Raw genomic sequence first — 72,089 nt, forward strand, 5'->3', positions numbered from 1 at the left:
TTATGCTCATCTCTATATGAGTCACACCTTCGCCGCAGTAACTCTGACAATGTTCTATGGTGCCTTTCGCCCTAGTGAAGTATTGGTCCCCTCTAAGCGTGATGTGTCCTACCGGGTCTTATGCTCTGGCGATTGCACATTAGGTGCTGACGTAGTGAGGTTCTCCCTAAGAGTCTCTAAGACCGATCAGAAGGGCCGTGGCAGTATTGTCTCTTTACGCAGTTGCCAGGTCTCTGAATTATGCCCTGTGTCTGCAATGCGTCAATTTCTGTCTATTAGGCCAGCGGGCTAGCGTTATCTTTTTATACATGTGGATGGTTCTGCCCTGACTCAGTTTCAATTTTGGGCCGTTGTTCGGCGGGCCTTGTTGGCCAATGGTTGCAATGCTGGAGTCTATGGGCTGCATTCGTTTCGGATTGGTGCGGCCACGGCCGCAGCCCTTGTGGCCATGAGCGTTGGCAACATCCAGGCAATCGGCAGGTGGCATTCTTCCGCTTTCAAGTCTTATGTCAGGTATTGATTCTAAGTAATTTTGTTTTCTGTTTTCCTTAGGTGCGCGGAGCCTTCCAGTCCCAGCGAGGATTGTCCTGTGTGGCCATTTTATCTTATTTTGGGCCCACCGGAGGGCCTCTTGCCTGTTGCCTGGATGCAGCTGCAGCTTTCTGCCAGAGCTACAGTTAGCTGGCAGGCTTGGAGGGGCATGTTGTGGGATGCATTGATGCCCTTGGTGTGCCGAATCTTGTCTTCGGCCAGCTGGCCTCATGTCTTATTAATTCATTTAGGGGAGAATGACTTGGCACAGCGACCAGGTAGGGAATTGCTGCTCAAGGTCACTCATGATCTCATGTGGCTCATTCGTTCTCATCCCAGTCTCATTTTAGTATGGTCTGACATGCTTATGACAAGGGTGTGGAGGGGTGCGATTCACCCCAATAGGATTGACAGGTCTAAAAGTGGGTTGACAGAAAGTTAGGGATTTGGTTCTGTCTCTTGGTGGGGCTTTCATTCCTCATGATAGGATTAAGTTCCATTCTCCATACTTGTTCTGAGATGATGGGGTTCATCTCTCAGAGCATGGGTGTTATTTGTTACTGGGGGAACTTAGGTTGGGTATTGGGGTTTGTTTTCGTTGGGTTGAGGGGACCAAGCTTCAGCTGATCCCCTCTTGTGGCATGGAATTTGGACAGGTGACGTATATTGGGGTTAAAATTGAGGAGGTTGAGGCATTCTGGTAAAGGGCACTCCCTAGGGAACCATCAGGGCTTAATGTCTGGTGGGGATCTGGGGAGTGTCCTCGTGGGACCGGCTTCCGCATCATGGTGAACGGCTGTACGGCGGGGCCAGGATGCGGAGGTTGGAACCACATACCTGACTCCAACAGCAAGGAGAGAGGATTTCTCCCACATCCTTGACTGGGGAGTTACAGTCTGAGGGGAATTATTTGCCTTCAGAATGGGAGGGAGTATTCCCATTTAGGTTTCGCCTCACCTGCCCGAAGTGTTTTATATTTGATTAATTGGCTGAATTGAATTTGATTTAGTGTGTTATATTTTAATAAATATAACATTATTCCATATTTGTGTCACAAGTCTTCTTTGGTGTGGTGGCAAAAGCTACTTTATTTAAAGAAATGCATAGTAGATAGAAAGGCATACCTAGTTCTAACTAAATAACTAAGTTGAAGGTGCAACACCCAGGTGTGGGAGTTGACCTCATGGCTAGGAGAGAGCGAGCAGAGACAAAGGTGTCTCCTCTCTCCTGGACAGTTGGAGAAGAGAAGAGAGGGCAGAAGGAGGAGGGGCAGATAAGCTTCTCTTAAGACGTATCAGTCTACCAATGGAAGGAAGTCCATCAGAGCATCACAGGGTAAAGGTAATCAAGCCTATCCATCTGGAGGACCCTATCTCCCTTCTGGAACATAAACAAAAGAACAAAACAGGAGTTGCTCTTGCCCCACTTCCAACAGTGGAAATGTTCAAGAAAAAATGCAAACAAAATTGCCAACTCTGGTTCAAAAAAAGAAATACTGTACTCTAAGCATGTGCAGTTCCACATTTTAATTAATGCTTCCAGATGACCTGTTACATTCTTCCTGATTTGTTTGAACATGGTTTGTGGGGGGTTATGTGACATTGGCTGTTTGTTGACCATTCATTCTGATTTTTTTGTCAGGGAGGTTATGCAATGGTGCATCAAGGAATTGCTATCCCACACTTTCTAGTGCATTTCCCCATCACTTTCCTTACTCTAAATGTTGGGGGAGGAGGTTTTTTTTGGAGGGAGTTCTTCCTTAGAAGAGGATTTGTTGTGCAAGAGCCCAAATCCATTTTAATTGTACAATCTGAATTTGCTGGTATGCACTGAATTCTACCTGCAAAATAGTGACAGTCTGGAGGCATCCTCACTTAAATCATAGCATAGTCATGACTACAGGAAAAAACTGAGTTTGCATCTACTATCCTGATGCTAAACATTTGCTTGGGAAGAAGAATGATTTCATTATAGAAAAGGAAAATAAATTTTAAAGTAAAAATTAAAATTAAAAAATAATTAGCATCTGTAACCATATACATGCCTGGCCACCTGTGTGTCCCCTCCCCCCATTTTTTAAAAAGCTGTGCACACAGGTAAACAAATACTGCACGCATGTCCCTAATGGACCTCAGGTTTCCAAAACATTTGGTGAGTGGGGAAGTACTAATTGAGGAGAGGGGACAACAACACACAGTGTGAATACATCCCAACAAGCACTACCCACTAGTATGGACAGGGAACATCGATTATAGAGGCATAAAACTGAAAGCAATCATGTGTGGATGAAGGTGTACAAGTGTACACACGTGGAAACAGTGAACAAGGTATGCATTAACAGCCAGTGTATCTCTGCCTCATCAAAACAAATCTTATAACAGTTCCTTATTAGGGTAGAAATACACTCACTGTTCTGCCAGTTCCAGTGTGTCTCCATCTCTCTCTTCTGAAAGACTCCACCCCTTTTTACTGTAAAACCTGGTGGGAGCAGCTTGAGTGCAGTTTTTTTAAAAAAAAATCAGCTTAAAAGAGATTTCACAACTGATTGGCGGATCAACCCATTCCCCCTCCAGGTGTGGCTAATGGAAACACTTTTCTTTGGCAACTAGTGCTTTCACAGCCTAAGCCATTGGGAAATATGAGCTGGCAGTTGCACAGAAAGAGATGCAGAATATGCATTTCAGACAAGGAAGAGAATTTGGGGGACAGGAAGTAGAAGGCCCTCACATTTTCTATGTTGCAGCTGAAGCCTGATAATTTCACCGTAGTATTTTCATGTGTGCCACACTGTGTGTATATGTGTGCGTAGATGATTAATCCATCTCAACTTACTCTCAGTTTTATAGAATGAGTTAAACATGCATTTTCATGGGTTAAAATATGAGACACCATTTGGAGTTTTGTCAAAATATAAAATTGGTATAGGTATACTGGGACTGTGTTGAGAAATTCTTTAAAACAGGGATGGGGAACCTGTGGCCCTCCATATGTTGTTGGACTCCAATTACCATCAGCTCTAAGCAGCATTGCCAATGATCAGGGATACTGGGAGTTGGGACTGTATCCAACTAAGTTTTACTTTTACAGTCAGTGAATCAATGAACCTAAGTTTGTCATGTCCGTTAATTTCAATGGGTCTACTCTTAGTACAACTAACATTGCATACAACCCTTGGAACCCAACAACATCTGAAGAGCCAGAGGTTCCCCATCCTTGCCTTACGCAGAGGGCTTGGCATCGTATGTGGACCACTGGTTCACCGCAGGTAGTCAAATGTGAGTTGCCTTACCTGGGATTTTCTACTCGCTAAACAGTAGTAGCTGTTCAGGCAAAGAGCAAAAATAAATACATGCATGCTTGACACTGAATAACAGCACCAGCATGCTTCTCTCCAGCATATCAGAGCATAATTCTACAATAGCTGTCTAACCTTTCAAAAATATTATCCTGTCATGCTGCCATAGCCGTTGTATGGGTTATTTGTGAATTTTTCAGCCAGTGAAAAATTTCAGTGAATCTTTTTACCCAGGAGCTCTCACTACATATTTAACTTCTCATAAATTTTTCAGTTTTGTTAATGAATCAGTGCATCTTGTTCATTCTGGTTCCTCATCTTCTCCATCATTCTGCTCCCCCCCCCTTCCATTTTTCCATCCCTTGTCAAGTTCCATTCCCCCTTCCTTGGGTCACTCCAGATTTCAGCCAAATAATCCATGTTAATGAACACTCATTAACTATAGCTCACTTGAAAGGGCCTCATTACAGGGCTGTTTCAAGTTACACCAAAGTCCTTGTGCAAACAATGCTCTTGAATGGAGCATTTAGTGATTAACTCTTTCAAGCTAAGCTTTGGAATGTCCTAATATTAAGTGTCAAACAAACGTATTTTACAGATTGCCAGTAAATGGAGTGCTGGATCAGGATGTTTGCATTCTGGACCAATTAGTACAAAGTATGATAGGAATACTTTAGGCAGGATTTCATGTTACAACTGTTGTCACTCCAGAAGTAGTTGGTCCAGTGTATAATTCTTAGAGCCTTAGTTCTAAACATCTGCGTTGGTGTTAGAGTGCGTTGGTGGTTTGCCTTCTAGTCTAAATACACATCCTGTAGATTGGGAGATCCAACCACTGCATGTTTGGTGTTGGGAAACAGCCTACATGAACAAGGGAGAAGTTAATTGTCAGACAGACAGTCAAATGTATCTGTTAGAAACCACTGGTCATCACAAAAATACAAATAGTTTAGAAATACATTTTAGCACAGGTGGTCTGCAGCACATGGGACCACATGATGTACAATGAAATTCTGTCTGATCTGTTGCGTTACTAAGGCGAATATGGAAATCTTATATGTAGTGTATTTATCCCCATCCATCAACAAATAGCAGATTTTCTCTATGTTATTAAGAAAGGAAAGGAAACTCTGGAGATTTTCTTTGAGAAATCTGTCCCTAGGAGAATTATACTGGGAGCAATACAGAACATAATTAACAATATTTTCCACCTCTCCCTGATTGCAGATACAAAAACAACTATTTACATGTATTCTGATATATCTCCCATCCAAATATGCTGGGGTTAATTGGGAATCATGCCCCTGGTTCTAAAATAAGGAGCCATACAATGGTTTCTTACCTACACTGGACAAGACTAGTGTCCTGATTAGGTAGCAGCATAATTTCAGCACAAGAAGTTTAATACAGTTTTGCTTGCACAAAGGAATTTTGGTAATTATCCATAACTGCATACAAAGAACAAAACCCTGATTATAGTTACATCCTGAAGGATGATAAATCAGGTACGTCTGGATGTTGTACAGCAGTCTGAGATTCTCAGTAGCACAGAGGACCATGTTTAAGAAGATGCTTACTTTGCTTCATGAACTGAGAGAGTTTTTGTTGAAGGTTTCTTCCTGGGAAGAGCCATCCTCAGAGATGCTGTTAGACATTAAGTCCAACTGAGGAAGTTGATTCATAGCAGCAGCCTTTTAGGATTCAGCTGTTTATCCACTCTAAGGTGTAGTTTGAGGGATTAGGCCTGAGACTTGGGCCAACATGTCAGAGACAAGCAGGCCAACATGTCCAGTGGAAAACAATGTCCTGCCAAACTGTGATGTCTATGCCTGCCTCACTCTTCAAATTGTTAATGCCTTGAGACAAGCATTTTAGGATTTATTTTACATGTTCTGAGCTTCAAAGCATAAAATGCAGATACAATGTTACATTTCATTTTCATGAGAACTGTACTTAAATGTTTTTTCCTTTTCAGTTTGGACGGTAGAAAGGATGAAATACTTAAATCACACAATCTATTCAAGCAAAGTATAAATAGAATGGACTTTGTTGATACAAATATAGCTTGTACATATATTCATATATATATATAATAAGGGATGTAAAAGCATGCTACATTTCCCCTTGCAATGTATATTGTCTGCGGGTCACAGATATATGAATTTCTGCAGCTGCCTACAGTAACCTCCAGCTACTATAAGACCCAGAATTTGTTGCTTGTTGCTTGTCCTCTCCATGGTGGGCTTCAGGAAGGCATTTAGCTTCCTCTGCCTTCCAGGTATAACTTGGAGAAAGGACCATAACTCAGTGGTAGAGCATCTGCTTTACATGCAGAAGCACATAGGTTCAATCCCCAGCATCTCCAGGTAGGACTGGGAATGAAATACTCCTCTCTGAAATCCTGCAGAGCTGTTGTCAGTCAATGCTGATAGACAGTACTAAGCTAGATCGATCAATAGTCTCAGTATAAGGCAGCTTCCCATGAGAGGCTGATTTTGATCTATAATAAGACTCTAAATGGCTTACAGATGGCCTCCTCCAACTACAGACCAACATATCCCATTGTGATATCTACTAAAGTCAGCTGAGAAGGGTTTCTAGATAGTACCTTCTAAGGATCAAATACAAATATCAAGGATACTTTAACAAGCATTCAGATTCCTGGTGGATGAAACCAGGGAGAATTTTTGTGACTACACCTTCTCCCATCAAAGGGTGATATCCAACTAAATCATACTCAGAATAGACCCACTGAAATCAAAAGGCTTAAGTAAGCTGATGATTAACATTGGCTATCACCCCTAATGTTTCAGTGGTGGGATAATGTAAACCTGGTAAAAATGTCCGCTTGTAAATAAGAGTCATAGCCCACAGACCTTGCAACCTTAATGTGCAATTTCATGAAACACAAGGAGATCTGAAGTTTATGTCCTTGAAAGCTTTGTGAGCTATATCCTATACAGTACACAAAATATTTGAGGCTTAGCTTGTTGGTTATAACACAATCAACTAGGATTTGCCTGATTTGCCATACACACTTGTTTTGTAGACTAAAATGCAAACAATTGTCCTGGTTCATTAGGGTGAAAAAATTCAAAAGCTACTAAGAACATAAGAGCCTGCTGGATCAGGCCAGTGGCCCATCTAGTCCAGCATCCTGTTCTCACAGTGGCCAACCAGGTGCCTGGGGGAAGCCCGCAAGCAGGACCCGAGTGCAAGAACACTCTCCCCTCCTGAGGCTTCCGGTAACTGGTTTTCAGAAGCATGCTGCCTCTGACTAGGGTGGCAGAGCACAGCCATCATGGCTAGTAGCCATTGATAGACCTGTCCTGCATGAATTTGTCTAATCTTCTTTTAAAGCCATCCAAGCTGGTGGCCATTACTGCATCTTGTGGGAGCAAATGCCATAGTTTAACTATGCGCTGAGTCAGAGCTTGGAAAAGTTACTTTTTTGAACTACAGCTCCCATCAGCCCAATCCAGTGGCCATGCTTGCTGGGGCTGATGGGAGTTGTAGTTCAAAAAAAGTAACTTTTCCAAGCTTTGCGCTGAGTAAAGAAGTACTTCCTTCTGTCTGTCCTGAATCTTCCAACATTCAGCTTCTTTGAATGTCCACGGGTTCTAGTATTATGAGAGAGGGAGAAGAACTTTTCTCTATCCACTTTCTCAATGCCATGCATAATTTTATACACTTCTATCATGTCTCCTCTGACCCGCCTTTTCTCTAAACTAAAAAGCCCCAAATGCTGCAACCTTTCCTCATAAGGGAGTCGCTCCATCCCCTTGATCATTCTGGTTGCCCTTTTCTGAACCTTTTCCAACTCTATAATACCCTTTTTGAGATGAGGCGACCAGAACTGTACACAGTATTCCAAATGCGGCCGCACCATCGATTTATATAACGGCATTATGACATCAGCTGTTTTATTTTCAATACCTGTCCTAATTATCCCTAGCATGGAATTTGCCTTTTTCACAGCTGCCACACACTGGGTCGACATTTTCATCGTGCTGTCCACTACAACCCGAGGTCTCTCTGCTGGTCGGTCACTGCCAGTTCAGACCCCATGAGCGTATATGTGAAATTAAGATTTTTTGCTCCAATACGCATAATTTTACACTTGTTTATATTGAATTGCATTTGCCATTTTTCCGCCCATTCACTCAGTTTGGAGAGGTCTTTTTGGAGCTCTTCGCAATCCCTTCTTTGTTTTAACAACCCTGAACAATTTAGTGTCGTCAGCAAACTTGGCCACTTCACTGCTCACTTCCTAATTCTAGGTCATTAATGAACAAGTTGAAAAGTACAAGTTCCAATACTGATCTTTGAGGGACTCCACTTTCTACAGCACTCCATTGGGAAAACTGTCTGTTTATTCCTACTCTCTGCTTTCTGCTTCTTAACCAATTTCTTATCCACAAGAAGACCTCTCCTCTTATTCCATGACTGCTAAGCTTCCTCAGAAGTCTTTGGTGAGGTACCTTGTCAAACGCTTTTTGAAAGTCTAAGTACACTATGTCCACTGGATCACCTCTATCTATATGCTTGTTGACACTCTCAAAGAATTCTAATAGGTTACTGAGACAGGACTTCCCCTTGCAGAAGCCATGCTGGCTCTGCTTCAGCAAGGCTTGTTCTTCTATGTGCTTAGTTAATCTAGCTTTAATAATACTTTCTACCAGTTTTCCAGGGACAGAAGTTAAGCTAACTGGCCTGTAATTTCCGGGATCCCCTCTGGATCCCTTTTTGAAGATTGGCGTTACATTTGCCACTTTCCAGTCCTCAGGCACGGAGGAGGACCCGAGGGACAAGTTACATATTTTAGTTAGCAGATCAGCAATTTCACATTTGAGTTCTTTGAGAACTCTCGGGTGGATGCCATCCGGGCCTGGTGATTTGTCAGTTTTTATATTGTCCATTAAGCCTAGAACTTCCTCTCTCGTTACCACTATTTGTCTCAGTTCCTCAGAATCCCTTCCTGCAAATGTTAGTTCAGGTTCAGGGATCTGCCCTATATCTTCCACTGTGAAGACAGATGCAAAGAATTCATTTAGCTTCTCTGCAATCTCCTTATCGTTCTTTAGTATACCTTTGACTCCCTTATCATCCAAGGGTCCAATCGCCTCCCTAGATGGTCTCCTGCTTTGAATGTATTTATAGAATTTTTTGTTGTTGGTTTTTATGTTCTTAGTTCTTAAAAAGAGTAATATATTATAGGGAGGGAAGAACCAGTGGCTGTCCAGATGTTGCTACTAACAACTCCCATAATCCCTAACCATTGGTCAGGCTGCGGGGGCTGCTATGAGTTGAAAACACCTGAAAGGTCACTCCACAGTCTGCATTTATTAGGTATAGCTCAGTGGGGAGGAGAGCCTGGCTGGGAGTCCAGAGTCTATGAGTTATTTATTATTTATTATTTCAATTTATATACCGCCCTTAGCAGAATAGCTCTCAGGGCGGTGAACAAACAAGATAAAATACAATATATCATAGTAAAAAATGACAAAAACATGTACAAACAAACAACAGAAAGCACAACAAAAACGAAATACAACACAAATTAAGAAGGATACATGTTAAAAGTAGAAAGATTAAGAAAATTAAAAGATTAAAATGCCTGGGAGCATAAAAAGGTCTTTACCTGGCGCCGGAAAGATAGAAGTGTAGGCGCCAGGCGTACCTCTTCGGGGAGGCTGTTCCACAACTCAGGGGCCACCACAGAAAAGGCCCTAGATCTAGTAACCACCCTCCGGGCTTCCCGATGAGCTGGTACCCGGAGGAGGGCCTTAGATTCTGAACGAAGTGAACGGGTAGGTTCATAGCGAGAGAGGCGTTCCACAAGGTATTGAGGTCCCACGCCGTGTAAGGCTTTATAGGTCAAAACCAGCACCTTGAATCTCGCCCGGAAGCAAATAGGGAGCCAGTGCAGACGTGCCAGAATAGGTGTTATATGCGAAGACCGACTGGTCCTCGTCAATAGTCTGGCAGCCGCGTTCTGCACCAGCTGAAGCTTCCGAACTGTCTTCAAGGGCAGCCCTACGTAGAGCGCATTACAGTAATCCAATCTTGAAGTTACCAGAGCATGAACAACGGAGGCGAGGTCATCCCTGTCCAGATAGGGGCGTAGTTGGGCTACCAGACGAAGATGGTAAAATGCATTCCGTGCCACCGAGGCCACTTGGGCCTCGAGAGACAAGGAAGAATTGAAAAGAACCCCCAAACTACGTACCTGTTCTTTCAGGGGGAGTGTAACCCCATCCAGAACAGGGTGAACATCCACCATCTGAGCAGGGAAGGCGTTCACCAGCAGTGTCTCGGTCTTGTCTGGATTGAGTCTCAGTTTATTAGCTCTCATCCAGTCCATTATCGCGGTCAGGCAACGGTTCAGCACATCAACAGACTCACCTGAAGAAGATGAAAAGGAGAAATAGAGCTGCGTGTCATCAGCATATTGATGGCAACGCACTCCAAAACTCCTGATGACCGCACCCAGCGGCTGCATGTAGATGTTGAAAAGCATGGGGGACAAGACCGACCCCTGAGAGACTCCACAATGGAGAGTCCATGGTGTCGAGTGATGTTCCCCAAGCACTACCTTCTGGTGACGGTCCGCGAAGTAGGAGCGGAACTACTGCCAAGCAGTGCCCCCGACACCCAACTCCGCGAGTCTCCCCAGAAGGATACCATGGTCGATGGTATCAAACGCTGCTGAGAGTTCAAATCCCTGCTCGTGTCTCCTGGGTGTCAAGGGTCAACCAAAGATCACCCCCACAGTGAGAGGCTCAGGGATTATGTGCCCTGCCACCTGTGCAGCTGTGGGCAAGCTGCATAGTCCCAAGGAGCCCAGTTGCCCCCCAGCTGGCAGTTGCAGACAAGGAAGGGGCTGCCTTGTGCAGCTGTGGCAAGCTGAACAGGCCCTAGCCAGCTGGGGAGGACTAGCCTCAGAGGGAGGCAATGGTAAACCCCCTCTGAATACCGCTTAACATGAAATCCCTATTAATAGGGTCGCCATAAGTCGGGATCGACTTGAAGGCAGTCAACTGCCATTTCATAACACCACAAAGCAAACATTAGAATTCCTAGCTTGTTATCTTTTCTAAGGATGAATAGCCATTCCTTCTCTGTCCCAGTAGCCTAGGAGCAACCTAAAATCACTTTTTGCACCTAACACAATCTAGAGTAATGTGCAGCACAATCCTTTTGTTAATGTAGAAATAAGTCCCATTGTGTTCAGTGGGCCTTACTCACTAGTATATGCCTTACCTGTCTGCATAACATCCCCTATATTCCATCTTGTTACGAACTTCAAATGGTTCAGCTTTTCCATCATGCTTTGAAGCATCTTTTTCTCTCCTCCTCCCATGTTGTTTTTACTGAACATCATAGTCTGAACAATTCTGAAGGACTGAAAAGCTTGCTCATTACTATGTGATGTTTTTGTTGGTCCTATAACTTTAGTTGGTCCCGACCCTGATACTATAAAATTAGAAACAGTAGTGCAAGACCTTTTATAATTTTATAGTACACCTTAGTGTTAGGTAATGGATAGCTTTACATTTGCACATTCAGGATAGGTAATAGGTAACATATGCAAGTGATCAAAGTCTCTCTCCCCCCCCCCCCGAAGAATGGCAACCTTAGTTGCAAGAGGGTCCTGTGATTATGAGGTATTTGTTTCCCTCCCACTGACCCTGGACTCCCCATGAGGTGGGTACTTGTGCAGATTAGTTACCCTGACAACACTTTTAATTGCCCTTTTGTACTCACAATCATCATGGTTAAAGTGTTGTAAAAGCACACACCCACATTATCAATGCATGATTATGAGTGTCATTTTAAGCCAGTTTTGTTCAACTGATTTAAAATAATTAATTGTACCCTGTACAGAGTGAAGTAGCACTATGAAAAAATGGAATATATTAATTTAAGAAACAAACACTCTGAGGGTGCAATCCCACATGCTTCTACCTAGGACATCTCCATGAACCCAGGGGGTGGTGAGGAGGGATGTATCTTACTTGCAAGTAAATGCAGGCAAGGATTGTGCTGTAAAATATATTAATTTGTACATCAAATACACTTTATTTTATATGTGACCAATATTTATCTCGGGGTCAGTTAGGTACTGCGTGTTTTAGTGCACGTTTCCTATTTCCCTGTCTTGAGCAATAAAACTGGGTGAAAGCTTTGTGGGAGATAAAATGAGGATCATCATCTGAACGACTGTGCCAATGGAAATGGAAGACGTGATCGTTATTCAGGATTATTGGCAGTGAAACACGCTGGTGTGGTCTTTCTGTAGACACAGCTGTGCGGGCAAGGGAAGACACCCTATCAGAAAAACCGTCAGGGAGTAAAGAATCTCTAATAATAGTGCGTAAAACCTTTTTCAATATCCAATAGTACGTTCAGACGATCTCGTCATGCAAAGTTATTGCAGGCGCGGTTAGTCCGCCTTTATTAGCGTCGAATGAAGCACGACTTTAAAAAAAAGCCCTTCAGTCTATTTCCCAACATAGAGCAAACTGAGCAGGGTGTGTACGCGTGAAGAGGATACCACACCATCACCCCCATTTTGCAGGAAGATACCAAGCCTCCACTGAAGAAAGAGGAGGAGGGGACCGCGACGGCGCGAGTGGAACATTCCAAACGGTTAAAATGACGAGATAGGGGGAGGGGTTTTCCCTCGGCGAAGCCCCGCCCTTTTCCTATACAGTACAGTACTCTGTCTCCGCCTACGCCCGCCCCTTCTGTAGACAGGACAGACTCTCTCATCCTGGGGGGATGGGAGGAGGGAGGCGTGCCAGGATGGCGGTGACGTCAGCACGCTTCTGCGTGGGGGGCGGGATCCGTGTCGGCTGCGGCAGTAGCAGCGGCTTAGCTCCAGTTCCCAGGTTGCCTCGCGGCTCCATTTGAGCCCCATCTTGAGCGAGGGGAGTGAGCAGTTTGAATTTCAGCTCCTTTGGCAGCACCTAAGAGCGGAGCACGCACGGACTTTAAAATAATTATAAGAGAGAGAGAGAGAAAGAAAGGAAAAAAGGAGGGCCGGCCGACTGCGCCTCGCTGCCAGACGGGAGAGCTGCTCCGTCGGTAGAGAGAGCGAGAGGCCCGCCCGCCTGAGGGGGCCGCTGTGAGCCGGGCTGGTTCCTCCCCCCTTTTCCCTCCTCCCAAGAAGATGCGTCTGGTGCTGATCTCCAGGTAGAGAGCGGAGGCAGGGCGGCCTGCTCCTCAGTAGGGCTCGCCGTTCGCCGTCGCCCCTCTCCGAGACTTGAGTGACAGACGGACGGACGGACTAGTGGCCTTGGGCCCGCCTCGGGGACCCCGGGTCTCCCCGGAAGCTTCGCGGAGTGACTGGACCGAGAGCGCCACTCCGGCCTCGCTACCCACGGCGACTGTGTGAAACGGACCGCGGCTGCGAAAGGGGACGGCGGAGCTCCGCTGAGGAAAGAAGAGGAGGAGGTGGCGCCGCCCGCTTGCCGAGGGGCCCGCGGCCTTACTCAGGGGGAGGAAGAGGAGGAGCTCGGCCGCCGCCCCCCTTCTCTCTTTTCCCCCTTCGCCAACCCCAGGCCTGGTGGCCGCCTGCTGAGCCGGGGCTGCGTCGCGAGGGCCGAAGGAATGTGCGATACTGCCGGCGTCTGCGCTGTAGACAGAACGTGATCCTCCCCTCCGCTGCACCAGGGCCAGCTCGGACTTCTGCCTTCCCCGCCTAGCCTCCCCCCCCCCGCTGTCGGCGGCTTCAGCGAGGGCAGGTGGGCGGAACCCCCACCCGAAGACTTATCCTCTTTCTTCTCCCGGGTAAGGCACCATGTCCAAGATGCCGGCCAAGAAGAAGAGCTGCTTCCAGATCACCAGCGTGACGACGGCCCAGGTGGCCAGCAGCATCACCGAGGACACCGAGAGCCTGGACGACCCGGATGAATCCCGCACCGAGGACGTTTCTTCCGAGATCTTCGACGTGTCCCGCGCTACCGACTACGGACCCGAAGATGTCTGCGAGCGCAGCTCTTCCGAGGAGACTCTTAACAACGTGGGCGACGCTGAGACTCCAGGGACAGTCTCTCCCAACCTGCTTCTGGATGGGCAAGTAGCTGCCGCCGCGGCCTCCGGAGGAATACAGCCGCCGCCTTCTTCTGCTGTGCCTACCGCCAACGGAGGAGCTGTTCCCAGGAGCACCGCGGTGCCCCCAGCGGCTGCCACCCAAGCCTCTTCAGTGGCAGCAGGAGGCAGCAGTGCGCAGGCAGCTGCTGGTCCTGGAGCCATGCCTCTAACGGCTGCCGCCGCATGCAGTTCCCGCTTCAGGGTGATTAAGCTAGACCACGGTACTGGAGAGCCCTATAGACGGGGACGATGGACGTGTATGGAATACTATGATCGGGACTCCGAGGGCGGGGCCGTGTTAGCCAGGACTGGGGATTGCATTAGACACAACAGTACTTTTGAACAGTCTGTTCAAGACAGGGATAGTGGCCTAGGTGCTACTGGTGGCTCATTGATAGTCTCAGGAGTTGCAACTTCGGCACATGGCCCTGATTCCCTGGCTGACAGCTCTCTTGCTGCTGTGTCACAGCTACTTCAGCCAGAGAAAATAAACCAACCCTCTCCACAGCAACCTAATTTTGTCATTGGGCAGCAGCCCATAGGCGGGGCTGTGCCTCACAGTAATGCTCAACCAATCTATTCAGGGGCTACAGTAGCAAGCCAGCAAATGATGGGACCTCCGCTGCAGACCCAGGCACAGGTAAATGCACAGAGCATGGGACAAACTGGACCCAATGGGAAAGGCATGCCACCTTCGAATGTAGCAATAGCCCAGACGAGTTTGCCTATGCCACAACAGCAGGTACAGCAAGGTAATGTACCTGTGGCTCGGACTCCGCAGTTTGCTTATTCCCAGTCACAGATTCCACCAGTGCATCTGGTGCCAGCCCAGACTCCTGGCCAGCCAGAATACATTCAACATATGACAGTAATGCAGTCTCAAGGAGTTACTCAACAGGCCGTTTCAGGCTCTGTCCCAAGCACTGGAGCTTCCAGTCTTCCAGCAGCACAAGTAACTGGTCAGAATCCCCCACCCATTACGCCAGTGATGGGAGTTTCTTCACAAGCTGGTGAAACAGTAGGACAGGTATCTGGGCTAATGCAGGGTGGCCTGACAACTCCAATTCAGACTGTCATTCCTCAGCCAGGAGGTGTGGTGCAGCAAGGCATTGGCCATGCAGGGGTTGTGCAACAGAAATCCATGACTCAGCAGCAAATGGGTGGAAGCAGTCAAGTGGCTGGTGCTCTTCACAGTGTAGTTTCTGGAGTTCAGAATGTGCCTGCAGCTGTACCCGGTACTAGTGTGTCTACAACTTCTGTTACTATGCCAAATGCCTCTGTTACTTTAGTCCAGTCCCAGCTGACCAGCCATACATCTGTCAGTAGGAGCTCCAGTGTTGTCCAGCAGCATGTTGGCCTTCCACTAATGCAAGGCACAACCAGTGTACCTACAAATCTGCCACAATCTAACTTTGGACAGTTTCAGAATCAACCTTTAGGCCAGATTGATGATACTAGAAGAAAATCTGAACCCCTACCTCAACCACCACTTTCTCTTGCTGAAAATAAACTTCTTGTGAAGCCACCTATTCCGGACAGTTTAACAAACCCTCTTAATTTACCTGCAACTACTCCTATGAACAGTCTTGCCAGCTCTGTCTTTGGCATATCTATTCCTGTTGATGGTGATGAAGACAGGTATTTATCCTCTATCTTTTTTTTATGCAGGTGTCTAGTTCCAAACACATTTTTACAGCATTACTTTATCAAGTTTGTGTCTTAATCTCTTCCAAAGATGCAACATAAGATGTCTGCTTGTAAGATGTGACAAAGGGGATTCACTGCTAAACTACATGTGTAGCAAAAATGTGTAAACCATCATAAGGAAGAACCTAAGGAAATGAGACTATGAATTTTAAGCTGAATACAAAAAAACAAATCTTTCTGTAGTCTTGAAAAAACAGTTGCAAGGACTCTCAAGCCCATCACATTTGATAACTTGAAGAGAAGTAAGGTTGCTCTCTTCCATTGTTTAAAGCACAAACTGGAAATATAGTTAGTGTCTACATGATACACTTATTTAACTTGAGCCATGTGAGCTGAATAAAGCCAAGCTTATTCTCTATTAATGTATATATACAAAACAGCGATGGAAATATAGTTATCATTGGAGACTAAAATGCTACTTGAGAAAGTACATGTAATTCGGTGGACAGGTCAGTAACATGTTTCCTTCAACAGTTTCAGTGTAATGGCTGCAGAAAGCTTACTATTAAATGGTACTTCATAGGAAAAAGTAAGCATGTTAAATAACATGGCTTTGCAATGATTTGCTTTTAAATGGGATATTTGCTTTATCGTTGTTAGAAGTGTGTGATTGCTCTAAAAGGAAAGTAAGTATTGAGAGATCAGTGAGTAACAGTACTATTTTGGGATATTTATTCAGAAGTAAGACCCATTGAGTCCAGTGGGACTTGTTTCCTGATACGTGTATTTAGGTTTGTAGCTGTAGCATGCTTCAATTTAAAAGCAGTGGGTTATAAAGACAACTTGTTTATTTGGGAGTAAGTTACAAGTATGCATGTACAGAGTTGTAAAGGGCTTCAAGATTTTTTTAAAAAAGTTATGCTATTCCACAATTCTTGGTAAGACAGCAGTGGACAAAAACAAACAAACAGGGAAAGTTGTGTGGGTAATACACCTTTATATAGCCTCTAACTTATTTATTTGGAGAAAGTACCAAATTTAGAAATGTAGGTCTTACACATTTTATAAAGCATTGAAAGGCTTGAGGAAAAGACAATTCACTAAGAATATTGGTGCAAAGTAAGTAGGAGGGGAGGTGCAGAACAGTAGTCATGGTGAGATGGGTAGAAGATAATGACATTTCGCTTGGTAAATGACTGAACTTCCTTGGAAGAAGTGAGAGGGATGTCCTATTAACCTCTGGCCTAGCTCTGTAGAAGTTCCTCTTAGTAAATTTAATAGCACAGGGATGGAAATAGCTTATCTATGGCTATTGGCTTATACCTGTTTACATGAAAATATGCTCCATTGAATTCAAAGGGACTTAATTTTAAGTAGATGTGTATAGGATTGCATTGTTACTTAAAGTGTAGAGTAACTTTCCCTAAAATGTACTTATTTTTTAAAATCTCTTTCAATGAAATTACCATTCACATTAGTGTATTCTGTTACATTTGAGTTGCAAGTATCAAATAGAAATTCTCCACTTGTGGAAATTGTAACCCAATATAGGTATGATCTGTAATTGTCAGCAAATCTACTTATGATTCAGTACAAGATAAAAAAACTTCTATGGTTTTGCAGCAACTCATAGCACAGTGTTAGCAACTGGGTGCTATATCTAACTATGTTGCTAAGATATACTGAAGTTAAAATTACCAGTAATAGAGGTATACATCTTTAGTCTTACTATACATCCTCATCCCAACTTCCAGATACAGAAAATGGACTAGATGTAGGGGGGGGAAGTATTGATAGAAGCTTGATGCTAAATATTCTGTTGTATCCAGCTATTATGTGAGTGGAAGGCAGCTTGTGCAAACCATCTTTCTCTTCACCTAATACAATCATAGAATAGTAGAGTTGTAATGGACCTGTAAGGCCATCAAGTCCTACCCCCTGCTCAATGCATCTCCTCCCCCTGAAAACCTTTTCTGGAGGGTTGCTTCCTCCAAACAGTAGGGACTGTGTTGTATATTGTGCAGTGATGAGAAACTTGCCTGAACTTGGATGAAGGGATATGGGAAACAGTAGTTGTGCAAGATCCTGTCTCCTGATTTTAGACAATACAACACAATTCGCTCTGGACAGAATCTGGGCGGGGAAGTACAGGACAAGAGCTGCAGGAGTGAGGGGATGAGAGAGAGAGAGAGAGAGACTGCACAATCTGCCTTCCCCTTGTGCAGCCACTGAATACAACCCACTGAATGCAGAGGATTTTTTATGTGCTAAATGTTGGATCTGATGTATCAATATATGTATAGTGCAATTCTAATCACATTTACAAAAAGAAATTCCACTGAGTTTTTAGCCTTAGTGAACATGCTTAGCATTGTAGGCTTTGTTCTTCAGCTGGTGGTGCTTGTTAGAGGGTGTATGCAAGGCATCATGGAATAATGTATATAAATAATATTAGATGAAACAAAAAAAATTTGAGCTGACATGCCTTCCCTGATTATATTGTCAATGACAAGTATAGTGTAATTCCTTGGCTGTGCAAAATGTAAATAAACAAGTCATGTGTTGTGTCCAACTAGACATGTCTGTGGGACACTTCAGCTGTTTTACTTCCTGTTTCTTTCAAGAAATGGCAGCATGCTTAGGAGTATATTCACATACTGTTCGGACATTCCCATATTTCTTCAGCAACATAACACAAGAGTTGCTTCTTTAGACTCTTTGGATACCTCCTTGTGTGCTTATAAGTGAGATAAAATGTACAGAAAAAATACTAGGGATAAACATTTTGCAGAAAATAATGAGAAAGGGGAGCTAGCATTGTGTTTGGATTTGAAATTACTTATTGTATAGTTACCATAGATTAACTCTTTGTAAAGTTAAATTATTCTGAATTTGGCCTCTATGAGGATTTTACTAACATGGAATGTGCAAGAGAAACCCATTATCTCAATATGAGACATCTTTTATTGATGTTCTTGTACTCGGGTTAAATTACTTAACTGTCAGTGCAGTTAACCTCTATATGAGTCATAACAGGTGTGAAGTAGAACTTGTACTGACAACACAGAACATATCTGAAACTTTATATTAGTGAAAACAATGTCAGGTATTTAACCATGCTGTTAACTCTTGGTGGAAGCTCCTACTAGTGTTAACATTTTAAAAATTGTACATTAGAACAGATTGGTCCCTTGCTCCAGCCCCAGTTCAGAAATAGCTTCTAGGTACTGCTATATGGTTCACTTGTGTGTGCTTAAGCTAATAGATACGGAGAGAGGTCAGGAATGTGGTGCAGCTAGGAACTTCAAAGTGAAGAATAGGCTGTGTCTTCAGATTGGTATGAAACAGTCGAAGGCCCTGATCCTGTTGAGAATATTGCTGTATTGTGTGGCTTGGTAAGCATGATTGGAGGCTCTCCTTAAATTATAGCTTGCAGCCAGTTTCCAATCAGGGTTTCTAAAAGCTACATTGGCCATATTGATCACCTCTAGAACTTTGTGGGGCTAGTTCTCCTGTTGATTCAAGAGATAATTATATCTTAATTAGTGTGGTGTAGTGGTTAAGGTGTTGGACTATGACCTGGGAGACCAGGGTTCGAATCCCCACACAGCCATGAAGCTCATTGGGTGACCTTGGGCCAGTCACTGCCTCTCAGCCTCAGAGGAAAGCAATGGTAAACCACCTCTGAATACTGCTTACCATGAAAACCCTATTCATAGGGTCGCTATAAGTCAGAATCGACTTGAAGGCAGTCAGTTTCCATGTAGTATAAGTAAGGGTGCTAAATTGGTAATACAGGCGGGCCCCGCTTATACGGCAGGTTCTGTTCCGGACTGCCGCCGTAAAGCAGAAATCGCTGTAAAGCGGAACCCATTGAGTATAATGGGGCGCGTCATGCAAAAATGATGCAAAATGCTGCAAAAGCACAAAACTGGCTTTAAAATGGGGAATTTCCCACCGCCGCATTAGCGGAACGCTGGAAAGTGAAGCGGCGGTAAGTGGGGCCCTACTGTATGCAAAATATTTTAGCAATATTCTAAATCTGATTGGGTCTTACCACTAAAGAGGCAATTGTAAAGTGCATTCTCCTGCTTTGTGTTTTTGGCTGCAGAGATGTCATAATATCCAGAATCTGTTCTCCACGTTGGATTAAGAAACTAAATAATATGCAACAAATTAATCTACTAGATACAGTAATGCCATGTTAATAGAACATACACAGTAGTTAACTTTTTAAAATTTTAGTAAATAATTGACAAGTTTCAGATGGCAAAATCTTCGGATTTATTTTTCATAACTTTAACTGGTATAAACTAAACTGATAAAAATGAAATCTCAAATCTTTTAATCCTGTTAAATCTAAACATCTGCTGGGCTTCTAAAAACATAACTAGCTGATTACTACTATACTTTTGGCTCTTGAGAAATATGTTGCCACTCTTGAAAGAATTCCATCACTGGGAAAGCTTTTTTAAACCTCCTACATGTTTGGCAGATACTCAGTGCAAATATTACCAAGCTGGTTAGAAAAGGGATAGATAACTGACCAGTGTGAAGTGTGCAGGCTGTAGTCCAGCACTCTAATGAATGGCTACAATTGTGAATTCTCAACAGCAACCGCTAGATTGTTGAAAACCTGATTGTAAGGATTTCTTCATAGAGTATGTCTCTCTGTTCAGTAAAAAAGCTTATTTGTGTAGTGCGCTAATTGTTGCTGATAAAGTGTTATAAACAATAAAACTGAACTCTTGAGGCCTCTTTCATAATAGAACAAAACCTCACATTAACATCAACATTGATAAGAATCTCTTTATGCATGGCTCAAGAGTATGTACTATATATACTATGTTGGAAAGGGGGGAAATAAAAAGATTATGCAAATTGAAAACAGTAGATACTGCTCATATCCTGCTGATACTGAATTTCATCCTTTCAAAGTTGTGTTTTTGAGCATGCTCACAACAGTTATAGGCTTTTCATAATTTCAGTCTCTAGAAGAGAATTTTGCCCTGTAATTTGTGGAATTGTAAGTTGCAGACCAGAAACAAATGCAAGTTTGGACCCTGCCCAGGCCCTAAGCATTCCCACATGATTCAGTATTGTTTCATTCTTCTTTTTACAGGTAAAAGTATAGATTTAAAATATGAACAGAGCAATCAAATCTGTAGTGGATGACAAATTCTTATGCTAATATAGGAGTTAATGCCTTCTTCCTTTTAAATCTCCTTCCCATCCACGAAAGCAATTAGCTGCATTCATAATGTATGAATGCACACTATGACCACTGTAATCTTGAACATTCTCAATATTAAATGGGATGGTCTGAAGCATGCCAGAATTAGTATCCGAAGTTCTACTCTGTTCTGGGGCCTATGTTGATGGATGGACTGAGAGAAGGGAATAGAATTTTGTTACATGTAGAATGTTTCCAAGCTTTAGTGGAAGTAACCTGGTATAAAGTTAAAATTCTCATTATGCTTATCTTGTCAACTTCTTAGAAGCTTTTTGCTTTTTAACAGACTTTTTAGTGTGCTAATTTTGCATTGAAATAAAATCTGCAAAACAAGAGAAGTCTTTTAGTATAATGGTTTCATTGCTAAAGCTGTGTCAATTTCTTTTTCACCGGGAAAAATATTATCTTCAGTTTATGAGAATAACATCATCTTATGCAGCTCAGATGCATACACTGAGCCTTTTATTTTAAGAACATCTAATAACATTTAATACCAGTGCTACAACTATGTAGCTATTTTCTCTCAGCCATTGATGTCCAAGCATAAAAACATAACCGGTGTTTCAGTATCACACAATAGTTAAGAGTGCTATATTTCCCATTTTTTTACCTTTTATTTTAATAAATGGATCTAGAGAGTCAACATGTATACATTAAATCAAGAAGAATCTATTGGAGCAGCATTTTTCAAACTTTCTGCTTTCAGGGAAACTTTTCCTACTGACTCTGCTGAGAGACCATTGCATGTTTGCTACTGAACATCGTAAAAAACCCAACAACTCTGGGGCATATTTTACAGCTTGCTCCACTTGAACTGGGTATGACCTAGTAAGCAGGTAGCAGTCTCCTGCAGTTGCACATTGCAGTAGAAGGTTAGTAATGATGGGCAACCTACTTTTTAGCTGTATTTCACAGATACTGCTTTTCTTGAGGCATTTTTGAAGAGCTTCAGAGGAACCACAGGGTCCCCAAAAACAAAGTTTGAGTATCATTGGGGTATTATAAATCAATGAGAGCTATTGTAGGAGTGAAGTTCACACACTAAGGTGTTGTGTGTGTGCCTTCTAGACTAAAATACTTGGAATGTCAGGAGCAGTCTAATATATGAAAGTCAGGCTAGGACGCAAACAAAGCTTTTGCAGAAAATGCAGAGCCCTATGAACAACTGAAGGAGGAAATGAAACAGTAACAGCAGCTAAAAAGAACTGATCTACTTTCATCTACTTTATGATTACTTGGCATAAGTAGCCAGTTTGTGGATGTCATCTATAATCACTTTGTTATTGAGGTGAGTAAATGAAAATACTGGGTGCTGCTGTTGGCCATCATCTAAACACAAGTAGGACTTGAACAAAATTCTGCAATGATTCATTACTTCACAATAGGAATGTGCAGTGTCTATCTTCACCAGGCCTCTAAGAGAGGTCTTGCACTTGTATCCAAAACTTGCAAGGATATTGTACTAAGGAGCAAGAAGTCACAAGTATAGACTTAGTTTGCATTCTCCAGACACCCACTCCCCCCTCTAAACTAGTATTCGGTATTTCAACTTGCTCTGTCTTAAATCTTAGACCCTTTCCTTAATAGGTTTAGACCTTTTATATGTGCATTAGTTGTTAGGCCAGCCAGTAGGTTACAGTCCCTTTGGGAGTGGGCAGCAATTCTGCAATATTCTCTGGGAGCCAGGTGTTTGGGGATGTGGAAAAGGACTGAGACCTTGCCAGGTGCTTGTATTGGTCAGATGAGCAAGCCAGTTTTACAGGCAGGGCAATGGAGCCAATGGTACTTTTAAATCTAGTTGACCAGGCAGTGTTTTCAAGATTTTGAGTTACGTGTCTTACTTGATGTTTCACTGACCTTCAGATGAGGCCCTTCAGTTCTATCTGTAAGTGGATTAAGTATTCACAAAGGAGAGGGCTTTCTTGGTGGTGAACCCCTGGCTTTGGAATAAGACAAACAGTACATGCTTTTCAGTGCTAGGTTAAGATGTTTTATTTGTCCAGACTTTTAATGTCCATTGTATATCATTTTAGCAACTGGTTGAATGACTTCTGGTGTATTTTATATTTTGCTATGTTTTGATTTTTATTGGTGTGAATATTGTATAGATATTTGTGTTTTATGTACACCAAATCCTTGTGTAGATGAAGCTGTGGTCAGACATTTTCAAAACAATAAATAAATAGTTCTGCAAGCCCCAGGGTTACCCTAAGCATACTGATACCTCCCTCTTGTTTCTCAGTGGCCCTCTAATTCAGAGGGCACTCATCAATTGCATTCACTATTGGAGCGAATTATACAGATTTTTTCCTGATTGGATAAGAAAAAAAGTCATACTAGAAAACTCTTCCAGACTAATAAAGGCTATTGAAGCAGAAATGTAGAAAAACATGATTATATTTGTTTTGTTTAGATGCTATTTTTACCTGATCCATCCTGTGGGCTCATGTTTTTGAAAGCCCTAGGACAAAATGTTTACTCTTTGCCACCAGTCTGAATTTAACTGGCTACCAAAAGCCAGTCCAAGAAAGAGAAAGCCCTGGCTTTCCCAAATCTCTTAGGTAAGGAAATCCCATTTCTGAGGCAGCTTCCAAATACAGGAAGGATTAGGATCTCTTCAGGAGTGCTCTTACCAAGCCATTTATGAAAGTGAAATAGAACAAAAAGTGGTGCCTTAATGAAACTGAGGAGAGAACTTAACTATGTAATGCCATCTCTCCTTGACATGTTCTGCTGATGGCTTATAAAAGTGCAGCAAGAAGGAATATGCTTAGGTTTTTATTCCCTTGATAAATATCTGGTGAGAAACCAAAAGCACAAATGGAATACAAAATAGCCTTTTTCATTTTAAATACTGAAACAATATTCTAACTTTCTATTAAAAAAGTAATGAGAGGCAGGTTATTGTATACTCAGTGTAGCCATTTCCCATGATTTTCTGCTGGAAACTTGTCTCTTCTAGTGAGTGTTTTCCCAGCATTTTCAGCAATCACTGTTAGTGGAATTATTTATGGGGCAAAGCCCCCTCCCCAAATGAAGACATGACAACTATGAACATCTGGCTTCTTCAGTTATGCTTTCACAAAAACAATAGAACATTCAGCCAGCTGGAAAAGACACTGCTTTTCCTGATTACAGACCCTAGTTGCAGGAAATGAGACATGGACAGAGTACTCACTATCCACCCATAATTAGTAGACTGTGGGATGCATTGAGCATTTTAGAAAAAATAGACATAGAATTCAGAGTATTGGTGGAAAAAGAGATGGATATGAATGTCTGAACTGAACCACTATCTGTGTTAAAATATAACACTATACCATAGTTTAGCACAGCAGTGAGGAACCTCCCGCCCATAAACAATTTGGCTTGGTAGGTGTCCTAATTTAGCCCATGAGGCCATTTTCCCTAAGGCACACCATCAGGTGCTGGGCTGATAAAAATTTTACAAGTTCATTCAAGGTATCAAATTTCTATATTTTACGGGATCAATTTCCATTTACATAGCCTCATGATGTGGTCAGGACCCTTGCAATAATGCAACTGACTTCCTGCTCATTTAACCCCAGGCAGGGTGTGTGTAACTGAGTTAGTCCAGGATGTGGTGAAGGCATCTTTATGTGACAAAGTGGTGCCTGCTGCCCTCAAGGTGCAGTAGGCACATCCTCTCCTGAAGAAGCCCACCTGAACCTTGTGGGTTTATAACTACTGCCTGGTCACAAATACCCCTTTCTTGCGCAGGGTGTTAGAGAGAGTGGTTGTAGAGCAGTTAGTCTGTATCCTCCAGGTGCTTCTCTGTCTGGATCCATTTGGATCTGGGTTCAGGTGAGGGTTTGCCCTGGTGGATGACTTTTATCTAGAGCAGGACAGGGGGAATGTGTGTCTGCACCTGCTGCTTGATCTGTCTGCTGCTTTTGATACCATTGACTGCAGTATCCTCCTGGACCGGCTCTATGGGATGGGTATTGGGGGCACTGATTTACAGTGGTTGTGCTGCTACCCGTAGGGCTGTGTCAAGAGAATGGGATTGGGAGAATGTGTGTTGGTCCCATGGTCCTTATGCTAGGATGTGCCACAGGGCATGATTTTGTTGCCAATGCTGTTTAACATCTGTATGAAACAATTGTGAGTAGTCATTAGGGGTTTTGGGGCAAAGTGTCACCAGTACACTGATGATATACAGCTCTGTTTATCCATAGCATCAAAATCAGGAGAGCCACAGCATGATCTGGAAAGTTGTCTGAATGAAGTGGTAGAATGGAAGAGAGCCAATAAACTAAGCTTGAATGCTGCACTGTGGGTGGGTGGTTCCCCTGTCTGGGAGAATGCCCATTTGTGTGTTCTGGATGGGATTGTGCTCCCTCTGAAAGAACAATCTCAGAGTGAGGCCATTTTATCATTTGGGGGCGCTCCTGACATCTTTGTCACTTGAGGCTCAGGCACCCTTGGTGTGTAGGAGTGCCTTTTACCAGCTACAGGTGGTGTGCTAACTATGGCCATTATTGGACAGGGATAGGCTGGCCGTGGTGATTCATCCATTGGTAGTCTCAAGACTTAATTATTGCAATGCCCTCTATGTGGGGCTACCCTTGCACCTTGTCCAGAAGCTCCAGCTGGTGGAGAATTGATAGGGAGAGACTACCACTAGCACATAACACCAGTGCCTAAAAGCTTGCACTGTCTGTCCATACGTTACCAGGCCAGTTCAAGGTTCTTGTATTAACTTATAAGGCTCTTAACAACTTTGTTCCAGGATACCTTAAGGACCCCCTGACCTTTATATCCCTGTCCAATCATTGAGATCTTTGGGGAGTCTCTGTTGTTGCTTCCCATGGCTCAGATGCACAGGTTGTAACTTCCAGTAGCCGTGCATTCACTATTGTGGAATTCCCTCCCAACTGACCTTAGTCAGGCCTCCTCCATCCTTCTTCAGGCATTTTAAGGTAGCTTTCTGTGTCTATGATTGTTAAATTTTTCTTGTTATTTTGATTATTAATTTTTTTTACATACACCACTTAGAAATTCTGAATATTAAGCAGTATATAAATATATTAAATAAATAATAATATGTGGTTGCAAGAAGCCGTGTAGCCAGCCTTCCTTGTTAGGTGGGGCAGCCACATTTCTAGGTGGGGCATTTTGGGGAAGAGGTACATAGTGCTAGCCAATTCACACACGCACACTGATGGAGAGGATGTGCCAAACAAGGGGAAGGGGAAAGCAGTGACCTTCCTTGTCATTCCTCTTCCATCCAGAGTGTGTTAACTTACATGAATGAAGTTTAATCTGCTGAATTGTCTCACCCTTTTTTTGAGAGAGATCCCCAGGAATATCAGACTCAAAAGCTTGACTTTGCCTATTAGCTACAGTCCCCTTTCACCTGTGGTCTGTTCTGATTCTTCATGAACTGAACTGCTTTGGTAAAGACAGCGAGATCCTGAGCTTAAACATTTTAAACTCTGACTATTAATTATACTTTTGTATGTTGCTTTCTTTGTTAGTATTGTTTTTCTTGTTTTTAATTTATGTAAAACTCCTTTAAACCATAGGTAAAAGGTGTTGCTATAAATGTGATCTAAAAATGTATTGGAGAGGTAACTGCAGATTGAAAAGCACTAGCTGCTCAAAGCAATAAGATGCAATGAGATGAAAATGAAAGGAGAAAAATCACAATGGTGGGGAAGAGACATGCACACATACCACAAGTAAATGAGACTGAAGTTGATAAAATTGATTAGGGGGTGGGGGAGGCAAGAAGGAATGGAAAACAAAACTGCCTTTAGTCCCATGCAGTTGAGCATTGGAGTGGAGCTCATGCAGAGTGCTTTGACCAGAACGTGGCTGAATCTCCCATCCTCCAGTTAACCCTCTTGCTTCTTCAGAGAGGTTTTTAGGGGGTGCAGAAGGAAGCAGGGAAGTCCCTTTATGTAAGTTTCCTTCCATTCCTTGTACTTAGAATCCAAGCTATTGCCTTTTCAAAAGCAAGATCCTCACCTGTAACTGGAGGCAACATCTTGTTGCTACGCTACTGAAACACAAACTTGGTTTTTAATCATCCTGAATCTTAGAATAGAATTTATTACGGCCGAAGACCAGCAATACAGATACAAATCATCCATACATCAGGATATCAGTAAAATACAATGCTAAAAACAAAGTCTGTTTAAAAGGCCACTCTCGTATCTGCCTGAGCTGTTGCGTATTAACATGAATGTTTATTCCGGTTCATGACCGGAAAAATACTACTATACAGGAGGCTATAGCATAGTTAACTACAAAATAATGGGAAGGGCAGGAAAATAAAAATTAAGATTTAGCTCAAAATCTCTGAAGTCAAACAAATTGGCAGCACTCAAGGATTCATTGCAAGGAATTAATTAGTTCCTTCCTGCGAGCCATAGCAGCTACACAGAACGAAGCGACCTTCACAGTAATCTGGGAATCCAGATCAGCCAATAGACGTTGTAGAAACACAGCCTTGGAACTCGGATAAAAATGGGATAAAATTGGATAAATAAACTCGCGACGAAGGTCTGAGTAGAAAGGACAACAGCAGGTTCGTTCACAGTAGGCAACACCCTTATACCTGCCCTCCAATAGTGCTGAGGGGAGGGCGCATCCTGAATCTAACAGTGTTCTTGTACATGAGCATGGCATTTCTATTTATTTCTGCTTATTTAGTAGCAAAATACTATCTGCTGCAGTTGTGCATATGTATTGTCATTCAGTTACAAAACATCTCATGTCAAAATACTTAAGAATTGGAATATGGACTTCCGGGAAGGGTGACTTAGCCTGTGCCTGCTTTTGAGACGGGCTCCTGCCTCAAAAGAAGCTTATTCAGATATATCAGTCAGATTTTTTTTTTTTTGACTGATTAAACTTCTCCCGGGTAGGGAGAAACGAAGAGATTAACCTCAAAGCCTATTTTTGTTGGGACGACCAGATCTCATTAATTTATGGGACGAGGTCCAGCCGACGAAGGTGGGACGGATTTTCAACAACAAGCTCTATCTGATAAAGCGAACGTTCATCTTATCTTCTAAGAGAGAACGCACTAACAGGCAAGCACCCTTCTTTCTATATTTTTCTTTTACTTGACTTAAATTGTTGCTGTTTAAAAGAGATTTGCCAGATTGATCGGTTTTTGACATCTCACTGGGGAGCCATAACTTCTCTCTGCTACTCACTAATTAATAGCTTATCTCTGTTTTTGTTGCAAAAAGCTGTCCTGGATTTGCATTCTAAAGATATACACAGAAGAGGGATTTCTATTCCAGATTTTTATTTTGAAGAATATTATATTGTCTGAGACTACTCTCTTTTTGGTCTATTTTATTTTGACGAATCTGTTTCCTGACGACCGCCATTAATTGTTTCGATCCTGGGAACTGCATTTTGTTTACTTAAGCATGGAGAGATAAGGCTGTCTGCTCTGTTTATACTGTGATGTCACCAAGTTTGGAGTATTAACCCAATTGTTGCTGAAATAAGAAGTGGTTTTCCTATATTTTTCTTTTAAAATGGCAATCAAGAAAGTGGCTGAGAATCTGGAAATAACTATGTTTCAGAAAATAATGGATGAGATTGAGATAACGAAACAAAACCTGCGACAGGGTTGTAAGGAGCTGAAAATTGAATTGAGTAAAATGACGCAGGAGATTAAAGATATAGGGGTCCCTGTGAGAGAGGTGACCCTGGAAGGGGTCCCTGTGAGAGAGGAGACCCCGGAGATTGGAACAAACGTGGAACAGGAAAAAGATTTGGAGTCTATGGACTTTAGAAATAAAATCTATTGTTTGGAGACACAGGAGATTAAAGACATAGGGGTCCTTGTGAGAGAGGAGACCCTGGAGACTGGAACAGGGGTCCCTGTGAGAGAGGAGACCCTGGAGACTGGAACAGGGGTCCCTGTGAGAGAGGAGATCCCGGAGATTGGAACAAACGTGGAACAGGAACAAGATTTGGAGTCTATGGACTTTAGAAATAAAATCTATTGTTTGGAACTCAATGTTATCTCTGAAGAAATTAATGAAGATTCTAGAGATAAAGTTATCAATGGCATGGATAATCTTCTGGACTGGAATGATGTGATGGAGCCCAATATAGAGAAAATCTATGGAATTAACTGCAGCCATGTGACAATGGAAAAACTTTCAAGAGATGACCCAGTGTATTTTGAAAAAAAGAACAGAGATATGATTTTACAGCAGTATTTCAGCAACCTATTCAGAATGGATGGCAAGAAAATATTTGGGATAGAGGTAATTCCCATCAGACTCTTACTATATGACTATGGCTTTGACAGCAAGATTATTATGGAATACTGATAATGGAAGATTGGATACTGAAATTACTGGACTTAACAAGACTACTGAAGATGGAAGATGGAAAATGGAACTAATAGGGATAATAGAACAATGGCTACTGAAATTACTGAACCTAACAGATTCTGATGTGATGGATTAATTGAAATGTTTATTTTGACTATGGTTATGACAATAAGATTATCATAATTAGTAATGAGATGGATTAATCGATATGCTTATCTGGAAAAAAAAATTGATAGATATATTTCTTAAAGAATTGAAACCTCTCTTTGACTTTTTGTGGAAAGAATAAAGTAATGTTTATGAGATTTGATGATTAAGTAAGATAACTACTGGAGGAAAGTGATTTTATAATATGACTTAAGAGACAGGATTGTTATATATTATAGACTTATAACTGATTTGATCTTTGACAAATGGGAAGTCAATATTTTACTCTTTATTTTTTATTTTTGTTTTTTTTTTCTTTTTTTTTTTTGTTTAACTATTTTTGATTTTGTTTTTTGTCTTTGAATGTTTTATGATTTCGTCTTGTATGTTTTATGAAAATCTGAATAAAAATTATTGAAAAAAAAAAAAAGAATTGGAATATGGTCTGCTTCTTTAAATGATAGCTTGCTGTATTTTTTCTCTGGTATGCTTGATAAAGTCATAAAAACAACTAAACAGTAATTTAAAGTTTGATATACAGATACAAAGCATACCATTCCTCTTTAAACCTGTTTCCATATACTTATTTGCATGTTTTAATCACAGGAACAATACTTAAAAACTCATATTTGACTGCAATCCGAAGAGCTACCTGAGGTGTGTCCAGAGCTTGAGCATGCGCAGTGGAGTTTTTAACTTAAATATGGAGAAATCAATTACTTGTTTTGGAAAACTTTCCACTACTGTATTATTCTGCAGTTCTAGAAATGCATTGTTCCATAAAGTTAATTAGTAACATAATGAATGAAGAATGTACAAATAAAATTGGGCAACAGACATAATAGTGGTCAACTAAAATTAAAATGGCAGTTTTTTCAAGTGACTTTCTCTAGGAAGCGCATATATTTTTCACACAGCTTTTCAGTAATGTTAAAATTAGTATGCTAACAATTCTCAGTACTTCTATATTTCTTCTTAATCCTAAATAAAGTTTAGATTTCTTTTTTTTTTACAATAATTTTTATTCAAATTTTCATAAAACATACAAAACAAAATCATAAAACATTCAAAGACAAAAAACAAAACAAAACAAAAATGATTAAACAAAAAAATAAAATGTTGACTTCCCATTTGTCGCAGATCAAATCAGTTATAGGTCTACAATATATAACAATCCTGTCTCTTAAATTATATTATAAAATCACTTTCCTCCAGTAGTTATCTTAATTAATCATCAAATCTCATAAACATTACTTTATTCTTTCCACAAAAAGTCAAAGAGAGGTTTCAGTTCTTTAAGAAATATATCTATCAATTTTTCTCCTAATAAACATGTCGATTAATCCATCTCGTTAATAATAATAATAATCTTATTGTCATAACCATAGTCCAAATAAACATATCGATTAATCCATCTCATCAAAATCTGTTAGGTCCAATAATTTCAATAGCCATTATTCCATTATCCATATTAATTCCATCTTCCATCTTCAATAGTCCTGTTAAGTCCAGTAATTTCAGTGTCCAATCTTCCATTATCAGTATTCCATAATAATCTTGCTGTCATAACCATAGTCATATAATAAGAGTCTGATGGGAATTTCCTCTATCCCAAATATTCTCTTCCCATCAATTCTGAATAAGTTGCTGAAATATTGTTGTAAAGTCATATCTCTGTTCTTTTTTACAAAATGCACTGGCTCATCTCTTGAGAGTTTTTCCATTGTCACATGGCTGCAGTTAATTCCATAGATTTTCTCTATATCAAGCTCCATCACGTCATTCCAGTCCAGAAGATTATCCAAGCCATTGATAACTTTATCTCTAATATCTTCATTAATTTCTTCAGAGATAACGTTAAATTCCAAACAGTAGATTTTATTTCTAATATCCATAAACTCCAGATCTTTTTCCAATTCCACATTTGTTCCAATCTCCAGGGCTTGTATCTTCCCTTTATTTTTTCTTTTCTCATCTCTGATCTCATTCTCCTCTCTCACAGGATCCCCTATTTCTTTAAGCTCCTGCGTCATTTTGCTCAGTTCAATTTTCAGCTCCTTACTGCCCTGTCGCAGGGTTTGTTTCGTTATCTCAATCTCATCCATTATTTTCTGAAACATAATTACTTCCAGATTCTCAGCCACTTTCTTGATTGCTATTTTTAAAACCACGAAAACAAAACAAAACAAAAATAAAGAAGAACCACTTCTTATTTCAGCAACAATTGGGTTAATATTCCAGGCTTGATGACATCACAGTATAAACAGAGCAGCCTGCCTTATCTCTCTATGTTCAAAAATACAAAACAAATTTAGTTCCCAGCATCAAAACAGTTAGTGGCGTCGTGAAGAAGCAGATTCGTCAAAATAAAATAGACCAAAAAGAGAATAGTCCCAGACAATATAATGTTCCTCGGAATAGAAATCCCTCTTCTGTTTATATCTTTAGAATGCACTTCCAGGACAGCTTTTTGCAATAGAAACAGAGATAAGCTGTTAATTTCGTGAATAACAGAGAAGAGTTATAGCTCATCCAGAAGTTCTTTAAAGCTGATTAATTTGACAAATCTCTTTTTGCTGCAACAATTTAAACCAAGTAAAAAAAATAATAGAAAGAAGGGTGCTTGCCTGTTAGTCCGTTTTCTCTTTGAAGAAAAGATAAACGTATCGCATTAAACAGATAGAGCTTGTTCGGAAGTCCGTCCGGCATTGCTGGCTGGACCTTTTCTCATAAATTAATGAAATCCAGTCCTCCCAACAAAAACAGGCTTTTGAGGTTGATCTCTACGTTTCTCCCTGCCCGGGAGAAATTTCATCAGTCAAAAAAAAAATGTTCTGACTGATTTATATCTGAATAAGCTTCTTTTGAGGCGGGAGCCCGTCTCAAAAGCAGGCACAAGTGAAGTCACCCTTCCCGGAAGTCAATAAAGTTTAGATTTCAAAGGGAAGTATATGCTGTTGAGTTATGTCTTGAAATATTTTAAAAACGCAAGTAAACCTTTGCATTTGTTTGAATATGCTTTATTGACCCCTTCCCCCAAATGAAATATTTCTATTCAGCTACTTTTGGAAGCATTTCTCATTTATGCAGCACGTAAAATTTGCATGCCATACTTTCTCTTTTCTAAGTGTAAGGCAATCATGTTAAGTCAGATCTTGATGGCAGTAAAAAAAATTTCCATTCAGAATTTTCTGGAAAATCCAATTCACTGGCAGAAATCTGTGCCATATTGCAAACTTCTTTTTAAAGTTTCTTCAGCTCTAAAAGCAGTTTTACTCTGTTGCTTCAGTTAGCACATAGTATGCAGACATGTCTAAATTTATGCAAATAATTACTCAACGATATTAATTTTAGCCACTTTGTTGCTTGGTGATCTCCTGTCCAAAATCTTCAAATCAGGAGGGCTTTGGGCTTGCACAGTTGGTTGTGCACTTCTCTGGATCGCCACCAGTCTATAATGCTCTTTAAAGGCAGCCCTACTTTAGTTTCTGTGGTTAATATTTTGTTGTTGGAGTGTTTTGGTAGGATAACAACCCTTCACCTTTCATACATAATAAAATAATCACGTATGTGTAGCTGAAGAAGTTGGCAGGTGTAGCTGGTGTTGAGAAAACAAAGTTTTATCTTCTGTTTTTGCTGTTAGCTGGCAGGAATTTTGGAATGAATTTCAATGAAGATAACAGACTAGGATGAACTGTTAGCGACTCATAAACAATTATAAATTCTGCAGACCAATAGTCTCTTAACATTCTGTGGCTGAAAATTAATATCGTTGAGGAATTCTTTGCATAGATTTAGACAAGTCTGCTCACTATGTGCTAACTGAATATAGTGCATTCTTCTCTCTCCTTCCTCCACCTCCACACACCATCACTGCTGCTGCCGCCGCTGCCGCCACCACCCCAGCCTAGAAAATGCTAGGGAAAGTGGTTAACAGCTGCCTTGTTACAAGCTAGTTTTTCCTGGGAGAATATCAGTTTTGCTTGTGTGAATGAAAATTACAACATTACACAAGAGAAGACTTTTAATGGATTTAAGGGGCTTTATGTTTGCCTTGTATTTTGGTGTTTATCTTGAACACCTCATACGGTGTTTATCTTGAAGCTATAAATTTGTATATATGTGAGTTTCTTAGCAACAGATTAGTGATTAGTTTTGAGATAATGGCTGCATTTGTATATAACTCTATACTATGATTTAATGTTATGAAAATGAGTCTCAGTGGGTTTGTATGCTCCCTCCCCTCCCAACATGACTGCAAAAAGGAGATCAGTAGCTTCCATTTCCGTGTCATCCAAGCCCTAAACTCTAGTTAATTTTAACTGGTTAATCTCAACTATGGTTGGTGGATATAAGACAGCTTTTTAAACTAAGGTTTGAAGTTGACTTATTTCCTCTAACTAGTTAAAATTAGTCAGTTTGTGTTTGAATGACAGTGCTAAGCTATAGTTAATTAAAACGCTTCTGAACGTCTCACAGTCACTTTAAACTATGGCTTAGTATTAGTTAGAATCAGCCCATTGAGAACTGGGATGCAAGGAAAAGGTGTATTGGCTTAGGTTACCTTACGGAATTCAGATGTATCAAAAGTTCTATACATTTTTGTAGGTTTCATGTGAAAAGTATACAGCTCCTTTATGGACCACTGAAACTCGAACGAAGAATTTCTTGGCTTGGGTCTTTTAGGAAAATGAATTCTAGATACCTGACTTTTCTAGGGACTCCTCTCTAGATATTTTGTGAAAATGACTGTTGAAATGTATGAATGTGTCTTGCCTGTTAAGACTACAAACAAAGACTTGTTTTTTCATTAGCAAATGTGAATCCTCCCGTTTATAGTTTCAGACTTCACTACTTGAATTTCTATTGCCTATGTCTTCTTACCCTCCTAGCTTAAAAATTGTGAAAAGCTCTCCTTATAAGAAAATACATTAGGAGGAAATGCCTGCCAGTTGTGAGCCAGAGTATGTTATGCATGGTTGCTACAAGGGAGGCACCATGTATGGAGGTAGTACCTTTTTAAACACCAGATGCCAGGTAAAAACAGGAAAGGCCATCATTGTGGCTTGCTTGTGAGTACTCAGAGGCATCTGGCTAGCCTCATTTGGAAATGGAATGCTGTGGTAGATTGACCTTTGTCTGATCCAGCAAGGCAGTTCTTTTCCTATCTATGGAATTCATATTTTTACACACTTTCTGCTACATGTATTAGTGAACTCTTATCGTCTCCTTTGTACTGTTGCATACTCCACAAGCTATTGCAAATCTTTGTGTGAGGATCTCTAAATGTTTAAACCTAAAACTCTTTATTTTCCTCCAAGCAAATTGTTTTCTATTCTCAATCTTGTTTCATTTCCTGGCTCTCATAGGAATCCTTCAGCTACTTTCTACCAAGTGTTCCATTCGAACAAGTTACGGGAATCAAAGAGCCTCTGGGATAGGTATGATACTTAAGTATGGAGAGCATACATGCTGAGATATGCATGAACAGCTTTGCACTGTGCAGGTTTTTCGTCAACAAGTAGTGTGTTCATTGCAACATACATATTCTGCCTATGGCCTCGACTTGCCTTCTGTGACTGGATTAGCACAACCACAGTATTCAGAATTGTCAATTAATTGGTTATTTTCTTCTGGGCCATGCGGTTTCACCTGCTTTTCCTTCTGTAGTTGGAAGAATAGTAGCAATTTGTTCGCTATATCTGAATGCCACCCCGTAGCAAAGATTTCTTGTTGGCTTACAATAAATAAGTATAAAAATAATTTAAATACAAAATAAATCATAAAAACAAAAGTAACATAAAATACAACAAGAAAATAAAACTCACTGCAACTCCAAAGTTAAAACACAGATTTAAAATCTGAAAGGACCAGAGTAGATGAGTTACTTAAAAGGCCTGGGTGAACAAAAAGGGTGTTGCACAGGACCAAAAAGCCTAAGAAATGCTATTGATCCACAGCACCAAACTAGCTTTTGAAGACTAGTTGTAGTGAATTTTGAATGACGGGCAGTGCAATCTATTACATGTCTACTCAGAAGTAAGCTGCATTGGATTCAATGGGACTTACTGCCACAGAAGTTATTATTGGATTGCAGCCAAAAATAGTTTTGGAAACTGTTCACTTAAATTGCAGAAAGAAAACAGTAAATGTAGGGAACACTTTGATAGAAAACTCAGGCAAAATAACTACTATATCTTGTGTGGCTATAAATCAGAGTATAGATAGGGAAAAGCATTGAAAGAGGATTCAGGCACATTGAGGCACTTGGTGAGAAATTGCAACAAATCCAACTTTGTGGATATAGCTTGTCAAAGTTGCATTACTAATTCAACAACTGCAGTTTGGCTTTCTCACAATATTAATATTATAAATTGAAATCTTGGTGACTTTTCTGGCTCACAGCAAGTTTTCTAATGCTACAGCTTTCTGCGGTGTGTTCAGACATTTGTACTTGAACGTTAAGCACCACCATTTGTTTGCATTTGCCTTATTGAAGCAAAGAAAACATAATGGCTTCCCTAAAGCTGGCATTTTCACAGGCTTGCTGACTTCAGAAGGGATGCATTATAGTTTGAAGAATGACAGGATTTAAAATTACTATAGTGTCTGAAATGCTGTCATCTTCTGAATTAAGAATAGAGGAGCTCTTAATGTTTAAGGGTTTATGTACTTTATCTAACATATCACTTGGAGGGGACTCTGGAATCTAATGTATTAAGTACCAGTTCATTTGTGGGTATCTTTTCTGTGCATGAGAGAGAGGGAGGGAGGGATATACTGGGTTGATTCGTGGGAGGGTGGGGGGAACAATTTTTGCTAGTTATTCTTTCCACCTGTACCCCTCCCAAAAATTGATCTGGAGAGTTGAGGGAGGGGAACCTTTGAATAGTGTGTGGGGTGCTGAAGTGCTGATAAAGGCAAATAGCCTTCCCCAGCAGTAGCCTCTGCTGAACCTTCCACAAACAGGCGTCCCCCTGTTTTTAGAAGAGCAACTGTGGATCCAATCTGTAGACCTTTAATTAAGTTTACCCTGCTTAACTAAAAATATTTGCCATTTCGGCTAAATAGTGTTAAGAGTTTCAAATATATAAATATTTGAATCAAGCAATGTTAAAGAATTTTTTTAAATACTTTAATTCAATTTAAGCCATCTTCCCCTCTATTTCCAATGTTCTGGTATGAATGATGTTTTCTTGTTTAGCCAAAATGGCACCAGCCATGCACAAGAGAGAAGTATCTGAAAACTCAGGAAGACAAAGTTTACAAAAACATCTAGTGAGGGGGGAAATCCCCCAAAGGTGGGGGATCCCCCCCAAAACAGACCAGTGAGGACTGAGCATGCTCAGTGGCCATGAAATGCTGATGGGAGGGGGAATGGAATGGAATAATGGGCTCCTGCTGGGAGGAAGAGCGGGATATAAATCAAATAATAATAATAATAATAATCCTGCAGGAGGGCCTGGCTGACTTGACTGAAACAATAAGCAGGAACACTCCACACTGAAGCATTTTTTGCAGATCCCACTTCATGGTGCTACTTAAAAAATTATGGCACAACTATTTTTACATCTTGAGATACTATGAGGCTTTTGCATGATTACTTTCAGTTAATGTATACATGTAGTTACCTCTTGACCACCGTGTTTAAAGGAATTGTGGAGAAGGCTTTGCCTTGGAGGCAGGTTTGCTAAAGGTTAGATATTTTCCTCCCAAAGCAACCCGTAGATTCAAGTACTTTTACAGGCTTCCGCACATAGTCTTTGTGAGAGTCCAAGTGTTCACTTTGGATGTGCTTACAGTAGGGCCCCGCTTACCGGCGTTCCGCTAATGCGGCGGCTTTCCTCCCCTCTTTTAAAGTCGCTTTTGCGGCATTTTTGCACAACGCGCCCCATTAAAGCAAATGGGATTCCGCTTTACGGCGATTTCCGCTTTATGGCGGGGGTCCGGAACAGAACCCGCCATATAAGCGGGGCCGTACTGTATATTATTGGCCATCTGTGCATGTTCTGGAATTATAAGGCCAATCTGATTGCATCTTATGTTAATTTCCAGTCATTCTGTATCTTCTGCAGCATAGCTAGATTCCAGTCTTTATCTGCAGGACAAAGATGTCATGTATGAAAGCTGCTCCACTGGCCAGATCTGTTCTCAGAGCAGCACTGAGCATAGCTCAGGAACATGAAAACAAAGGGAATGTAACATGATGATTTGTGTTGATTGTGCACTTTACTGGCTGGCATGACTTGGAAAGCCATAACAGAGCAGAGATTGAGTGTGTGGGAGACTTGAGTGTTCAGTAAGCCCGATAATACTTGAGTTGGATGGTTGCAATCTGCAAAGACACTCTACCATTCTCTTATTTTGTTTGAATCATCCAATTTGATCTCTTCTGGAACAAATGGAGAACCTTTCTACATATGTTTGAGTGTTATAACCTGTGCATTTGGGGTATATTCAAATAGACTTATTTTGCAATAACAGTAGGGGACCTTCATATGACAAAAAGCTCCTTACATTGAAAAGAGGTCACTAGCAGCTGTTTACAAATTCAAACAGGCTGCTGCTTAGACAATCAACCCTGCTAAATCAGTAATTAAAGCAAATTGCCAGTGGAGGCAGGGCACATAATATTCTACAATATAGTTATGGCTAGCTTGAGACAAGCTAATTTTGTTTGTGGTGGGCTAAATGGAAGTTGTCTTAAAAGCTTGCTGCTTGCCTTGAGGATCTGGTTGGTAACGAGATTGTCTAGCTCCAGGTTGACCCACTGGACAATGACAGATGCCTGCTGGAAACTTACTTGCACAAAAAACCTTCCCTAACTTTGGGGCCACGGTGCTGTGCCGCACTTCAGTGGTTAATTAGCTGTTTGCCAGAAGTTCTGTAGCTGAGACATTATTATTTCATGAAGTCGTTACTTGGAAAGCAAAATGGGGATGTGCAGGTGCTTGAGCTGCTCACTTGCCCAAGCCTTCTGATTTTTCTGTGGTGTTACCGGGGATGCATTGGTGACTGTCTAATAGCTATCCCAGAATCTCCCAATTTCCACTCTTTCTTTCTTTGGATGCTCATACCAGAAATGGGTCAAAGCTGTGCAGTGGGGGGAACAGTAGAAATAAGCCATCTCTGGTTTTGTAGATCACTTGGTGACTTTCACAGGCTGGACTTTATGTAGTGGCAGACCTCTAAAACTGAACATTTTTCTTCAGTGGCTATTCCAGCATTTCTTGGGAAAAGGGATTTACTGTAGTAAAGGTGATATGGTTTCTGAGACGGTGTCACTTGAAACTGCTGCTAGAACTATAGATTGAGTCTTATAGGTCAATGTGGGATAGGTCTGTACTTTTTTGAAATGCTTAGCTTATAGGCTAATTTGAAGTACATGTTTAAAAGGTGATTACGCTGTAGCTGATTGCATGATATGCATTTTTTGAAAATACCTTGATGTAGTGTGGTCAGAGTCAAAACATACTGCTTTGTAACTATACTTTCTAAATGGATGTGGTGTGCTCTCTTGTGACTGGCAATTTTCTTGGGAGTATTTTGAAGCTAACAAAATTATGAATAAGTAATTGCAAGAGACTGAATCCTTGCATATGATACAGTATGGCACAGAATGAGCTGAAATCTGTTATTTGAAGAAACTTGTATTTTCATTAATCTTTTATAAATATTTGCAATGATACCTAGGTTAGCTACATAGTTTTAAGCTTTTAAAAATTAAAGATGATCACTACTGAGACTTCCTTTGGGAAGCCTCCATGTTTTCTCCTGCTCACCACTTGAACATTGGTTGCTAGGTGCGTTAGTCTCAGGAGGCTTCCCCTTCTTAAATAACTCAAAATAGGAGATTGGGGAGGGGCATAGAGTAAGTGATTTGAAAACAGACTTCTCAAAGCATTCTTACCAAGTTATATTAAAACAAGCTTTAAATTTGATTACTAGTACTATAAACTTCCTAAAAATCATGGGGGCTAGTAGTGAAATGATTTGGGAGCATCTGAGGTTGCAGCATTGGACCATTGACAGCCCTATATAAATTATGATCTAACTAATTAAAAAAACATTAACCATACTGCTTTAAATAATATTAATTTGTGAAATCTTTGCCAAAGTGTGATTTTAACAAATGTAGTATAGAAGACCAGTCATTTCTTGCTCTTTAAAGCAGCTCTCTGAAGGCTCAGTTTTCTGATTTCAGTTTGTCCCCATATAAAATAAGTGCATTGCCACAGTTCTTAGTTCCTGCAGGAACTTTCAACTCCAGAGGGAATGCACAGCAAACAGTGCTGCTAAAGCTTCTGGAATGGTCCACAGTCACAAAAGTCTTGCGGATACTGTAACCACCTTTGAGTGATGCCATAGTGTATTCACATTATATGTTTCTTGTGAATGTGCCATGAAAAGTATTTTTTATTTTTACTTTAAGATAGCCCCACATTCATTGCAAGTCTTGCATTTGAGGTACCAACACATAACTGAAACACTTTAGATTGCAGTTCCTGTTTTTTCCTCTAATGAAAAACTGGATGCAGTTAGAAATGCATTTGAGCTCTTTAGAATTGCTTTGCATAATAAAATATGCTTGCATTCAGCTACTGACTTTTGTTTCATGTATGAATGCAACCTTTTTGTTGGAAAGTGCATTCTTAATTGGACCGAACTTTGAGGAAACAGTTGACTTAATTGTTAACACACTGCACAATTTCATGTATAGTTTTGAAAACTCAGTTTTGTGACTTGCCTAAAATATTTCTCCATCACTATTCACTCATTGAAAGTATCTTCTGGTGACCTTGGAGTGTCTATTAGGCAATTAGTGTGGAATTTGGCACACTTTTCCCAAAGTGATTTTGTGATTTATTTATTTACTGTTTTTTTACACCACCCTTCAAAACAGATTTACACACAGTGGGAAAAAATGTTACGTTTATAAAATGCTGTTATAGCATTGAACTGGATATGTAGTCAGCACCACCATGCTATCTGGACATAATGTAGTAGTACATGAGGACAGACCCTCCGTGGCGCAGAGTGGTAAGCGGCGGTAACACAGCCGAAGCTCTGCTCAACGGCCAGAGTTCGATTCCAACGGAAGGAGGAAGTCAAATCTCAGGTAAAAGGGGTCAGGGTTCACTCAGCCTTCCATCCATCCATTGTCGGTAAAATGAGTACCCGGCATACGCTGGGAGGTAAAGAAAGGCCGGGGAAGGAACTGGCAATCCCACCCCATATATACGGTCTGCCTAGTAAACGTTGCAAGACGTCACCCTAAGAGTTGGAAACGACTCGCACTGTAAGTACGGGGACACCTTTACCTTTTTACATGAGGATATGATCTGGCAATTGCTGCTTTCCAGTTCTTGTACACATACTTTTCACTTGCTCTTGATTACAACCATATATTCAGAAACCTTTTATCTTCCAAGTGGGGGCATTAAATTGAAGAGTAAAATCTTAAATGGTGATTTATATCATTATTTTTGAACACATCTATTGAGGAACACTGTGTTTCCAGACATCTCCAATTGGATAATCCAATGAAGATTATGGGCTTGTTGGTCTCTTTTGGGCACTCGGGTCTGAGGGAAGTGTTTGTGATAGGTGATCGAAGCAGAGGGTGGCTAATCTTTGCAAGACTAGCATAAAGCAAAATCTACATACTTTCTACAGATAATTTCACAGTTAAAACAAATGTGTGTGTTTTGGTGTGTGTGTATATGTTAGAGGAAGCTGATTAGTTATTGGCTTGGGGTTGAGAAGGAATACACCTGGAGCCCTCTTAATCTCCTCCAGGGTCTAGGGTGAGAGAAGAAATGAAGTCTGCTCTTGCTGTGTTTCCTTTTCCCAGGTACGCTTGACTCAGGATTCTTAACTTCCAACAGTTGCTACAGCAGAAAAAAAAACTGGTGGGCTGTAAATGGCTTCCTTCCCCCAGGGTTCATGAGCAGGGCTATGCATCCTGCACTTAAAAATATATATTATGCACTCAGGCATAAGAAAAGCATTATCCCTCTTAATCTGCATAATTCTGACATTTTTGCTGTTTGGAAGAGAGAAAACGTTGAAGGCCTGCCCCTAACCACTTCATTCAGTCATTGTTGTGGTTTGTGAGATCTCTCTCTCTCTCTCTCTCTCTCTCTCACTCACTCACTCACTCGCTCACTCACTCACTCACTCACTCACTCACACACACACACACACACACACACACACACCCAAGTATATTTCTGTTCCTTCTATCACTTTCTGCAGAATTGTGATACATAAAGTCCTGCTCACGATTGTCCTGTCACAACAACTCTAATGCACACACTTTTAAGAGCCTCAAAGCAGCATAGTAGCATAAAGTTCCAAATGGTCATAAGGTACATGGTGCTGAAAAATTCATACAAGGACAGGTCCTAGCTATAATTTTTGAGGTTTGCTGTCTGATCCCATGTCTTACAGAATGGTGTGTTAGGGTAGAACTTCAGCATCACAACCTTATGGCAGAGGACGAATCAGTATTAAAGAGGCTGTTTTCAGTATGCTTATTCTTTCAATTGAGATTATCCTCTGAAGCACTGGATGCTGTTTGAAATGCACTTGCTTTGTCCTCTAACTAGCATGAGTTTTCCTGTTTAGGCTATGCCATTCCATTCCCCCTCCCAACCAGTTTTCCATATCTCCCCCCCACACACACACACACCACAGTCACATTATGTGACTACTGAGCACACTCAGTCTGAATTGGGCACTTTTAGAATTCAGCTGTTAAACTCCCCCCCCCCATTTTTGTTGCACTTTGCAAATCTTGGGGTTCCACTGAATCTGCTAATACCTCACATCTTGTACATAGATAGTTCCATTTGGGCTACAGAAAAACCAGTGCTTGGTTATTGAGATCACTATTAGTATATAGTACAGAATAGTTTGGGGTTGTAGCAAGGATGCTCACTCAGTCATATATAAAAGTTGTTGGTAATAACTCTGGTACTGTGATTGCCAAATGCCCTTGATTCAAGAAGCTTCTAGCATGTTGTATTAGTCTAATATCTTATCCTAATTCTTTAGTATTTCCCCCTCAACCTTTCAGATTCATTTTTTAATATACTTCCCTATTTCTTAAAAACAGTTGGATGATTGTTAGATACTTACCATGACGTTTCTGAATTACTAGTTAGGCAGTAATAAGTATCATTTTGTCCACCTTGAAGTATTTTTGAAAAACAGTGTAGATGTTTCTTGATTAGGTTTTTAAATCATTCCTCCTATAATAGTGAACATAGGTGATTGGGGGCTTATCAGTTTGGAAGGGAAATGGAGTCACTCAAAAATAAGAGTGGCTTTTATATACGTAACATAAAAATATGCAAGTTTACAATTTTTTTTCTTTTTCAACCCCCTCCCCCAATAAACTGCCTGTTAAGAATCAGTGAACTTCAGAATGTTGATGACAATTGATCAACATTCAATTCGGATATTTTTAAAGAAACTATGTCAGGCAAGTTATAGCCATGTTGAGGCATTTGCCTGAACACACAAGCTGTCAAACCAGGGAGAGGGACAGGGGAACACATGCCCCCAGCATCTATGGGCGCACACACAGCTCATGGCCCCAACAACCTTGGGTGCATGTCCCCAGGCATGTATCTTTTTTTAAACTGACACATGAACATTCCATGTTTCAGTTGTTCTCAGCCATAGATTTAATTGATAGGCTCACACCAGGACATTCCCCTGAACACTCAAGCTGTAGGATGCGAGCCTGCCCCAAAGTCTTTGGGAGCTCTTTAGACTTTCACATGTTAGCATGAAGGTCTGAAGAGGTTTTTTTGGATTGGATGCACTTAGAAACTCTCCTGTGAGCGGGAACCCTCTCTTATCAGGATTTCTGTTCAGGGGGAGACTGGAAAAATTAAAATGCATTTTCATTGTTCTCTTTCCTGTTTCTTACAATACTTTGCAATCCAAACTTAAGTGTGCCAGCGATTGGTTTTTTTGTAACAAGATTATAAGGACTTAGAAGATGTTAAGAATGTTCTCTTGCTGCCTAAGGTGTGTGAAGTTGAGATATTTAGGAACACTGTTTGAAAATGTAAACACTTAACCATGTGAAATACTAAAAGGCTACTTTTTATAGGAGTACATGAAACCCCTCAAACATAAAAACCTATTTCCTTTCTTTGCTTTTAAAGGAGGTAAAAATTACAGTTTTGCTTCTAAATTCACAGTAACCTCTTTTTGACTTGGAAATATTTGCTAAAAATAGTAGTCCACATTTCATCATGGATATTTAAACTGTTTGCTCTTGAGCAGAATTTCCATTTTTAATATGCTATGTTTGTGCATCCCCACTTCCCACAGCTATATTTATTTAATACACTTATATTCCACCTTGTCACAGGGCTTTGCGGTGCTATGTAGTTTTAAATAGTGAACAATTAAAAGTTTCCTCACGATAAGAAAGTGAGAGAAGAGAGCAGGTTAAGAAGTTGATAGCAATAACAGTGTTGGGTTGATGAATCTGGTTAGACACTGTTCCTGGTGATGTGAAGATTGGGCTGGTCGCACTATTGCCCCTGTCTCTAGTGGACACAGGTCAACTGGTGCTGTATGAACTTTTGATTTGTGTTTATATCGATGAAAAGTCTATGCAGACATGTTCAGAGTAATTCTACTAACTCAAAACTTACTAGTTGGTTCTTCAAGTATACATCTATTGGGGTGGATCCTTAATTGTTTTTTGTTTTATTTTTCAACATGAGTAAACACTAAACACTAATTCTAAAACCACAAGTTGATCTGTTAAAATAGCTAATTTTTGAATACTCAAGGAAGACTAATTTCATTGTTGCTATAATGCAGTGTTTCCTAAACTTTCAACATGCGTGTACCCCTTTTGAGACATTGATTTTACCGGCGTACCCAACTTTCACAAAAATAATTGGGAGAGGGGTAAGGTATTATAACACATTTGTAATTCCTATAAATTTATATGAAATGTTTGTAAAAAAAATAAATACAAAGTAAGTAATAAACATTTTAATAATAGAAATAATATTTATATAACAAATTTATATAACGACCTGGAAACTTAGTTGTTTTTTTTAAATTGAAGCTGAGAGTCCAGAGATTAAGGTAGTTAGCTGGAGACCCGGAGGGGACCCCCCAAAACCGGAAACTCCAGCCGAAAATCATGCAGCGGGTTTACAGAGGCAGTGCTTGGCTGGGCTGGAGGTTTGAATCTCCTGCTCTGTGGCTGCAGAGCAGTTTTCCCCCCATCCTGCCTGGGAAGCCACTCAGGCACGCAGCCCAAGAGCAGGCAGAGGATTCAAACCTCCCGCCTAAAATTCACAGCTGATGAGCGGGCAGGCCAGGCAGGATAGGGGGGAAAACCGCTCTGCAGCCAAAGAGCGGGAGATTCCCCAAGAGGGACGTGGCTGGTGAGATGGCCGCTGCAGGGCTGAAGATAGAGAAAAAAAACCCACTTCCCAGCTTCCCGGTGTGAACATTTTTGTAGTCAAGCATACACATAAATATCTTTGTGGCGCTATCTGTCTGTTTGTAGAAGCGTTTTTTGGTGGCCAAAGTCATTGTGAGGGAGTCCGAGTCTTATGAGAAACTGGAGGGGTGCACAAAAAGACAAGGAATGCATTGAGAGCGAAAGAGACTACGCGTTGAATAACATCGGGATAAACCACTGTTATTATATTGATCTTCCCTCACATGATTGTGTGAGAAACTGGAGAAATCACAAGAACTGTATTTTCTCTTAAAAGAACACACACACACGTTTTTTGCCGCTAAAACCCAATGATAAAGTACAAAAAAAAAAATTTGGCCACGTACCCCTTGAAACCCTTTTGCGTACCACCAGGGGTACACGTACCACACTTTGGGAAACACTGCTATAATGGATTAGAGAGCCAGTGTGGTGTAGTGGTTAAGGGGCTGGACTACAACCTGGGAGACCAGAGTTTGAATCCCCACACAGCCATGAAACTCACTGGGTGACCTTGGGCCAGTCACTGCCTCTCAGCCTCAGAGGAAGGCAGTGGTAAACCCCCTCTGAATACCGCTTCCCATGAAAACCCTATTCATAGGGTCGCCATAAGTCGGAATCGACTTGAGAGCAGTCCATTTGCATAATGGATTAACTATGGCCATACTACCCAGAACACATCCGATCTTGTCTGATCTTGGAAGCTAAGCAGGGTCAGGCCTGGTTAGTACTTGGATGGGAGACCGCCTGGGAATACTGGGTGCTGTAAGCTTAGAGGAAGGCAGTGGTAATAGGGTTGCGATAAGTCGTACTCAACTTGAAGGCATATAACAACAAATAATGGATTAAAATAAAGATAAGAAACATGTTGAAAAGGAGGAATTAATTTCTACTTTACACCTATTTTTTCACTTTTGAGGCAAGTTGGAACAATGGAACTACTTATTCATATACTATATGTTGCATGTTTTGTTTTGCCTAGAAGTGTTGGCCAGGATCAAAGAACTACACAATTAGTTCTGTGTGTTTTAGACTTTGTGTCTTGAAGAGCTCCCCTATCCCAGTGTGGCAAGCAAATTGTTTTTGAAATGGTGGAGAATGTTAACAGCAGCTTTTGATGTTGACTTCTTACTGGGTATGTGCAAACCTTTGAGACCCCTTTAAGAAACTATTTGGATCCTGCTCTTTGCTATCTAGTTAAGCTCTCAAATAGTAAAGTGGATGATGTCAGTTTCTGCATTCACTGAAACAAACAGCACTTACTTGGTAAGCATTTCTAGTTGGAATAACCATTTAAATAGGCTTAGCTTCATCTTAAAAGAACAGTCAAACAAACTTTTCGAATCATAGAAAATAGGTTTATTCAAGAACTTTGAGCTGAAGACAAATAGGTAGGTTTATAGTTCTCACGTTTGTGCAAGGGTTAGAGTCTGAATTTAGTCTCACTTTTCTCAAACATTGCTCTAGCATGAGGAGTAAAACAGCCTGCGTAAGAGATATGTTTCCATGCAGAAATGCATTTTTAGATTGAGCCCATTGGAAAACATTTAAATCTTTCAAACTTTAGAATTTTGCTTGTTTACTCAGAGTTGGACTCTAGTTTTAATCACTTCCTTTTAAACATTTTACTGAGGTGGTTTAGCAATACCAATACTTGCTGAGTAAATAAACTGGCTGTCTTGTTGCTTTCCCCCCATTTTATTTAAAAACCATTAAGTGTACATTAGTAAAATAGTCAGGAAACTGACATTAGAAGTTGTATACTAAATACAAATGAATATTAAGTTGTCATGATCTAAATGTAGCAAATTTAACTTGCTCTTCTTGTACATAATAATGAGTATCTACAATAACATGCTTGATACGTTCTCAGCTGAGCAATGGTGCACATTTGAGCTTGACCTCTGGTGTTGCAGTGAAATCGCTTGGAAACAGAAGCAAGTTCTCAATTTTGAAGCATGTTTCTGTAATAACATATCATTCGTTTATAAGTATTTAAATTTGTCTTCTGCTTGACTGCTGGATTATGAAAAAGGAAAAAGGAGGGTGGATGTCTAGATTAAACTTGTTTGAGCTGTCTGATGCTGAATGCAAAATGCTTCATTTAAAAATATGCCAAGATGAATTTAATTATCTCCACAGTAAGTCCAAGCATTAAACTTTAAATTTGGTAATTATTGAATTGCAAATCACTTTTCCAAAAGCTTTCGATAAAATTTCTGGTTTGGTAAGTAGAAGCACTTCTGCTCATGCAAGGCAGGGCACCCAGTTTTCACCGATCTCCCTTACCTACCGCAGCCCTCTGCACCATATCCCATATTATTCTGGAAGATCCCCCAACCCTCAGGAGCAGCTGTTTAGGGGGAGGAAGGACTGCAGTGAGTAGGGAGAACTGGTGAAACTCTAATATCTAGCAGAAGTGCTTCTGCATGCCTAACATTATCACTAAATACAACTACTTTAAGTAGAGTTTAGAAACTACAGATAGTAACTTAAAACAGTAAGTTGCAAATCTTGTCCAAATTACAGAAAAGTACCATCTATGGTGATAGTCAGGGCAAGAAGAATGCACTTCTAATTAGTGCTTACAGACATGGATCCATGCCTTGGTCACATCCAGATTATACTGCTCTAATACTCCCTACATGAAATGGCCTTTAAAGAAAGTCCACAAACTTCATCTTGTTCAAAATGGGGCCATTAGAGTCCTGCACACACTGAAATCACAATGAAGACCCTCTTGGTGTGTCTACTCACTAGCTCTGTGTGGTCAATGGCCACCAGAGAGAGATTCTTTTCCATGGTGGCCGAATGGCTTTGGAATTGCTGTCCAGTAAATCTGGAGTGGACAACTACACTTCAGAGTTTTTGTAAGGCCTTATTTGTTTCAATTGGCCTTCCCTTGAGTAATTTTTGTCCCATTTTCTGACTTGAGGTCAGAGTGGATTTTATTAGGGAAGGCTTGAATGAGTTTCATTCTTTGGGGGTTTTGTAGTTTTTATAATTATAGTTTTTATTGTTATAAGTTGCTTTGAATAGGCTTTGCTCAGAATAGTGGGATAGAAGGGTTTTTTTAAAGTTAAAAATAAACATGAGCACAGGATCTCTGGCCAATTAAGTTCCTGTTGGGCTGGTGATGGTATGACATGTGCTACTTCCAAGCTACACTACATTGGGCTTTTGAAGAGAACTGCTCACTGACTCAATGTCCTGAAATGGATGCAAGAATCCTCTATTCTAGATGAGCTCTGGTATCTCTCGGGAACTATAGGTTTAAGTTTTAGCACACACTGGAGCCCAAGTTAATATGCTCACACCCCTTTGGTTTCAGGAACATTTAAACATCCTCTTAACTTGGCCTTTGAAGTCAGTGGAAAAAGTGCTTAATTTCGGTTGGATGCCCTTTATGCTGTCCTGAAAAACTGGTGTGAAATACATTCTACCAGTTGTGTTTGAAAAAAATCCAACCCAGTAAAATTTGTCAGTTTTTGATGTGCCACTGTACATTGAAAGTGTCCAAATTACCGTACATCCTGCTTATAGTGTGGTTTTAGTGTAAACAAAAATGTCTGTTTTTTCCATATTGGATAATTGCTGCCCTGGGCGCCTACTGGGAGGAAGGGTGGGATATAAATCTAATTAATAAATAATACATAAATAAAATAATAAATAATATATAAGTTGTTTGTACATACTGACTTTCATATTGGACAAAACAAACTTACATCAAAATGTCACTTCCTCCCTCTCTCTCTCACACACACACACGGACCAGGTGGTTGACTTGGTTATGATTGTGAGCTATTCAGTTACACATTAGGAGTGCTCAAATGTGGCAAACCATGACAACCAATAGGATAATGATATTACTGTCTCCTTATACTCTCTTGGGAGATTTGTGCACTGTTTAAACAAGGACACAGATTGCATAGATGAACCTTAGGCCCAATCTGGCAAGAACTAGCCATGTCTAAATCCCATTGAAAGCAGTTAAATGCTTTAATGCCCATTGATTTAGATGGGATTTAAATATGTCTAACTTTCTCTGGGATTCAATCTTTATGATCTGAGGATATAATTCTTTTCAATTTGTTCCTGAGTATATGGAGAGAAAACTCGACAATCTTAAAGGTTTGTACTGATAATGTAAAGACATTCCAATTCACCCAGGCATTTTGCTCTTGGTGTTCATCTTCTTGTTGGGTAGGGTAGGATGTGTCTTTTTATGCTATTGCAGGATGATCTTCTATCATCAACTACTATTGCAGTTAATAATTTTTATCTTTGGGTGTATTTTAAATTTGGTACTGTATGCTTTTAAAAAAAATTAAGTTGCTTTAAGACAATGTTTTGTGATAAGTGACAAATTTAATAATGATTGCTAAGATATGTGAGAAGCACTTTGAGCACTGAAAAGTGAGTTATAAATGCTACATTTTGTATTTAATGTGATGGGAAGCCATAATAAAATACACAAGGAATGCTTGCCTTCAGTCAGTTTTGCTAAACAGCATTCTAGAGGTCTTTGAAGTTCATGTTCATGTGTTCTGTCTTTTCTTTTGAACAGTGCATCTGGTGCGAGTGTTGTAGCCATTGACAACAAAATAGAACAGGCAATGGTAAGTAGAGAACTGAACTGCTGATTCTTAAAGAACACTGATTTTGGCACCTGTTATCTTCATTTTTGCACAAGTTATTTTGATGGACTGTAAGGCTGTATCAGGAGAAGATTTTAAGGTAGAAAATCCTAAAACAGACACAGGCAATTGCTTGTCTGCCCAAGGTTTCATATAGGCAGGGGACAGCAACCAGTTGACATAACAATAATATGGTAGCATGAACATGGTAGGTGCTACTTGCCTGCACTTTGTCCTTGTGCAGTACCATTTTAGCAGTTCTATTATGCACAAAGAACCACCAATTTTAAAGTCATTTGGTAATTAATGTAGCACCAATCCCCAATATGTTCATGAACTTTCTGTAGGATAAATCCATGTGTCAGTTGATATATTATTGCCGTGAAGTTAATGTGCATGATGCCAAATTCTGAATATTTTAGCTTGCACAAAGACAATCTGAATTATGTAGCAAGACTGCTGTTATTTGAGTACAGCAATGTTTTGGATGACCAGTAACATTGGTATTGCTATCCTAAATTTTTTGACATGTCTGCCAGTGCTTTGGTACTACATGCGGACATTTAAAATCATTAATCTTGGGGGGAAACAGCGCATTTAAGGGTTTTAGTTTACTTAAATACATGGGAGCCAGAAGAGCTGTTAAATTCTCATGCTTTCCAGCCATCCAATTTTGAAGACAAAAATGAAAGGAGAGCTGAATCCTGTTTAAAAGCATGCAAAAAATGGTAGGGCAAACCCATGGTCAGCAAACATCATTTGTTTCTACTCAAAGTCTAAGTGAATATTTGCCAGAATGACATTTCATAGAGTAGAATAATGCAAAGTTAATAGACTACTTGAATATTCCAAGTTAATATGCTGTTTCTGGATGTGCTGGCTCCCACCATTTATGCAAAGTTACTTATGGGCACTGAAAAAGCTTCACCTCCAACTGATTTATTATTTAAAACATTTTTATCCTGCCTTTTCACATAACTGTACAATAAATCACTCTAGTAATAGTAAATTGATTTGTTTTTCTTGGTTGGTTATAATGAAACATATACTAGCAACTGTGCACAACCCCCAGGAAATTAAGTGCCTTCACCTAAAAAAGACAGAAGAATAAATGTGAAGTGGGCCTCTCTCAAGAGGGCATTCTGAGGATAGGATGCTGTTAGTAAAAAGCACTGTTGCCACCCACATAAGCATTGAAAGCAGGGAAAACTTGGAAGGAGCCCTCTGAAGATAGAACTGAATGGGCAGGTTATGCAGGTTTCATGCAGGAGACAAGTGTTGCCACTTAAAACAGTCCCAAGTTCAACACGACTAGCGAGCCCATATTTTAAATCGGTGTTTATGGCTGTGTGATGGAGAGCTGTTGCGGACCCCTGCAGTGCAAGTGGATTAGTTTCCAGAGTACCCGCTCTGTTAGCCTCAGTGTCACTGCTGCAAACAAGAGTAGACAAAGGCTTTATTCATGCTTAATCATAAAGAATGTACAGAATTCAAAGCTAAACACTATGGCAAATTTGGGGGTGACTTCAGAGGCATACAAAATCATTCTAAATAGCTTTATTGAAGAATAAAGGGATTAATTCATACATATGAGATAGTTTCTGTAAAAATAGCTTGTCTGTAGCAGGGATCCTCAGATTTAAAAGACCTGAACTTCCAAAAAGTTAGCCAAAATAGGAATCTCAGGTCACAGCATTTTCTTACATTTGCCCAAACGAACCTGCGATGGGTGAATTGCACTGAAACCATCAAACTCTATTTCAGTTTACAAAAGCTTCGTTCAGTGCAGCTAGCATGTCACAGACAAGTAGGTTCTGGCCCTGTTCAGCCACGAAGCCTTCTTGATAGCCTTGGGCAAGAAGGAAATGGATTGCCTTCAAGTCGATCCCGACTTATGGCGACCCTACAAATAGGGTTTTCATGGTAAGCAGTATTCAGAGGTGGTTTACCATTGGCTTCCTCTGAGGCTGAGGGGCAGTGACTGGCCCAAGGTGACCCAGTGAGCTTCATGGCTGTGTGGGGATTCGAATCCTGGTAAGAATAACTGTCCAAATCTACTTCATAGTGGTGTTGCAGCTAAAATATTAGTTGAACTCCTTGAAGTATGAGATACTAATGTAATAGTTATAAAGGTGTGTGTATCTTTCTTCAGCCACCATTTTAGAGATATCTCTGAATTAGAGCATTGACTAATAGCTACTTCTATTGCAAAAATGTTTTGAAGTTTTTTGAAATGATAGTTTTTAAGAGTAAGACATGTTTGTGTTTAGGCTGCCTTCCCAAAAGCAACATAACAGGCACACAGCGTTAAGCGGTTGGGAATTTGCCATTTTACAGCAACTATATTCGATGCTAGAGTATACATAGAGTTCGTCCTGTGTATTTTTATTTCTAGACATGTGTTGGTAGGATCTAAATTTGCTGATTATGAAATTGCCCAAGAATTTGGAGCAAAGTAAAAATCTTTTATGGAAAACTCTTAACTATTATTTGCCATTTACAGGATCTGGTGAAAAGCCATTTGATGTACGCAGTCAGAGAAGAAGTGGAAGTACTGAAGGAACAAATAAAAGAATTAGTCGAAAGAAACTCTTTACTTGAACGGGAAAATGCACTGTTAAAATCTCTCTCAAACAATGATCAGTTATCCCAACTTTCAACCCAACAGGCCAGCCCTAGTAGCACTTCTCAACAGCAAACAGCGATAGCACAGCCAACGCAACCTCCACAGCAGCCGAATGTCTCCTCAGCATAAAGCTTTCTTGCCTCATTAAGAAACTGAAAGCAATCTGTCCTTGTGTGCCACTGGTGTTCTTTCCACTTTATATGAAAGCGAGTAGCCATGCTTCAGTTGTGTGTTTTGGCCTTTTCAGTATTAGACAATCATTCTACAAGAGCTTTCCCTCACTGAGATGTCATACAGCACAGTTGGTGTTCAATTATGCCATCAGTGCACAAGGGAAATGATAGAAGAAGTTATAATGCAAAAGTCTGCATTTACTTGGTGCACATGAGTGGAGTCTTTAAGAGCTTTGGTGAGGCTCTTCAAGGTTTCCATTACTCATGGATTACTTTGAGCCTTGCTTTTTCACATAACAACAATTCATCTTTAGAGCCACTGTTCTTTCAATTATAAGTAACATTTGCCTACATTAGTTTCATTTATTTGTGTTTTATTTATTACAGGGCTGCTATTCATAATGTACATGAACAATGTCACAGAACTTTTAATTTTAAAAAAAATAAATGCAAGTATCAGTAAAAATTGATATAGACAGGATTGAGTTTAATAGATAAAATGTTTAGGCAATAATTGAACAAAAGAATCCTGGCATATTTCTAACACTAATGGCAATTTACCTTTTGGTATTTATTTTCAGTAGTTAAGATCCAGCTTGAATGTAAATTTTTGTATAGTGTAAGTATGAAGACCATAGTGCGTCTGTACAGGTAGTCGCCAGTCATTGTGAGATAATTGATGGGCTATTTTGATGAAGAAAACTTTGCTCATTTCTGTTTCTACTTTCTAATAGAGAAATTGCCATGATTCCTCTGCTTTTTGACATTTCGTATGATTATTATTCTTTTGGGTGGGAATAAAAAGCTGTGAAATTGTTCAACCTACTTTGTAACCAAAGAAGCAAAGCTGTGTAATTGAGTTTTTATTTTATAATGCACATTCTTTATGTATTTTTATTTAGTGTTCTCATTCACATTTTTCTTTGCTGTCTAGCATGATCTGCATGACCTATAATCTTTGAACCACTTTCGTACCTCATGTTTTATCCAGCACTCTTATTGTGATATGTAATAGTCTGTGAACAATGTCAAATAAAGAAAGAACAGCTAGTGTTGGTGGAGCTGAGCTGGTGTGTTATGCACTAGTTTAAAAATGAAGTGAGCCATCTTTTGTTCATTTAAAATGGTGTTTTGAATTTCGTATGCAGAAAACGTTTTGTTACATTGCAGATTTTAATGTATTTAATAAATGCAACATGCAGATTAAGTGCAGTGTATACTGAGTATTTAAATTAAAATGTACATTTCATAAATACAGTTTCAAGAGACCATTTGTGTATACTAACGTAGTATGTCAGAAGTTGATGTACAGTATATTTTAACACTTTCTGAAATTAAACTGCAGTTTTGTTGAAAGATTTGGCTCTACATGTGTTCAGAATGTGAAGAGTGCTTAGGTCAGTGGTTAGAATTATTCCGAAAAGAACAGATGAAATGTACTAAGGCCGCAATCCTATACACACTTGTATTGGAGTAAATCCCTTGAATGCATGGGGATTTATTTCTGAACGAACACATATAGAATTGTGCTGCATGTTTTCTTAGGGAAAAAGCTGATTCTCTGCCAAATAGGCTATCAAACTAACTGGAATATCCATGTCAATTCCAACTATCCTTCATAGTTTTATAATTTTATGCCTGGTTCACATATGCTGGAACCTCTGTTTAGGGAGAATGTGCCATGGGTGACCTTCACCCACATCTTCCACCAGTGTGATCCTAAATGCATTCACTGCTAAAATGGGGGTTCTCAAAGTGAATTTAGAAGCATACTGAGCTTCACTTAAACCCAGGCTGATGAAGACTGGATTATTCTGAAGCGGTATAGAGCGAGTAGTAGTAGTGGGGTGCAGCCTGCTCACAACCTCTAAACCGTGGGTTGAAATTAGGTGTTAAATCTGGTCAACAACAAAGGGTTTTTTATTCTAAGTTCTATAGAAGAATCTCAGACACAGTAGCATAAGATGTTAAGGTAATTAGTATATAATGGATAGGATCCAATGGGTGTCTGCAGTGACAGAAGGCATCTGGCAACAGAATGGAAGGGGAGATTGGGGGCAATTTATCCCCCCACAGCCTCCTTCCAGAGCAGATTTGGAGTGGGAGGCTGTGGAGGGGGAAGGAATTGCCAAAAATTGTCTCCTTGTTCAACTGCAGATGCCTTCTGTTAGTGGAATGATGAAACCTATTGGAGGTCCACACAATCCCACACTTTTTATAGTTAATATTTGCACACTTCCCATACTAGAATTCATGGAAGAACAAGGTTTAATTCTGAAAAGTTAATCAGGAATGACAAAACATGTTGCTTTCCAGCTGAAATGGTATTTCATTTTACCAGCTTTTGGAGGTATAAAATGGAATACATTCTGCATTTTACACCATCATGCCATTGCAAATGATCTCACTAAGTGTTTGAATGTGGATCATCACCTCAAGAGTGAAGGAAAGATCCTGATTCTTTTGTGGTACAACATAACCCAAAGGCCACCCAAGCACTGTGGTTTTAGTAGGGTACAGATCTCTTATTAAAGTAACACCAATAAACTCCCTGGAGTCTGCTGCATTTCATAGGCAGGGAAAGGAATACTACTGAGATCAACAATTCACAAATGTGTCTCTTGCAGTGTCCTATTTAAATTGGCCTTGTGGAACTGGCAGGCTTAATTCCTATTTGACCACACAATTATGCTGCACAGCTTTGCCACCAGGGCTGTGGAGTCAGAGTCGGAAGCAATTTTGGGTGGAGTCAGTAGAAATGTACCAACTACAGCTTCAATATAAAAACTTTCATAGGAATTTAGGAGAGTTTCCTTGTTCAGAAATTTTAATCAAATAAATATATTTTTATGTTCTATCAATCTAGCCTGATGATTCACGCAGAGCTTGGAAAAGTTACTTTTTTGAACTACAGCTCCCATGAGCCCAATCCAGTGTTTGTTATTACTAGTTAATATACATTTGCCATTTATGAAGGAATTGGACAGTAGAAAAATGGAGTTGGAGTCGAAGGTTTGGCGTACTGACTCCACAGCCCTGTTTGCCACCCAGGTATCTATGTCACCAAGCCCTGGAGAATGTACTTTTTTCTTAAACTTTATTTCAGGCAATGTTCCAGTAAACATACACTCAAAATGTATTAGTCAAAAGAGGAAGGCTCTTGAAAACCCCCCACTTCATTGCAGTAAACAACAGTGGTGATTATAAGGCTTTAACAAGTCAACCCATGGCCTACAAAATATATTACTAAGGCTTTACTTATTCTTCAGTGTTCTGTATCACTAACAAGAGATCATATCTGTGGTAATACACACTATAGGGAGCCCTTGCTTGGTTTTGTGTATTACATTTGAAAAAGTAACACTAAAACTAGTATAGTTTAAGATTTTACGACTTCTGCGTTCTAGACAACACAAAATGACATCTGTGATGCAACTTTATAATTTTGTGAGTCAGTTATTTAATTCTGGATAGACAATTAGGCTTATAGCCAAAACCTGGCTTGCCAAAGTGGTGGTATTGTTTTACCGGAAATGGCCATTCTCCATGTCAGTTCAGAACAAGTTGCAAATTAGTCTCAATTGCTTACCTGTTCTCAGTGTATGTCCTGTATATTGGCTACTCTGGTCAGCAGTATCTTGGCATGAAATGATGCAGGGCTTACTATTTCGTAGAAACCTTGATGTGATATCCCATTATACACTTCTGACAGAAGAATTTTGTCACAGGAGACATGGCCCTTGGTATATCATAAAAATGTAAGAAGAGCCTGCTGGATCAGGCCAATGGCTCATCTAATCCAGCATCGTTTCATAGTGGCCAACTAGATGATTTAGGAAGCCCAAAAGCAGGACCTAAGCACACCAGCATTCTCTCCACTTTTGATTCCCAACAACTGATATTCAAAGGCATGCTGCCTCTGACAGCGGAGGTAGAATGTAGCCATCATGGCTGGTAGCCACTGATAGCCTTAATCTCAATGAATAATCGTGGAGAGCTCTAGTATTGATAGGGCTAAACTTTATGGATTTCCAAGCATGCCTGGGCAACCTTTTACATCACAGCTTATTGGACCAAGAATTGGTGTGTACATCCCTGGATGATCATAGTATGGATGGAAATGACTTTAGGAGTAAGTATAAGGGAAGGCTTTGTTAAGCCATATGGAGGAATAGGTACTGGCATGGTGTTGCAACTGCAAAGCCTAAAAGCATGTTGAAAAAAAGAACTGAAATACTGGAAAATCTAACGGCAATCTAGTGGCATTCTTCCTGGCTATACTTTAGAAAAGTAAGTTGTTTTTATTGTGTTTAATTCATTATAATTAATTAGGGAATTTTAAAAATCAGATCCTCAAATAAGTTTTTTATATAAACAATTTTTGATTTAAAATGACATCCAGGTTTCGCAGCAAACTATTCACACATGAGAATGTTTAACATCTCTTGTGTTTATGTGACAGACTTTGATAGCAGGAGGAGGAATGTGTGTGCAGATATATCCCATTATGGAGGTAACGATTTAACTTTAAGCCCATCTGTATATGGAAGATTTCAGAAGGAAATGAGTATAGCAGAACAGCTTCTGTAGGTCAAAGGCGTTGCTGAGATCACTCAAGAAAAGGAGCTTGCTGAAAATGAACATGGTGACTTGAAATGATAGGTAACATTTAAAATATTCCATTTTATTTTCACAGTTAGATGAAATGTTTTGACAGATTTGACAACAACGCAAGAAGTTCCCATTCTGCCAAAAACAAAGCAGTATAGCCTACTAAGTTCTACTCAGAACAGACCTATTGAAATCGATGGGTATGATGAACGTAATGTCCATTAATCTCAAGGAGTACTCTGAGAACAACTAACATTGGCTACACCCTAAATATAGGCAAAAGTTTACTTGGTTTAGCGAGACTGTGCTTAACAAAATTGCTCATGAAAATTCAGAATCCATATTTTGGTTATTTCATTCTCGGCATATATATACTGGGCAGTTCTAGCCTTTTCCTCCTTGAATCAGTTCAGGTTTCCATATACATTCTATAAACAAATTGGAATTGCCATAATGTGAAGGAAAATAGGAAGCTGCCTCACACCAAGTCAGACCATTGGTCCATCTTGGTCAGTATTGTTGACACTGATGGGCAGTGGCTCTTCAGGGCTTCAGACAAGATATTCTTAGCCTGGAGATGCCAAGGATTGAACCTGGGATCTTCGGCAAACAATGCAGCACTCTACCACAGAGCTATGGCCTTTCCCCAAATGTAGACTTTCGCCATTTTGCTCTATTTCTTAGGCAGCTAGTTTCTTACAGCAAATTATTGAAGAAAATGGCTCGGTCTACCAAAACTAGGAGTTCAAACTGAGTTGGACTGTGGAACATTCACATGTCTCAACCAACCAATTATGATGGCCAACTTCATCCCTCCAGATGCCGCCCTGGGCTCCTGCTGGGAGGAAGGGCGGGATATAAATCAAGTAAGAAATAAATACATAAAATAAAATGTTGTACAGTGGAGTCCCATTTGTTCTCAGGCTAGCTGCTACCTTTGCACCCAACAGCAAATAGAAAACAGGTACTCCTTCTGGGAGGAAGGGTGGGATATACATTTAATAAATAAATACAGTAAGAATGAGGGGGAAGCAGGTGGTGGCATCAGTTTCTCAGATTATGGGCACTGAGACTTTTGAATCTGGAAATACAGCTTAAAACCGTCCCTGCTACTCTTGGATCATCCGATAAGAATCTGCTCCAAGTGCTTCAGCCATCAGAGTTCCAGCTGGTGACAACAAGAAAAAACTACATTTTCTGTTTGCTTGTTTCATTTATATTCCACCTTTTTCTCCAAGGAGTGCAAGTTGACGTACAAACATGGTTCTCCCCTCCCAATTTTATTCTCACAACAACCCAGTGCGGTAGGTTAGGCTGAGAGGCAGTGACTGGCCCAAGGTCACCCAGTAAGATTCAGGGCTGAGTGGGCGTTCAAACCCTGGTCTCCCAGGTCCTAGTCCAACATTCTAACTACACCACACCAGATCTCATTCGGCACTCGTTCCAGAATGCTTTCTTTCTAGAGGCCTGTATGGTCCACATTCTGTACGCTTTCTGTTGTGAGATCCCATGAGGGGCCATTTTGTGTCTGAAAGGCTGATAAAAGAAATAAAACAATTATATTTTCACTGAGTGGCAGGGACTTTATATAATTTGTCTGTGTTGCTCTTTTCCCATTTCCATTTTTAATAAGTAAATCTCTGGAGGGTTTCTTTCTCCCACAACTCAGCAAGACCAAGCAGAAACAGTTTCTGAGCTGTTGCTTGGAATCCAGTAAAAGCTGGCATGGGAGATGCAATTAGTAAAAATAAAAATTAACCTTATTTTTAACATTTCAGCCCAGGAATATTTTTTAAAGTTTCTTTACTTTGGACTGTGTGCAGAAGTGGACTTAGGGAATGGGGGCCAAATGCCATTCTTTGTTTTATGTGCTGTTGCTAGTCTTTAGGCACTGTATCAGTGAGCTCCCTATCCTGCAAAGCCTATTCTTTGTTGTCTGTGTGACAGCACCAGCTTAGTCAATCAACTGCTGCAGTCAGTGTTTGTATCACATGATAGCAGCTAACAAACAAAACAAAACCTTTTGAACATGGGGTTGGGGGGGGAGGAGGAGGAGGGTTTCGATACTACGAATGCTTACAGAGGAGCCCTGCCAGCTGCTCCCTGCTCATTGGGGCTGCCTGCCAGTTGAGTCTTCTTTTTTATAACTCCTCAGCAGTACTACATAGGTGCCTGCGCATGCAAGAAAGGAGCCAAAACAAACCAAAAAGAGCACTAGGATCAGTCAGAAAGCCCCATCCCAGGCAAATGCATGGAGAAAAGCATAAGTGGTCTGTGCTTTGCTGCTATTTTCCCCTCTTCTTTTCAACTGGCACCTGAAGTTTGTCCCAGTTCAAATCTTTACAATTCTTTGAAAAGGGAAGGATCTTTCATTGGATGGGAATTGCAAAGCACTTGACGTAACACACATAAAGGTGCTTTGACTCGATGGCATCCTTCGTAGACAGGGGTGAAGAATATGAGGGGACTGAGGAAGACCTGCCCTGAGAGTGAGTATCTGGCATCTGGGTGCTTGCTACTAGCTCCTTTGGGCTGCTGTCTGTCCAGACAGCTGAAGTTCCTGGTAAGTGCTGCAAGGACTGGGACCCCCTGCCTGGCCCTTGCTTCAGAGAGAGGCTGCAGTTAATCTCGCAGCCCCTTGCAACAGGTGCTGGCTGGGCCAGGAGGCATAAAAGCCCAGCTGCCCTTGGGGAGCCCCTTAGGGAGTCCCGAGGGCAAGGGCGCTGTGATGCCCTTCCCTGGCTCTCCCTGTCAGGTTCCTACCTGCGCGTGGCTACTGCCTGTCACTAGGCACCGCCAGGGACTCCACCAGTCCGGATTGTCCTTTATTTTATTTTTTCTCTCCCCGCTCTAGCACAGATCTCAACAGATCCCCCTGCTAGGCAACCACCAGTCAGGTCCTAATACTAGTATTCCCAGAGACTCTGAATACTGGTATTGTTACTCTCTTCACCGCTGCCACCATTTGTTACAGTTCCCCTTCAGCCTTGGTCATTACCTTACCCTCCCTTCTGGTCTGTGAAACCCCAGCCAAGGATCAGGCCTTTGGTAAACCAAATTAAGTATTTATTAAAGATAACAAAGCTAACAAGATTAACAAGATTTCTTCTTAAGGCACATAAGCATATGGTTTTACTCAATACTAATCCGAACTCCACCCCCCTCCTTCTCCACTCTCTCCTGGCAAACCACTCTCTCAAACCCACCAAACAACCCACTCTTTCTCTTCTCCCCCCAGATTCCACTCTCACTCTTCCTTTTATACGTTCAGCCATTTTAAACACTCAGCCAATCATCTAGCATTCTACTGCCCATTCACTCCCCCTCCTCTTTCACTCCACTTACCATGTATCTTCTAAACAACCAACACTTACCATATATACATTAATATAGGAACATCACAGGCGCTACCCCCCTTCTATTACTTTGTTTTGTTTTGTATTTCCTAATTTGTTTCCTGTTAAACCAGTCTAGAGGAGATTGGTGGTGGGGAGGGCGTGTGGCGCATGTGTAGTTCCTGCACAGGGTGGGAGCCTGTGCAGTGAACTGAATGATAAGAGAAAGTCACCAGATGCCTTCGGAGTGAGAGTCTGTAATTGGCAGAAGGCTGGCCCTCCCTGGGTGTGAGACGGGAGGGGGAGTAGATGGGTCCTGTGTGAAAAAGTTTGAATGGGTATGACTCTTCCCAGTCCTCGCAGAGGCCTACTGGGATAATTTGCTCCGGCAGGCTTTGTTGGTGGGCTCATGTTGGGCCCATATTAGGTGTTTAGGAGGAGTCTTAGCACGTAGGAACATGGGTGATGCCACCCCAATTTCAGTGATTATGGGCAGAGGGAAATATAGCCATGGGGAGGTGGTGAATTACCCAAGAAGGTGAAGGCAAGGCTATCTGCGCCTTGTTCCTTGCTGCCACTCCTCTCATGGATTAGTTCCTCATTGCTCATCTGCTGTGCCCACTGGCCTGTGTGTGTTGTTGTTTAATGCCAGGTTGGTACATAATAAGACCACTCATCCATGACTTGATTGTGGATGAAGGTGCCGATTTGGTCTGCATTACCAAGACCTGGGTGGGTGAGCTTGGAGGGGTTGATCTGACTCAACTTTGCCCACCTGGATACTCGCTGCAGCACCAGCACAGGCTGCAGGGATGGAGGGGAGAAATTGTTGTGGTCTACAGAACTTCCATCTCTGTCACCAGGAAACCACTCTGTCTTGGAGCTGGCTGTGAGGGCCTGCACCTGGTGTTGGGCTGAGGAGACAACAAACTGGGTTGCTGCTGGTGTACCGTGCTCTCTGCTGCCTGGCAGCTTCTCTGACCGAGCTGGTGGAGGTCATCTCGGCTGTGGCATTGGAGGAGCCCAGAACGATAGTGCTGGGTGATTTTAATGTCCATGCAAAGGCTGCCTCTAGTGTTCCGGCTTGGGACTTCATAGCCTCCATGATGACCATGGGGCTGTCTCAAGTTGTTACTGGCCCAACACATAGGGCAGGGCACACCCTTGACTTGGTTTTTGCTCCAGATGGAGGAAGGGGTGGTCTGGAGATGGAGGGTGGATGCCACCCCATTGTCATGGTCAGATCACTTCCTGGTGAAGTTTAGACTTATGGCTTCGATCCTTTCCTGCAGGGGGGTGGACAGATTAAGATGGTCCACCCCCGGAGACTAATGGAATCCACTGGATTCCTGAATGCCCTGGGGGAGTTCCCAGTAGATAGAGCAGGTGACCCTGTTGAAGCCCTTGTCATGCTGTGGAACAGTGAGGCGCATCGGGCTCTCGACACGGTTGCCCCCAAGTGCCCTCTCCGGCACTGTGGAGCCCGGCTTGCACCTTGGTACACCAGTGAGCTAAGGGCAATGAAACAGGCTGGATGACGGCTAGAGAGAAAGTGGCAAAAGAAGTGCTGTGAGGCTGATTGGGCACAAGTAAAACATCATAACCGTGCCTACTGTGCGGCGGTGAGGGCAGCAAAGAAGGCCCACTTCTCTGCCTCCGTTGCATCCTCAAGTAGCCGTCCAGTGGAGCTTTTCCGTATTGTCAGGGGTCTGTTGACATCAACTCCAGGAAATGGAGTCTTAGACCCTTCGGAGGCCCACTGTGAATTGTTTGCAAGGCACTTTGAGGGTAAAGTTGCTCGCCTCTGTAGCAGTCTTGATGCCCCATCTACATATACTGTAGTCCCCAATGAGGTGTCCAGTGCAACGTCTGCTGCAATTTCTTGGGAACGGTTTCAGTTGATGCGGCCTGATGACATGGACAAGGTGCTTGCGATGATGCGGCCAGAGATATTTCTTCTCGACCCTTGCCATTCTTGGCTTATGAAAGCTTGCCGAGGGGGTCCGACCGAGTGGATCCAGGGTGTGGATTGCGGGAGGGAGTGGTTCCAGCTGCCTTGAAAGAGATGGTGATTCAACCACTCCTGAAAAAGCCCACCCTGGACTCATTGGTTTGTGACAACTACCGACCCACTGCAAATACTCCCTTTTTAGGGAAGGTGATTGAGAGGGTTGTGGCGCAGCAACTGCAAGTACTCTTGGATGAAACAGATTATCTTGACCCATCCCAGTCTGGGTTCAGGCCTGGTTATGGGACTGAATCGGCCTTGGTTGCCCTGATGGATGACCTTTATCGGGAGAAGGACAGAGGGAGTGCTACCCTGTTATTCTTACTTGATCTCTCAGCAGCTTTTGATACCATTGACCATGGTATCCTTCCGGGCCGACTTGGTGAGCTGGGTATTGGAGGCACTGTTTTACAGTGGTTCCGATCCTATCTCCAGGGTCGTTCTCAGAGAATAGCATTGGGTGACTGTCTTTCGGCCCCCTGGCAGCTGTGCTGCGGGGTGCTGCAAGGTACCATCTTGTCCCCCATGCTGTTTAACATCTATATGAAGCCCTTGGGAGCAGTCATCAGGAGCTTTGGGGCGAGGTGTCAGCAGTATGCTGATGATACCCAGCTCTATTTCTCTGTAACATCTGAATCAGGAGAGGCCGTGCAAGCCCTGGACCGCTGCCTGGACTCGGTGGTGGGCTGGATGAGGGCCAATAAACTGTGTCTGAATCCTAGCAAGACGGAGGTGCTGTGGGTTGGTGGTACCCGAGTTCAGATAATTGGTCAGTTGCCTGCTTTGGACGGAGTCATACTCCCTCTGAAATTAGAGGCCCAGGTGACCTCAGTGGCTAGGAGTGCCTTTTACCAGCTTTGGCTGGTGAGACAGCTGCGGCCGTTTCTGGACCAGGATAGCTGACCACTGTTGTCCACGCACAGGTAACCTCCAGGCTGGATTACTGTAATGCACTCTATGTGGGGCTGCCCTTGAGGTTGGTCCGGAAGCAGCAGGGTATCGCCAACATGTAACCCGCTGCTGAAAAAATTGCACTGGCTGCCCATTTGCTACCGGGCCAAGTTCAAGGTTCTAGTTTTGGTGTACAAAGCCCTACACAGCTCAGGAACAGGATACCTGAAAGACCGTCTTATCCCTTACATACCCAGTCGATCACTGCGCTCTGCAGGTGAGGGCCTCCTGCAGATACCATCTTATCAGGAAGTTCGTTCTGTACAATATAGGAAACGGACCTTTAGTGTGGCAGCACCTACCCTGTGGAATTCTCTCCCTTTGAATATTAGGCAGGCGCTATCTCTGCTATCTTTTCGGCACCTTTTGAAGACTTCTATTTTTCCAACAAGCCTTTTAAGTTGAGAGCTATCCCAGTCTGTGTCTGTGTCAGAATTGCTTAATATGTTTTTTAATAATGTTTTTAACCCTTTTAAAAAAGTTTTTAAAAAGTTTTTAATGCTGTTTTTTCTTAATGTATTTTAAGATTTGTTTTTATGATGTTTTAAAGTGTTTTTAGTGCCTTGTTTGCCACCCTGGGCTCCTGCTGGGAGGAAGGGCAGGATACAAATTAAACAAACAAACAAACAAACAAACAAATAAATAAATAATAATTTTAAATCCAATGCCACTAATCAACTTAATATATAGTCTGTTGGTCTTTAAAAGGCCTTTAATATTAGAATTTGAACCAAATTCATTGCTTACATCACATGTATTTTTCTCCCTTGAGCTCAGAACGTCCATTTAGCCTCACAGCAACTCTGTAGGCTCTGTGGAATGGATGGGGGAGTTGCTTTTGTGTGTTTCATGGTTGAGCAGGAACTTGAACTTGAGCCACATCCACTCCTAACACTTTTACTACATCCTGCTCACCAAAACAGTGGAAAGTTCAATAGCCTTGTGAGAATGAAATGTGAAAATATAATTGTTTATTAAACCTACCAATGAATGTTTGGAATTGTCAAACTAGTTTCTGTATCAGTGTCAAGATTAAGCTTTACATAATAAAACTGTCAAATGAACAGATATCTTGATCTGCTACTGGATTAGACTAAGGAACAAGGAACAGTGCTGGAGAACCCTAAGGCCCATGTAGTCCATGGATGGGGAAGTTGCAGCCCCCCAGATGGTATTGGACTCCAGCTCCCTACAGCCCCAGCCAGACAGGCAACCATCAGGGCTGGATGGGAGTTGGAGTCCAACAACATCTGGAGGGCCACAGCTTCCCCCTACTGATCTAGTTCATCCTGTTTCAAACAGTGACCAATCAGAAGCTTCTGGGAGACCTACAAGCAGGGCACTAAGAGTATAGTTCTCTCTTCCTGCTCCTCCTCCTGCTTAGCCACTGCTACTTAGGGGCATATCGCTTTTGGAAATAGTAGTTCCATATCACTGTCATGACTAATAGCCACTGACAGACACCCCAAATCCAAGTACAGCACAGATTTTCAGGATTTTCAACATTCTTGCTAGCGCCTATAGACCAAATATTTTTAAAAGTACAAAACATGCAAATCTGTTCCAGCCTCTTCTACCATACACAAGTAATGGCTTTCTTGTGAAACTTTTTCTTACTGAGAAGAATGCCAGCTTGGGAACTCTGTTTTGTACTTTATCTCCACCTCCTGGTAGGAAGGTTTAAAACAAGCTGTTCTCACAAAGCAGTATGGGATTTATTACATTTGGCTTGAATGTAGGACAGGATGGTAGTAGTGGATAAAATGTTGGGCTTGGATCAGAGAGATGCAAAATCAAATACCCTTCATACCATGAATCTTGCTGGTTGGGTTTGAAAAAGCCACAATCTTCTTAATGCACCCCATAGAGGATCTGCAAGGATAAAATGGGATAGACCCACCTACATTGCCCTGAGTTTCTTCAAGGAGGTGCAAAATTCAAAGGGCACTCTCTAACCAAGTAGGTCCATTAGCGCAAGGATTTCTGCTTGTGCAATGGAACTTTCTCTCCTTACCTTGTGCACCCTTTCCAAATCTGCTCCGGAGGGTTGGGGGAAGCCACAGAACAGATTTAAGGGGCGAGAAGAAGTTCCATTGCACAGCTAAAAGTCCTTGCACTAACAGAGCTACTTCATTGGATACTGTCCAATGAGCAGCGGCGTCACTAGCGGGAGTGCGGGGGGGTGCGGACTTCCGGTGCGCGCCCTCCCAGGGGCATGGATGAGGTGGCTGGGCTTGCGTGCACATGCACGCGCACTCAAGGCCAGCCACCCCATCCATGCCCCTGGGAGGGCGCGCGCCAGAGGGGCACCCAGCCGGAGAAGGCCTAGGAATACTGCCGCGCCTCCCTCGCCCCGCCGACGCTGCTCCCGGTCTCGCCCGCCCGCCCGCCTCTGAGGAGTTGGAGCAGCCTTGCCGGGCAACGGCGCGGGGCGGGGCGGCTCTGGGTGTCACCCCCCTCATGGTGACACCCGGGTGTGGGCCGCACCCTCCGCACCCCGGTAGTGACGCCCCTGCCAATGAGGGTTAAAAAAACACTTGTGCTATAACAACCTTTAATGTATGAATAGTTTTAAAAGAGGATGAGACAAATACATGAAGATGAAGCTATCAGTGACTACTAACCATGATGGCTATGCTCTGTCTCCACAGTTGGAGGCAGTATACCTCAGGGTACCAGTTATTGGAAACTGCAGGAGGGAAGAGTTCTCTTGTGCTCAGGTTGTGCTTGCGGGCTTCTCATAAGCATGCAGTTGGCCACTGTGATGTTGGACTAGATGGGAAATTGGCCTGATCCAGCAGGCTCTTATGTTCTTAAAGGAGAAAGCTGGGACATCTTCACATGACTTTGCTGAACTAGATCTTTTTTATGGGGAAAAAGCAAGAAATGGTCTTCATTCCCATGCCATTCAGAACACCCTCAAATGAACATTATCTAATCATGCCTTTCACGCCTGTGTGTTCTTGCATCTCTTTTCTGAGAAACTGTATTTACACTTCTTCTGTACTTCCCCACACTCTGATGTAAATTTAGCTGCAATGGGATCCAGTAATGCATGGGTTCATCCAATTAAGAAGAACTTTCTTAAAAGTTCCCTCTTGCGTAATCGGTCCTCATTCATACTCAGTGCCAGGATCTTCAGTGACTCTTTCAGAGCTGCTGGTTGAAACAAACCTGGTGAAATATATGCTCTACTACAACCCGTAGGAACATGTTCTGTACTCACAGAATAAAAGCCTGCAAATATCTACTTAAATGGAGTGCTCCCCTGATGACTCCATGTGCAAACCCCTGTTCCCTCCCCCAGAATTTCCCTCTCGAGGACATCTCCCCTCTCCGTCTCAGTTTACATTCAGGACTACAGCTTCTCCTTGCCTCTATTTCTCTTCCCCAGAGTTTCCTTCTCCCGGACCTCAACATCTCCCCTCTTATTGCCTCAGTTTCCATCCCCAAGACCACAATGTGTTCTTCCTCCCCATCCCCAGACCACCCTCTTTCCCACCCCCAGCTTCTTATCAAAAAGACAATAAAATCTCTCCTCCTTCCTCCTCCCCAGTTTCTTTCTCCCACCCCCAGAAAAAGCCTCCCTCAGTGCCAGGAAGAGAGGAGAGCCCCCCATCCCAGCAAGTCATGGCACTGCCTCCCCCTCCCATCCTCCTCTTGAAGTGACACATTCAGGCTCCGAGTTGGATTCCTGCAAGACCCAGCTTCCAGGCCTCAGTTCAGTCTGTGTGCCTCTTGAACCCCTATCAGCTCAGACTGTCAACACAGTGTGAAGATGAGTACAAATATTATAGAGAGAGATTAGGGGCACTTTTTAATTGAGCAAAAAAGAGTTTTAAGTCAGTTAACCAACTAATTGACTAAATGTTGCATCTCTAACAAGAACACCACAATACAGTTGGTATCCAATTGGCACCACTTTTTGTGATACGTATTTTTTGAGGTACCTCTCTTAGTACTTTCAAAATCTGGAAGCAGAATGCAAAATAGCCCAATATAGTGTTTGAAAAAAGGCCTGGTTCACACGTTTTAGGATTATGTGAGAACCCAGCCCAGCAGTTTAATTATGGTTTATTAAATGGTTAAAGGTTGTTTGTGAACCAAGGTTTATAGTCAGCTTATAAACCTTAATAATAATAATAAATAATAATAATTTAATTTTTGTGTCGCCTATCTGGCCGAAGTCACTCTAGGCGACGTACACAATTAAATTCCAGTAAAATTACAATTTAAAATACAGAGCAAATACAATACAGCATCATAAAACAGTGTATAAACAACGGGCATTCAGTAATATTGATAAAGATTAGCCCACCCCGGAGGTCCCGAAGGCCTGTTCAAAAAGCCAAGTTTTTAATGCTCGGCGAAATGCATCCAGGGAGGGGGCATGTCAAAGATCGAACGGGAGGGAGTTCCAGAGAGTGGTTGCCGCCACTTAGTTAACATTACCCATAGCATTATGTGTGAACCTGGACTCCTCCTTAACTATGGTTAAGGAGCCATCACTACCCAAAAGCTGCAGAGCCATGAGTGAAGAGTGCCAAAAAAATTCAAACTACTCTCAAGATTCAGCTGGTCTCACTGGTGCTTCCAACTATTGTGTGGTGTAATAAGCCAAACTTTAAATTATTGTCTGCCAGACACCTTACCATTAACTATGGGCAACATTAAACATAGCTTCATGTTGCATGTGAACCATGCCATCGACTACACTAGTCAGCATTGAGTAGGGCTGTGCACACACACCCCTATCCGTCCCATGGCTCCAATTCAGAGGGGGGGGCATTAGGTTGACTTCTCCTGGGTTGGCCAGGGACCACCCACCCCAGCTTAGAGCCACTCCCAAATAAGTTTGTGGGCAGGGCTCATGTTTAATTAGGGTAAAATAAAACACCAATTAAACATATGGCAGGTGAAGGAGACATTGCGTCTCCTCCCCATGCCCCAACGGAGAGCGGGATCAATTTATCCTGCACAATGCTATTTTACAAAGGGCTTTCCTGCAGAAAAGCCCCTTGCAAACCAGCAGCTGTGCCCCCAGAGGGTTTCTGCCTTCTCTCATCAGACAAGAAGGAGAGCTGTGGCTGCTTCTTCTTCCTGCCTGATGCCCGGCCCCTTGACAGCACCAGGTTGCTCTAGATCACTGAGTTCAATCCAAAGCAATCTGTGACTGACAGAACCTGACTCAGCCAAGACCCCAAAAGTCCAAATGGGCCCGATTTGGTTTGGGCCTCAGACAAATCCAGTGCACAGCCTAGCACTGAGTTTTGCAGAGCAGTTTCTTTGACACTGGGACGGAAGGTGGTGGCCAGACCATCCTCCTCTCTCCCTATGTAGACTGTAAGCAAGGCCATTGTCAAAACCACCCTCCGCTCTTGCTTTGGAGTTGGTATTTAAGGTCACTTCCAGCCGACCTGCTTACTGAGCATTTATCCAAGACTAGATGACTGACTACTGACTGAGCATTCATTCTGTTTCATTTGTGAGGAGGTTAAACACTGTCAAGCCAATGTTATTCCACCAACTGAAGGCATTTGGAGGGAGGATTTGGTTCAGGGGCCTCCATAGTTGCAGTGGTGTACCAATGCATATCCATCCCTGCTCCTATTAGGACAAGGATAGGGAACCTGTGGCCCTCTAGCTGTTGCTGTATTATAACTCCCATCATCCTTAACCATCGGCTATGCAGACTGGGGTTGTTGGAGTCCAACAACATTTGGAAGGCCATAGATTCTCCAGCCCTGCACTAGGAACAGCAGTGTAATGACAAATACTGAAATGCAGGCAATCTTCATGTGAATGTCCACAAACCACACTCCCTCTAAGATTATATGACAAAAACGAACTTTTAACCAATGCAAAACATTATGGCTTTCATATCAAGCCAGCTTTTTGCATCATCTTTTAACATCCAGCCTGACGTAGAGGTCTGGGTTATTCAAAAGATTGCTCACTATTTTGTGACATTTTGTTTGTTACAATAAAAGGATTTTTTTGGATTTTTCAAAAATAAAAGTGAGTTTTACCCTTAGCCATGCCTACTAGTGTAACCTAGCTAACTAAGCTTGGAATAGGGATGCTATGAAGGGAGCTTCAATTTTGGGGATTAAGGAACGACAATAGGATTGCAGGGGGAAGGCATGAGTTCTCTCTCTCCCTCCCTCCCCCCGAACTATCTATGAAAACTCAAGGAATAGTTGTTGACTGGAGATAATCTATATCTGACCAGAGAGCCTTTAAAAACATGCCTATGAATCGATGAGATAAAAGTTTCACCAGTCCCCACCAACACTCCTAAAAAAAAAAATAGATAAAGTAGCATTGTAAGAGCTAATCTGATAGCTGCCACTTGCTTCAAACTGCAGCAATCTGGACCTCAGTTTAGCAAACAATTTTCATCAAAGCTTGCCTGGACACTGGGACAGGTGGGCTAGCTATTCTATTGTACCAGCTGCTGCCTGGATTCAAAATGCTAGCATCTTTAAAGGGAAGCATGATGGCAGGGAATAATGTAATGGTGAGTTTCACAGGGCAGGTTTCCCATCAGACTTTAGATGAATACTTAGTAAGTAGAAGGGCTATCAGGATTGCGCCTGAGGCAGTACCTGGTCAGAGTCACAGGCTCCTTGACACAAGAAAAAAAGCCTGGGAAGCACTGCACTAATCGTAGCTTATGGGGGGGGGGTTTCTCTCCAACAAATACTTTGAGGCATGCAAAGAAGTGGCAAAACAGAGCCCCAAGGGAGGACATAATCATCCCTGCTGTGAAATAAGTGATGGCTTCTTCAGCTCTGCCCATCACAACATTACTGACTAGGAAGACGGCTCATGGTGTCTTTGAACAGTCAGTCTAGTGCATTAAGTGAAGGTGCAAAGAGCTCCCCAGGAACCACTGGCCTAAGCCCAATCACTACACACATCCTGCACACCAAAGTGAGCAGAAGGGATGCATACAAGGGTGGCTGTGCCTTGCATATGAACAATGTCGTTGCAATGCTGCACCTCCAAAATGAAATACAAGCATTACAATTATATTGCTTTTTCAATAGGTTAGCTAGTTTAGCTGCTGCTTTGCTTGACTTATCTACAGGATTAAAATATTTTAACTACCTAAGCAACAAAGACAAACACTGAGCATTTTGTAGCAGTTAGGATTTGTGCAGCCTTGTGTATTTTATCTTCCTGATTATGCGTCACCTGTTATGCATCCCTGTTATGTACTTGATCTCACCAGTAGGTGGCACTGTTGGCCAGCACAATTTTTGTTCAGAATCTCTACTACAGTGGCCTCAACTTAAGAGAGTTAGGGATTTCGTTGTACGGTTATCAGACTGCACCTCTCTGGATGTTAAAAACTACTCAGTACAAGGACCTAACAAGTTTTCAGTGCCACTTTAGGGGCTAGTAGCAACAGATTCATGAGTCTTCTTCTAAACCTAATTATTGAGTCCAAGCAGTGAATCAGAATGGCCTATGAGCTTGCTAGTCACCCAAGGACCTCAGCTCCTATGATGTGCAGATGAGGATGAGCTTGGAAAATGTCTTGTAGTTAAACACATACCTAGATATGAGACTCTCTCCTAATGTATGAAATCTACTTTACTGAGGGGTTGTTGGGGTGATGAATAATCAACCACCACATAGGCAAAACAAGAATTTCCCAAGTATTTTTCCTTACTCTAAACTGCTATATTTTCATAATTGCTTGTTAATACATGAGAAGAGTTGTAATTATTTTATATTACAATGAGATACAGAGCTATCAAGTTTAGTTCTTAGCTGACTTCCAGGAAGGATTGCTTCGCTTGTGCCTGCCTCTGAGATGAGCTCTCGTCTCAGAGGAAGCTTTTTCAGTTTTAAAACCAGCCAAAAGTTTTTTTTTTGACTGGTAAAAACTTTCTCCCAGGCAAGGGAGAAATGAAGAGATCATCCACAAGCTTCGTTGTGTTTGTTGGGGGACTTGAATTCATTAGGATTGCCTATGAACGAAGGACCAGCCAGCAACATTGGACGGAGCCAAGGAATTTCAAGCAAGCTCAAACTGATTAAGCGAGACGTTTTTCTTTTCTTCAAAGAAAAACAGATTCTAACAGGCAAGCATTCTTCTTTCTATCCTTATCATTTGGCTTAAATTGTTTCAGTAAAGAGATTTGTTAAAAGAATCAGCAGTAAAGAATCCCTGGGTGAGTTATAACTTTTCTCTTTTATACACGGAATTAAGGCGGAAGGAAATCGAAATAGCTTATCTTTGTTTTTATTGCAAAAAGCTGGCCTGGAATTGAGAATTATAAAGATACAAACAGATGAGAGATATCTAATCTGAGGAGAAAAATTTTGATTTATATGAACTTTTGAGTATTATATGTCTGGGACTATTTTTTCTGGTCTACTTCATTTTGACGAATCTGCTTGTTCTTTATGCCACTAACTATTTGGAAGCTGTGAACTAAATTTGTTTTGCATTCTTGGACACATAAGAGATAAGGCAGTTTGTGCTGTCTACATTATGATGTCATCAGGTTTGGAATATTAACTCCTTTGTTGCTGGAAAAAGAAATAAATTGCTCTTTGCTTGGGAATAGTGCTATATTGGAAATTGAAGGGTGTTTTTTTTCTTCTTGGTTTTAAAAATGACAATTAAGAAAGTGGCTGAGACCCTGGAAGTAAATATGTTCCAGAAAATAATGGATGAGATTGAGATAACGAAACAAGAACTTAGACATGGCAAACAAGAGATGAAAATTGAATTTGGCAAAATGAAGCAGGAGCTGAAAGAAATAGGGGATTTTATGAGAGAGGAGGTTTATTTATTTATTTATTTTTATTTATTTCGTTTCATTTTTAGACCGCCCATAGCTAATAGCTCTCTGGGCGGTGTACAAACAGGATTAAAATACAATAGTATAATAAAATCAATAACACATAACAGCAAATTAACTAACAACGTTAAACATGAAAACATTAAACATTA

The 72,089-nt window shown here is 41.4% G+C and overlaps 1 protein-coding gene and 1 pseudogene across 2 annotated transcripts; both read left to right on the plus strand.

The window, feature by feature from the left end:
• The first annotated feature begins 12,604 nt into the window (after nucleotides 1–12,604).
• Nucleotides 12,605–53,549, plus strand: TSC22D2 (TSC22 domain family member 2). Of its 2 annotated transcripts, XM_061637019.1 has the most exons (4): nucleotides 12,605–15,562; nucleotides 34,654–34,725; nucleotides 49,342–49,393; nucleotides 51,915–53,549. In XM_061637019.1, the coding sequence occupies exons 1-4, from the start codon at nucleotides 13,632–13,634 to the stop codon at nucleotides 52,164–52,166; spliced, it is 2,307 nt and encodes a 768-aa protein (XP_061493003.1). In that variant the 5' UTR covers nucleotides 12,605–13,631; the 3' UTR covers nucleotides 52,167–53,549. The 2 variants fall into 2 exon arrangements, with proteins under 2 accessions (XP_061493003.1, XP_061493004.1); XM_061637020.1 differs by lacking the exon at nucleotides 34,654–34,725 and having other exon boundaries at nucleotides 12,609–15,562; nucleotides 51,915–53,548.
• On the plus strand, nucleotides 45,428–45,546 carry LOC133389775 (5S ribosomal RNA; annotated as a pseudogene).
• Nucleotides 53,550–72,089: the final 18,540 nt, after the last annotated feature.

Source organism: Rhineura floridana, chromosome 7 (genome assembly GCF_030035675.1).
Source record: "Rhineura floridana isolate rRhiFlo1 chromosome 7, rRhiFlo1.hap2, whole genome shotgun sequence".
In the NCBI taxonomy this organism is placed as follows: Eukaryota; Metazoa; Chordata; class Lepidosauria; order Squamata; family Rhineuridae; genus Rhineura; species Rhineura floridana.

Bases quoted from the DNA above. Each gene is read 5' to 3' on its own strand.
- TSC22D2 (XM_061637019.1), top strand. From the start codon at position 13,632: ATGTCCAAGATGCCGGCCAAGAAGAAGAGCTGCTTCCAGATCACCAGC. The intron at 34,726-49,341 runs GTATGATACTTA...TCTTTTGAACAG, and splicing joins TCAAAGAGCCTCTGGGATAG to TGCATCTGGTGCGAGTGTTG. The intron at 49,394-51,914 runs GTAAGTAGAGAA...TGCCATTTACAG, and splicing joins ACAAAATAGAACAGGCAATG to GATCTGGTGAAAAGCCATTT.